General features: G+C 36.6%; 2 protein-coding genes across 2 annotated transcripts; one reads left to right on the top strand and one right to left on the bottom strand.

The window, feature by feature from the left end:
* The first annotated feature begins 39,071 nt into the window (after positions 1 to 39,071).
* Positions 39,072 to 44,681, top strand: LOC121967106 (replication factor C subunit 4). The gene is made up of 7 exons (XM_042517137.1): positions 39,072 to 39,356; positions 39,461 to 39,567; positions 39,650 to 39,751; positions 39,849 to 40,044; positions 43,929 to 44,057; positions 44,140 to 44,334; positions 44,415 to 44,681. The coding sequence occupies exons 1-7, from the start codon at positions 39,183 to 39,185 to the stop codon at positions 44,523 to 44,525; spliced, it is 1,014 nt and encodes a 337-aa protein (XP_042373071.1). The 5' UTR covers positions 39,072 to 39,182; the 3' UTR covers positions 44,526 to 44,681.
* A 4,889-nt stretch (positions 44,682 to 49,570) lies between these two features.
* LOC121967105 (G-patch domain-containing protein 1-like) lies at positions 49,571 to 55,651 on the bottom strand. Its single transcript, XM_042517136.1, has 11 exons — positions 55,468 to 55,651; positions 54,348 to 54,432; positions 54,166 to 54,245; positions 54,039 to 54,063; positions 53,856 to 53,946; positions 53,705 to 53,771; positions 53,142 to 53,226; positions 51,902 to 52,086; positions 51,179 to 51,406; positions 50,991 to 51,107; positions 49,571 to 49,801 (listed from the first exon to the last, which is right to left on the bottom strand). Exons 1-11 carry the CDS (start codon positions 55,543 to 55,545, stop codon positions 49,745 to 49,747), a joined length of 1,098 nt encoding a protein of 365 aa, XP_042373070.1. The 5' UTR covers positions 55,546 to 55,651; the 3' UTR covers positions 49,571 to 49,744.
* Positions 55,652 to 72,089: the final 16,438 nt, after the last annotated feature.

Below are 72,089 nucleotides of genomic sequence, written 5' to 3'. Positions count from 1 at the left end.
GCATTATGCCCACATTCACCCTCAAATATATGATCCAACGGAAATCACATGAGGGACCGGCTCCACAACCATAGTTCGAATGTCAGTCGTGACATATTATATTTGAGGAGTTCGAATTATTTGTAACTTTGAGTTATTCATTAGATTCATTTGTACTTTCAAATTTATCCTATTGGTCTGTTAAAAATGAGACTGGTCATTTTCAGAATTAATTAGATTATAAATATATATTGTTAGTGTAATCGTCTTCGGATCAAGATTGACTAAGTTGACTAAGTTTAGATTATTCGAGTTTGAGTTTTAATATTTGGCAATATATGAGTGCGAAGTTAAGTAAATCAAGAGAGGATCGGATACTTGACTCGAAAAGTCCTAACTGGAGGTTAGGGAACATAAAGTTCTAACTGAGGTTAAACTTAAACAAGGGAAAAGTTCTAACTCAAAATTAGGCAATGTAAAGTCCTAATTGGAGGTTAGGCAAGGATGAAAAGTCTACCAAGTGATTAATCCAAACTGAAAGTATACAAGGAAAGTTCTAATTGGAGGTTATGCAAGGGTGAGAAATCTACCAAGTGATTAGTCCTAATTGGAGGTTAGGCAAGGAAAGTCTAATGAGAAGGTTGGTAAGAGAAAAATTCAAATAGATTATGGAGAACTGAACACTTAGAGAGGAAAATCCAAATAGGTCACGGAGGATCGGACATTTTGTGATGAAAAGACCAATGAGAAGGTTGACAAAGGAAAATTCAAGTAGGTGAAGGAGGACCAGACACTTAGTAAGAAAATCCAAGTTGATCAAATGTTAACTAGACACTTGGCAAGAAAGTTTCAGTAGGTTGAGGTCAATATGATAATAGGAAATATATGGATTCAATCTTGGAAAGGATGAAATTAGGATTAGCAATTGATTGACAAACCCTAGACTTGAACCTTTGGGTTTTGGTGCGCCAATCGTTTGGCATAATCGATTAAGCAGTGCAACACCAATCGATTGGGAGCTCAATTCATGAAAATAGAAAGACCCAGAATTGATTAGGTGAATCAATTACGATGCCCCTAATCGATTAGGGCAATTAATTAGCTAGGGGTTTTCACAAAGCATAGTAGGCTTAGGTTTCTGAATTAATTAGCCTAATCAATTCAGAGGTGTCAATTGATTGAGGGGGGTTGATTGGATGGTTTTTCACATGAGCACAAAAGACAATGGAATCAATTGAAGCCTCGTCAATCGATTAAGCTAATCGATTAGAGGCTCTTTGTGAGAGAATAGAAAGCTTCAAAATCGATTGACTTAATTGATTAGAAGCTAGTAATCGATTGGTATAGTTCACTAATTAATTAGACAGGCGAAAAAGAGTCGTTTTGCAGGTTTAAACAGTCAATCTAACGTCACAATTAGAGTTGTCAGACGGGTCAACCCGTGGCGGGGTGGGGCGAGCTGACCAATCAACTTGGTGGGTTGAAAAATTTCCAACTCAACCCAATCTAAGGCGGGCCGCAGGTTTGGCGGGCCAGCCCGCAGGCCCATCAATTTTTTTAAAAAATAAAAAATATATTTCATATCTTCAACATTTTACTTCGAAAAGATTTCATCAATCAAATATATCTATAATCATGCATTTTAAATATAAATGGATACAAACGAGTACTTATGTGGGATGAAAAGTATTATTTTTATTTTAAAATTATAATAAAGAAAGATATTAAATTGACATAAAACTTAGTTTATATGTGTTTCTCAACCCGCGGGCCAACTTAGGCTCATCGCGAGCTGACCCACGTGGGTCGCGGGCCTAGGCGGGTCGACTTGCGATGGGCCTGGGTTGATAAACTTCCAACTCAACCAGCTTAAATTGTTTGGCGGGGTGGGCCAACCCGACGAGCCCAACCTAAATTGACGGCTCTAGTCACAATCGATTATGGATAAGGATAATCGATTGGAAGATATTTTCCAACCTGAAAGAAACCCTAAAAAATGGGATTTCGTAAAGAGAACGACTGTTGGTTCTTGAGGTTTTGGTGATAAGTATTGTTGCACTTTCTAAGTATCAAGAGGCTATCCAGAGCAAGAAAAGAGCGAGTAAAGCAAGGTTTATTATTGTTGTAGGTCTCGTGCGACCGATAAGAGGGGTGAATTGCCTGTAAAATAAAAATAACTCTTTTCTCGATCTTTCAATTTAGTTAGATAGCACAATTAATTTAAACAAAAATGAAGTGCATGAAAATGAGCAACTAAAGAAAGAAAGTAAGAAGGCTGGATTTACTTGGTTACAACCTACGTGGTTGTTAATCCAAGGCGTTGAAAAGCTCTACTAGAAATAATCTTTCGTTGAATGCTGAGAAGCCTTTTATAGACATTGACAGCTCAAGAAAAAAGACTAAGAAAGATTACAATAATTGTTGTTCAAGTTATTGTTTTAATTCCTAGCTCTAGGGGTCTTTTTACAGTTCCTGGAAAATCTTATCCTGGGTTTGAAGGAGCCTCCAAGGTGGTCCAAGGTGCCTTCATCATGACAAGTTTTATCGTCGAAGATAAAGTTTTATCTTCAGCTAACTGTCATTGGAAGCCACCTTCAATAGGCTGAAAGGCGCTTTCGACACTATTCATGGAAGGTGCCTTCCCTGAGACAGATCATCTCCTTAGCTGTTCTTCTTTACGTGGGTGATGCTCCAGTCAATTGGAGTTGAGCTCACCCGAACCTAACTCTGATCATCTCCTTGAGCAGTCTTCCTCCTAGCTTCTTATCCCTTGAACATCGTGTACGTCCTTCTCGTCCACTAGTGCACCCTTCCACAACACCTCATCCCTCAGATGCACCGATCCCGTCGGCCCTTTCCCATGTCATCCTTCTAGCTAGCTGTATCTTCCACTCGACTTCTTGTACTCCTAAGTTTCTGCCCACTTAGACACAAGACATCAAATACAAACAAGACCAACTTAACTTGATTGACCACATTAAAACTACTACGGGGTACTTACTATGGGGCGCTTGGAATTGATCCAGACACCCCAAATAACTTGACTCTGGGCGCTAGCAATTGATCTAGGTGCCTAAAATGGAATACACATTTTTTTTGTTTATTCTTTTTAGCTCCGGAGTTAAGCCAATTAGATTTTGCCTTTAGGGTTTAGGGGGTTAGGTTATAATATTCAAGTTTAAAAAATTAAACTAAAAAAAATAGGTGCACATAGAGTATAATATATACATTTAGGATATTTAGAGTTTGAGGTTTAAGAAATTTTTATTTTAAAAAAAAAAAGAATCAACCCATCTGGATTAATTCCTGGCACCTCGACTAAATAAAAAAAGGAATCAAGACACCTAGATAAATTCTAGGCACCTTGACTAAGATGTCATGTCTGGACACACACACACACACACACATGCACGCACATGCACATCCACATGCGTGCGCGCATGCACACAGACACACACGGGCAATGCATGTTGACACCTCCCATGCAATTAGGGGTGAGTATTCGGTTAAAATCAAATCAAATTGATTTTTTCGAACAAACCGAACTAATTAACTGATTTTCAATATAAATCAAACCAAATTTTTGATAAAATTGAATAAATTAATTTTTTTTTCTAAAAATTTTGTTTGGCTTAATAAAAAATTGGTTATGTCTAAAATTTAGGATCTAAAAATTCAATTCGATTTAAAATTTTGATTTATTCGATTTAACTGAATAAGAAATTTCAAAACTGAATATGAACTGAATTAACTTATTTTTCAAAAAAAATTGAATTTTTGAATAAATTGAACTGAATTTTTAAATTTGGTCAGTTTGTTCAGTTTAACCAAACTTTTGCTCACCCCTATCATCCCATGCCCACCTAGTGCAATTAATTTTTTTAAAAATTTTTTTAAGCTCTCGGTTATCTTAATCAAATTTGGTTTTTAGGGTTTAGGAGTTGGGTTATAGTATTAAACATAAAAAAAAATTAAGTGGGTATTGTTAGTGTAGGTTGCACTAATAATCAAACTCAAATTTTGATGTATGACAAACGTTAAAGTTAAATTATGTTGTGATCTAATCATTTTACCAAGTGTGCAAGATATAAACTTGATGGTCTAGAGGATCGAAATGCCAGGTTGAAGTCCAATTAGGTTGATAGCTGGCATGAAGTCCAAATTGGTTGAGATATGACAAGAGGAAAATCGGTTGAGTTGACAACTGGCTAAAGTCCATATTGGTTGAGATCTAGCAAGAAGTTCTGCTGGGTCAAGGGACCTGATATCAAAGAAGTCTGTGATTCGTAAGTGGAGGTAACCAGCTAGAAAAGAGATCTAGTGAGAATGTGTTCCCAGTTAAGGGAACAGTAAGAATCAGTCAAACCTAGTGTTTTAGTGAAATTCAAAGTCAGGGTTGGACAATTTAGAGACTGTCAAATATTTAATTACCAGTGTTAAAAAGGCGCTAGGCGACCGCCTAGGCAAAAAAATTTTTGGAAAAAAACCCTACCGGATCAATCAGCTGATTGATCCAATAGGGTTTTCCCGACAAACAAAATTGTGTTGAATCGATCAGCTAATCTATTCAACATGTCAAATCATAGGGATTCTAAATCGATCAATTGATCGATTTGGCAGGATTTTGTGACAAGGTAGAATCCTGAAACTGATAAGGCATAACATATAAAATAAAAGTACCTAAATTTTAATAATAAAATACATAATTTGATCCCAATAGATAAATGGAAATATAAATATTGAAATAGCAAAAGTATACAAATTAGTCTAAAAGACCAAAGTACAAATTATAAATTAAAAGTCTGAAAGTGATAAGGCATAGAAAATAACAAAAGTTTTTTCGTAAGTCACAAAATAACTCATATAACCTTATATATCCCTAATTTTTCTTCTAGTTCATCTCCATATTTCTCTAGTTCATCTAAAACAAATTCTTCTTCATGAAGTTCTTTGGCATCTTCAATATTTGTCTCAACATCTTCATCTTCACCATCAACAATTCATCTTTGTGTCATAGTTGCTTCACTAGCAAGTAACACATCTACTCCTTTTTCTTCTTGTCTTCTCTTTTTGCTTATGATCTTGGCATTGAATATGGACTAAATTGTTCAACCTTTCGGTATCTAGTCTATTTCTTTTCTTTGTATAGATCTACATTAAATAAATATATTAATTATTAAGTCAATAAGCAATAAGTCAGAAAGAAATTATTAATTAAGTACTTACCCCTCAAATGTATTCCAATTTCTCTTACAATCGGAAGAACTTGTAGTTAAAGAAAGGATTGTTTTAGCCATCTTTTATAATTTAAGTGCACCTTGTCCAAAAAGATGCCACCATCCAACTAAATAAACATTAATCAAAAAATAACAATAAGCAAAATCAAGAAACAACAAACAAGCAATAAAATTAACAAAATAATGTAAGTACTTAGTTCTTACCTAGATCATATTTCTCATTATTTTTTGTGTATCCAATTATAGCCAATAGTATTCCAAATTCTCCGCTTTATTGATATACTTCAACAATTTCACATTTACTACCTCACTTTAGCTATCAATATCATTGGAAAAGAATGCTTCAACACAAGTGAGTAAGTCATTCGTAACCACTTCTTTGTTGGTGTGGTTAGCACTAACGGTCTAACTCAGGTTTTGATGAATGACAAAGTAAGTTAAGTTAGATTTTTTATGATCTAATTATCTGACTAAGTGTGCAAGAGAAATCTAGCTAGGTCAACGGGTCGACCGGATAGTTGGTACGAAGTCTAGTTAAGTCAACGGGCCGACCGGATAGTTGGCACGAAGTCCAGCTAGGTCGACAGGCCGACTGGATAGTTGGCATGAAGTCCAGCTAGGTCAACAGATCGACCGGATAGCTGGCACGAAGTCCAGATTGGTCGACAACCTGACCGGATGTCTGGCAAAAGGTAAGTAAAGGTAAGTCACTAGAGGAGAATGACTGTGAGGATGTGCCCCAGTTGAGGGACAGTAGGTGTCGGTCCAGTTTAGGTCCATTTGGAATCCTTAAACTGAGACTTTGACTAGATTCTGGTCTCGAGAAGACAGAGTCTAATTACTACTATTTATTATGTGTGCTAACATTGGTCTTGCATGATATTTGGACTAACACATTTTGTGCAGGGCAAGTAAGAAAGCAAGTCTGCCATCGGGTGAACAATGCCCGAAGGTGCCTTCCATGACTATGGAAGGCGCCTCGGTACTGTTCATAGAAGGCGCCTTCCATGGCTATGGAAGGCGCCCTCCGTAGGATGATTTTTGGAATCGGTCGCAGATAAGTGTCAATTTTCTCAAGATAGGATTTGCCTTATTGGAGGCGCCTTCCATGCTTATGGGAGGTGCCCTCCAAGCCCTTTATAAGGCAGTCTCGAGTAGGCACTTACACATCAAGTATATATGAGCTACTACATGTGCATTGAAGCTTCCGATTGCTTTCGGTTCCTACTGCGACTCTACTGTGAAGCTGTCAAGCCCGACGACTGCTCCAAGGAGTTTCGATTGCGCCCGACAGGCATACATCAACACAAAGTGCCTCATTTCAATTCCTAAAAAATGTTGGTAATATTTTTTTTTATACTTAATTACTATAAAAGGGCAAGCGCAGTGTGTTTCACTTGACCTAACTTTTCTTGTACTCGATTCTCTCTTCCGGGGGTACCGAAAGAGATTTTTAGTGGATTGCCAATCGATAGGTCTGCGGGACCTGGCCCTTGGAGTAGGAGTCGCCGAAGTTCCTAACTAAGTAAAAATCGCTTGTGTTCTTCTCGTGTTTCTTATCTTTTATTTCTTACTTTTCGCTGTGTACTCGTGTTTTCAAAAATCAAAAAAGAAGCATTCTGAAAACCATGTGATTCACCCCCCCCCTCTTACGTGCGTCACGATCTAGCAAATGGTATCAGAGCTGGTACTGCACTGATTTGGTGCAACCACCAATCAGGCAAAGGGGGTGTTTTTTATTCTTTTTCTTCTTTCAGTTTTGAGTTTTTTAAAAGAATCCAAATTGGTACAAGTACCTCTTTGGAAATTTTCTTTGCAAACTAACCTAAATTGGTGCAACACCAATTCAGTCTTAATATTTTCACCTCTCTCCCACACTACTAATCCAAGACCAAGTCTTGGTACTCGTTTGTCTCTTCCCTCCTTGTGTGCAGGATTCATGGCCTAGAACGAAGGATACAGCACCGTCCGTCCTCCCCTATTCAACGAAGATGACTTCCCATATTGGAAAAAATGAATGGAGGTCTATCTGAAGACAGACTTCGATCAGTGGTTCAGCATCACCAGAGGCTACAAGGCTCCTGTCGACAACTCCGAAAATCTAATGGACCCTGAACAGTGGAATCCAGAGATGAAGAAGAAAGCCCAAACGGACTTTAAAGCCCTCAACACACTACAATGTGGGCTAACGAAGGAAGAGCTAAACCGAGTGGACCCACACGAAAATACAAAGGAATTATGGGACAAGCTCATCAAACTGCACGAAGAAACCAACGACGCTAAGGTAACTAAAAGATATCTTTATTTAAATAAGTTATTTAATATAAAAATACAAGAAGGAGAATCGGTGAGTCAACTCCACGCGAGGATAAAGAGCATCCTCAACATGCTTCACACCATCGACAACCAAATGGAGAACCACAACCTAATAAGGTATGTTTTAAACGCATTTCCTCGGAATATATTATGGGAATCCATCGTGGATGCCTACAAAATTTCGAAGAATCTTTCAAAATTAAAGTTAGATGAACTATTTTGTGAACTTGAGCTATACGAACAAACTAACGCCAGAATCGAGAAAGGTGTTGCTCTTTTTACAGGTTCCTCCAAGGAAAAGTCAAGAATCAAGCCTAAAACTGAAGGTGAGTCTGACCAAGACTCGGAAGACAAAGAATGCCTGGTGAACTTTGTAAGAAAAATATTCACCAAGAGAAAGAAGAAGATCAACAGAAATGACCTGCAAAAGATCAACTCCACTACCGAACCAAAGAATGTGACCTGCTTCGGATGCAACAAGAAGGGTCACTACAAGAATAAATGCCTAAAGTTAAAGAACGACAAAACCAAGACAATCAAAAAGAAGGCACTTAAATCAACATGGGATGAATCGTCTTCAAAGGAATTAGAAGCCAAAGAGCAGAAGCACCGAAGCTACCTTGCGCTGATGGCCCATGAATCAGAATTTGAGGACGAATCGGAAGGCGGGTCTGAACTCGAATCAAGCCACGAGTCCGTACTCATTTCCGAAGGTTTCGATGAGGTATATTTTAATTTAAGCAAAAAGTTCTTTAAAGTAATTATATGCTTAAATAGAAAATTAACCAAACATGAAAATCAAAATAAAATGCTCCTGGAGGAAAACCAACACCTCAAGGAACAAATTGAAAAATCTAATCCAAATCAAGTTGTAAAACTTGAGGAGGAAAATTCAATACTAAAAATTGAAATTAACAAACTTAAAGGATTTTTAGAAAATTTCACAACTAGATCTAAAAATTTGGATCTAATATTAAATAATCAAAAAGTAGTATACAACAAATTTGGGCTTGGATATAAGTCAAATTCAACAAATAAATCATTTATATCACTTGTAACTCAAAACAAAACACAAACTAAAGTTTGAGTTCCAAAAGCGTGCCTAACCATGAAAGTAAGAATTAACCAATAGTATATACCTAAAAATAAAATATATTATGTAAAACAAATAACCCAATTCAAAATCCTAACTATAAAATTAAATCAACTAAACCAAAATTAAATTATAAAAATAACTATAGAACAAACTCAAACCCAAACTATCATCAAGTCTATTATAATTATAAAAGTAATCAACATAAACCCGAAAATAAAACTTAAAAATTCTGATCAATAATTCAGGGGGAGGCTCCAAACTAGTTGGCACCTCTAAAGTAACTTACCTGGCAAGATAATTAGAATTAGATTAAAAAGGGACAAAAGTTTAACTTGACCTATGGTACCGGTGAAGTTTTGGATGATAATAGGTTAGAGAAACTATTTATAATGCATGCCTAGGAAGATATGGCTTCGACCTGGTGCATTTGGCTTACTAGAACTAACTGAAGCTACTCCTTAAAAATCCTAACTAGTTAGACTAAGGTTTTGTACTAAGTTCAGTGGATGAGACTATTTAAAAAATCTCGGAGGCGTGGTTACTTTAATGATGTCCAGGTGACTCACCATAGCCCAGAAGTTTATCCAAACAATGTCTATTTGTTGAGCTCAAAGTTAAACCTGAATCTAATATAAAGTTAAACCAAACCCTGAAATTTAACTTAACTCATCTCACAAAAATTATACGATTCCCTGATTGAAAACATAGATCAGGTGAGGTGACTAAGGAATTAAAATTAAAATTAAAATTAAAATTAAAATAAAATTTAAAATTAAAATAAAATTTAAAATTTAAATTAAAATTAAATAAAAATAAAAAAAATTAAATTAAATTAAAATTAAAAAGTGAATTTAATTAAAATTAAATTAAAATTAAAATTAAACTAAATTAAAATTAAATTTAAAATAAAAAATTAAATTAAATTTAAATTCAAATTAACTTAAAATTTAACTTCTAAATTAGATCAACTTAAATTAAACTAATATTAAAATTTAAATATAAAACAAAAAAAAACAAAAAAAGGGGCCAAAGGCGCCCCCAGAGGGCGCGTCCAACATCGACAGAAGGCACCCTCAGGAGCGGAGGGAAAAGTCCTTCCTAAACGGTGGAAAGTGCCTTTAGCTGATAGAAGGCGCCCTCCATAATCCATGGAAGGCGCCCTCCATCAAGATAGAAGGCGCCTTCAACCCAGATTTTTCCAGCGAATAGAGGCTTTCTCTGTTCGTGTTTGTTCATGAATCCAGCCGCACCAAGGCGCCTTCCAGCCCGAATTTCTCATCTTCATCCTCGTTAAAACCTTAAGATGCCTCCTCGGTATATTTTACCTCATTATATTGCTTCAATATTTAATTTCTGTGTATTATTTTTATATTTATTCCTATATGCGTGTATAAAATTAGGAAAAGATGACATGTTGCCCCTACTCCTAGTAATGCCCCATCCACTAATGCTAGATTTCCTACTGAGCGACATAGGATAGATTTTACTAAGCATTCATATGCTCCATTAAAATGTAGATATTTGAGTAAACCTTTCTTTACTCAGTATTGTACCCCCATTACACCGGTGATTAAGCATTACTAGTTAGACAAGGTGGTTTATGTAGTCATGCAATAAATCATGATTTGTGTGCTCAATTTTATAATAACTTAGAAAAAATAGATGACCTGACTTACTCCACCAGAGTTGGTGGAAAGGATTTTCAGTTTTCTCCTACCCTATTACGTACCACCCTAGGCCTCAAGCCATCTGCATGTCCATTTTTGTGGTACTCTGGTAGGGATCTACCATTTGGCGAGCCCTACTCCCATATTACATTAGATACTATATATATATATATATTTTTTTTTGGGAGGAGAGACCACCTGTAGTGACTGACTTTAGGTCATTCTCTCTTAGGGCCTAGGACTATATCCTGTATCGAGTCCTGACTACTTGCATTTTGCCGATCACATCTCGCAACGTAGCAACGATGCGTTCTTCACACTCTTTCTTTTTGTATGCCCTAGGTCAGCATCTAGATATAGACATTGCATTACATATGTTCCATAATATCATTCATGCATCCGGTCTTGTCACTAGACTTGAGGTCCACATGCCTTATTGTCATATTTTTTACATATATCTTTTCAACCTTAGAGATAGACCCGACCCAGGGGAGGATTACTTCCCTTAGTGCATATGATGAAATTGGTCAGCGTCAGCTAGCATTAGTACATATAGACATTATCGCTCAGGGGATCCTAGCCTGGAGAGGCGGGTTGCAGCCAGCTGCTCCAGTCGAGGTCGAGGATGAGTTTCTATTTTTTGTTCCAACCAAGGGAGAGGAGTGGCCAGAATTTATAACCGAGGAGCTTTTTGGATATCCTCCCACTCCAGCACAGCCTTCGACTTCGACTCAGCCCTTGACCTCACTATCTGTCAAGGATCGACTCGCTCATCTCAAGGAGTCTTCCGTGTAGATTCGACAGTTAGTCTTTGATGGTTTCAGCGCACTCCGGGGGGAGATGACCTCCGGGTTCACTTCTCTCCAAGATGGCATGACCACCAGATTAGTTGAGATTCTTCAGACTCTATGCGCACCCGAGCGACCCCTACCTCCACCTCCAGCTGACGATGACAGACTTGATTATACCACATACATTACTATGCATTGTATATATTTGACTTGCTATTTATAGACAACTTTTTTTGTCTATTTGAAAATCAGTAATGTGGTTAATAGACTAGGATTCTTAATTTCAAAATTGCTTTCAAAATTTTTCTTTAAAATTCTAGGATAAAACTTTTTATTTATATTTCTCAAAATTTCCTATTTTTAGAATTTTCAAAATCAGTTTTATCCTTAGTCTAGATCAAAACCTTAGAATGCATGCTCATATATATCTAGAACTTGAGCATCTCACCAACACATTAGGGCTACCTTATTTGTGAATTGCTAAACTTAGAAAGAGGTGAGTTGCATAGGCAGATTGCTTGGACTTAAGATGTTTATATCAGTGCATCAATATAAGTCTAGGCGTTAAAAACCAAACTAACAGAAATCAGGTTAACTCTTTTATCTTAGTCAAACACTAACTGAATAAATTAATATAACCTGACTAATCAAGTCAAAATTGCTATCTTTTAATAGTCAGTAAGTAACTAATAGTTAGACAGTTAAGAACACTTTCTAGCTGTTTTATTTTAATATACTGTCAGGTTCAAGGGGAGTATTAATATTTTGCAAACTGCTTGAATTTTTCTTTAAAATATTTTGTAAAATTATTTTTGAAACCTGCTTCCAATTTTTTTTTAGGGGGTTTACTAAACTGCTACATTTAAACTTTTCGTTTACTTTTTTAGCCTTAAAAGTTTTAAAGATAGGTTTTTAAAATCAGTTTGATAAATGTCTAAATTTCTGAAAACGTCTTGACATATTTTTCAAAAGGTTTTCTTACTTAAAATTTTATCATCTTATTTTTTAAAACCTTAAATTTTTGAAAAGATATTTTTTTTAAAACATCCCTTATATCTTTTTCAAAATTTAATTTTTGAAAATGTTTTTCAACATGTTTTGAAAGTTATATTAAAATGTTTTCAAAATTTAATTTTCAAAATGTTTTCTAATTTTTTTTTTTTTAAGATGTTGTTTATTTAATCTTCTAACTCTGTTCTAGTATTTTTCAAATTTTATATCCTTTGGAAATCTAATGAAAATATAGTGAATTTTAAAAATTATGTGAAGTTAGTAGACTCTGAAAATTATTTCCACTTTATTTTTAGAAATTCTGACATGAAGATTTAAGACATATTTGAAAATTTTTTATTTATTAAACTTATTTATTGAAAATATTTATTTTTGAATAACTTATTTTTGTAAGTTTAACTTCTCAAGTAAACCTGAATATTTTCTGTTGTCAAAATTTTCCTTCCTTTACTTAGCCAATTTTCCCAAAACTTATCTATGCTTACTATTTTTGATGAATGCCAAAGGGGGATTAGGTGGATTAAGTTAGCAAAATACTAGACACAATACCAAACTCAGACTAAAACAAAATCATACTCATTGGTTTAGTTATTTTTGCATATTTTTCACTAACTTAACTCAGGTTGTCATTGCATCAAAAAGGGGGAGATTGTTGGTGCAGTTAGCACTAACGGTATAAGTCAGGTTTTGATTAATGACAAAGTAAGTTAAGTTAGATTTATTATGATCTAACGATCTGACTAAGTGTGCAGGAGAAATCCAGCTAGGTCAACGGGTCGACCGAATAATTGGTACGAAGTCCAATTAAGTCAACGGGCCGACCGGATAGTTGGCACGAAGTCCAGCTAGGTCGACAGGTCGACCGGATAGCTGGCACGAAGTCCAGCTAGGTCAACGGGTCGATCAGATAGCTAGCACGAAGTCTAGACTCATTGACAGGCTGACCGGATGTCTGGCAAAAGGTAAGTAAAGGTAAGTTACTGGAGGAGAGTGACTGTGATGATGTGTCCCAGTTGAGGGATAGTAGGTGTCTGCCCAATTTAGGTCCATTTGGGATCCCTAAACTGAGACCTTGACTAGATTATGGTATCGAGGAGACAGAGTTTAATTACTACTATTTATTATGTGTGTTAACACTTGTCTTGCAGAATATTTGGACTAACACATTTTGTGCAGGGCAAGCAAGAAAGCAAGTCTGCCATTGGGTGAACAGTGCCCGAAGGCACCCTCCATGGCTATAGAAGGTGCCTCAGTACTGTTCATAGAAGATGTCTTCCATGGCTATGGAAGTCGCCCTCCGCAGGATGATTTTTGGAATCAGTCGCAGATAAGTGCCGATTTTCTAGGGATAAGATTCTTCTTATTGGAGGTGTCTTCCATGCTTATGGGAGGCACCCTCCAAGCCCTTTATAAGGCAGTCTCGAGTAGGCACTTACACATCAAGTATATGTGAGCTACTACACATGCATTGAAACTTCTAATTGATTCCGGTTCCTGCTGCGACTCTACTGTGAAGCTGCCAAGCCCGACGACTGCACCAAGGAGTTCCAATTGCGTCCGACAGACAGACATCAACACAAAGTGTATCGTTTCAATTCCTAAAAAGTGTTGGTAATATCTGTTTTTATACTTAATTACTATAAAAGGGCAAGTGTAGTGTGTTGCACTTGACCTAACTTCTCTTATACTCGATTCTCTCTTCCGGGGGTACCAGAAGGGGTTTTTAGTGGATTGTCCATCGATAGATCCACACGACCTCGGCCTTGGAGTAGGAGTCGTTGAAGGCTCCAAACCAAGTAAAAATCGCTTGTGTTCTTCTTGTGTTTCTTATTTTTTTCTTACTTTCCGCTGTGTACTCGTGTTTTCAAAAATTGAAAAAGAAGCATTTTGAAAACCACGTGATTCACCCCCTCTCACGTGCGTCATGATCCAACATTCTTCACTTCCTATGCTCCGTTCATTGAAGGAGTAATAAGGATTAAAGAGGTAGGCCTCCAAATGTAGTGGACTATCAAGCCGATTATGACTTTTCTCATCAATAATATCAATAATCAGACAATAGTGAAAATCTTGATTTTTGAATGTCACTTTAATCTCCTCTCTCGTTCTAAGTAATTCTCCTTATGTAAATCTCATAGATGGCTTCTTATCTCCATCAACAAGATGAATCAATTTAACTAAAGGGGCAATTACCTTCAAGCAAAAACTTACTCCATTCCAAAAAGAGGTGTTCATAGCGATATTATATGTCGCCTTCCCCTTTACACTTTTTGAATATGTGCATGCATTCCATTCTGCACTAGCAACTATAAATCTTAGTTCACTTTTCTTCTCCATCAAGCTATACAAAGTTAGAAAATCAATTGCAGATCGTGTTACTTTCGGTCTCACTATGTCTCTTTTTTTGGTAAACTTTCTCATCATTAACAATATCTTGTGATGTGCATAAATAAAAATTGTCAAATTCTTTACCTTCTCAATCACCTCTTTGAATTTTGGTTGGTTCCCAATTTCTTGAAGCATAAGATTCAAAGTGTAGTTGCATATGAAGTCCAAAATATGTGTAACCTCTTCTCCTTCAACAAATCTTTTGCCACCATATTATTCAAAGCATTGTCCATTACCACTTGAACTATACTCTGGGACCCAACTTCTTCAATGCACTTGTTTATATATTCAAATATATAATTTTCGGTGTGTGGTTTATGATATGCATAGATTTTATACACTTGTTTAGCATGTTTTGGCGCACATTCTTATATTTTATACATGCTTTATCTATGCACTTTCATGCTCCTTACTTCACTTTTGGCATAAATACTTTTCTTTGTTCGGAGATCTGCTCTTGTGTGTTTTCTGTGTTCAGGAGTCGAATTTGGAGAAGAATTAATGTTCGTGGCTGATTCTACAACGAAACGAAGGAAAGATGACACTAGGTGTGACTGTCACACGGCTATACCAAGGGGAGTGACCTTGGTCGTGTGAGGGTAAGAGGGTCGTGTAGCCTCAGCAACAAAGGAGAAGGACATGGTTGTTGGAACCCCAAGGTGTTTTGATGTGATCAAACAAGCTAAGTTAGGTCCTGCGTTTGTTTAACCCTTGTGTCTAAGTGTGCAAGAGCTTAGAAACACGGGAAGTCAAGAGGAAGACGCGGCTAGCGAGAAGGGCGGCACGGGGAGAGAGCCGACGGGCTCGGTGCGTCCGAGGGACGAGATGTCCGCGGAAGAGTACACCGGTGGACGAGAAGAGCGTGCGCAGCGCTCGAGGGACGAGAAACCGGGAAGGAAGGCTGCTCGAGGAGAAGGCCGGAACATGGGTTCGGGTGAGCCCTATTCTGGAAGGCCGAGATCACCCAAGCTAGCGGAGCCGGAGCGAACAGACCCGGACCAAGATGAGCCGAACTGAGACGAGTTGAACCGGAGTTGAAAAGTCAACTTATGTTGGCCTTAGGGCTCCGGGCGCCCGGAACCGACCGGAGCGCCCGGAACCCTTCCGGGCGCCCGGAACCGACCGGAGCGCCCGGAACCCTTCCGGGCGCCCGGAATCGACTTTTCAACAGGATCGAGTTTTGACTCGATCCAACCGTTGGGGGATAAAATTTATCCCCCCCCCCAGGGCGCCCGGAACCCTTCCAGGCGCCCGGACCAAGACTATAAATATAACCTTGGTCCAGAAGCTTAAAGACAACGAACTACTTGTAATCCGGTGCTTTCATTTGTGTTATTTCTTTTTGTGCTTTCAACGCTGTAAGAGGCTACTCCGCCCAGAGGAGAATCAATTAGTGCGCCTTCTTTGCCTTGGATTAGCAATCCTCTAATTGCAAACCAAGTAATTTCTCTGTGTCTACTTTCTGTCTTAATTAGTCTCTGTCGTTTTAATTACAAGTTCTTTTAAGTTAGTTGAATATCCGAGAAGGGTTTTTGGTTTCAATTTTATAGGGCAATTCACCCCTCCCCTCTTGCCGGCCTTCAAAGGGACCAACAAGTGGTATCAGAGTGAGGCACGCTTCAGGAGGACTAACCGCCGATTGAAGCAACAAGATGGCCGGACCAAGCATCGTCCCACCAAAATTCGAGGGGAACTTCGTAGACTGGAAGTGACGTATGGAGGTATTCCTAAAAACAGATTTTGAAATTCGGTTTATCATGAAATATGGTTTTGTAGCTCCAATAGATAAAGATGGAAAAGAAAAAGAAGAGAGCGATTGGACAAAGAAGGAGCAGAATGAGTCGGTAGCAAACAGCCGTGCGGAACATCACCTGCTGAGCGTGTTACCGCCTCAAGAGGTCAACCGCATCGGAAACTATTTATCTGCTAAAGAACTTTGGGAGAAGTTCTTGGAACTCCACGAAGGCACGTCCGAAGCGAAGCTCGCTAGAAGGGACATCCTCCGCAACAAACTGATGGACATCCGTCTGGAGAAAGGTGAGAAAGTAGCTGGTCTACATGCGAAGGTAAAAGAACTAGTTACTTGTCTCGAAAACCTTGGTGAAATGGTAACAAACCGGGACAATATACGCTACGCGCTCAACGCGTTTCCAAAAACTCCGGAGTGGACATCAATCGTCGACGCCTACTACATCTCAAAAGACCTGGAGGTAAGTACTTTAGAAGAGTTGTTTTCTTTCTACTCTTGAATTGCATGAAACCAGGTGTGCAGGAACGACAAAGGATACAACCCAGACTATGGCGCTGAACGCAACCCAAAAGGATGAACTCGAGTAGACTCCGAAGACGATCAAGAAGCATACATGGTAAGAAATTTTAAAAAGTTTTTTAGATCTAATAAATTTAAAATGCAGAATAAAAAGAATCAAGGTAGAAGAAAGGTACGGTGCTACCAGTGTCAGAAGGAGGGACACCTAAGGGAAGACTGCCCAGAACTCAAGAAGGTCAAAATGAAGACACCCAAGAAACACAACCTAAAAGCAACTTGGGATGACACTTCTTCATCTGAATCAGAAGCTCAAGAATATGCGGGGATTGCACTGATGGCAAGCCACGAAGGACAAAGTACATCAGAACCCAGCATCGATGAAGGGGGAGCGACCTCAGATGGAAGTAGCGAAGCAGGGGGAGATTCAGGCTTCAAGTCTGATATGGTAAGTGAGGTATGCCTCTTACCCCCTGATGAACTTTACTTTGGTATCAAAGCTATGACTAAATCCATGTATAAATTAGAAAATAAAAATACCAAATTAGAAAATGAAATCTTAGAAACAAAGAGAATTTTGGCAAAATCATGTCTTATAGAGGATTTTGAAAAATTGAAAATTGAAAATGAAAAACTAAAAGAAGAAATAGAAAGATTGAAAAAATCTAATGGTCCAAATATTTCTACTTTTAGAAATTATAGAGGTTTAAATTGGTATTATAGATTTCATCAAAGTCAAATTAGAAATATATCAAAAATCTATATACCTAGGAAATACTTGGTTAATCCTGTAGGTAGGAACCTCTATTGGGTTCCAAAAACCTATTTAATTTAAAATTAAAATCAGACTTAGCATTTTCAGTAAGTAAATTAAACAACTAATTTCTTTATGAGGCTTTGTCTAAGGAAGTGGTTGTTGCTCCAATAACCAAGAAGGCCTAGTGCCTCGCCACGACCTGGAAGTCAAGTATTGAAATAAAGAGTTTAATTGACTAACTGAAAATGCATTAATTTGAATTACTTAATGCTTTAAAAGAGTTATTCAATTTGTGTTTAAATTTCTTTTACTTAGAAATTTTTTAGAAGCTTTTACTTAGAAATTTTTTTAAGTTATCTTAGAATTGTTTTTTACCTTATAATTTTTCTTAAAATAGACTTAGAATTATTTCTGATGAATATTAACTTAGAATTTTTTTTTAATTAATTAGAAAATTTGTTTTGAATGTTGAGATAAGTTTCAAAACTTAAAATTTTTTTGATTATCTGAAAAATGTTTTACTTAAATATTTTTCTTTCGAAAGAAAAATTTTGAAGAGTGTCTTTAAATTGAATTTTACTTAAACATTATTTTACACTTAAAGTTTGTTTATTTAATTTACCTTAGACTTATTTATAACCCCAATTTTTATGTGATCAAAGGGGGAGAAGTATGTTAAGTCTAGGGGGAGGTACTATAATTTTTCAATTGAATATTGGAATATAAATCGTTTTTATTGCATATGGTTACCCTAACTTAACTTGGGTTGCTCACATCAAAAAGGGGGAGATTGTTGGAACCCCAAGGTGTTTTGATGTGATCAAACAAGCTAAGTTAGGTCCTACGTTTGTTTAACCCTTGTGTCTAAGTGTGCAGGAGCTTAGGAACACAGGAAGTCGAGCGGAAGACGCGGCTAGCGAGAAGGACGACACGGGGAGAGAGCCGACGGGCTCGGTGCGTCCGAGGGACGAGGTGTCCGCGGAAGAGTACACCGGTGGACGAGAAGAGCGTGCGCGACGCTCGAGGGACGAGAAACCGGGAAGGAAGGCTTCTCGAGGAGAAGGCCGGAACATGGGTTCGGGTGAGCCCTATTCCGGAAGGCCGAGATCACCCAAGCTAGCGGAGCCGGAGCGAACAGACCCGGACCAAGACGAGCCGAACTGAGACGAGTTGAACCAGAGTCGAAAAGTCAACTTATGTTGACCTTAGGGCTCCGGGCGCCCGGAACCGACCGGAGCGCCCGGAATCGACTTTTCAACATGATCGAGTTTTGACTCGATCCAACCGTTGGGGGATAAAATTTATCCCCCTCAGGGCGCCCGGAACCCTTCCAGGCGCCCGGACCAAGACTATAAATATAGCCTTGGTCCAGAAGCTTAAAGACAACGAACTACTTGTAATCCAGTGCTTTCATTTGTGTTATTTCTTTCTGTGCTTTCAACGCTGTAAGAGGCTACTCCGCCCAGAGGAGAATCAATTAGTGCGCCTTCTTTGCCTTGGATTAGCAATCCTCTGATTGCAAACCAAGTAATTTCTCTGTGTCTACTTTCTGTCTTAATTAGTCTCTGCCGTTTTAATTACAAGTTCTTTTAAGTTAGTTGAATATCCGAGAAGGGTTTTTGGTTTCAATTTTATAGGGCAATTCACCCCTCCCCTCTTGCCGGCCTTCAAAGGGACCAACAATGGTTGTGTGAGCCCTCACACGGCCGTGTCAAATTTGAAGCCAGTCAGAACATGGTCGTGTATAGTTACACCGCCGTGTAGCCTTTCCAGAGACAAAGAATGACATGGTCGTGTGTGCCATACGGCCGTGTGACACTTCCAGAGACAAAGGCTGACCAGGTCGTGTGGATCTACACGGCCATGCATGCCAGCCAGGGATGAAGCTTGGCACGACCGTGTGACCATAGCCGAGAAGGGGACTGGCAGGGTTGTGTGAGATTCATGACTGTGCATGTCAGCCAGGGATGAAGCTTGACACGACCGTGTGAGCATCACACGACCGTATGACCATAGCAGAGAAGGGGACAGGCAGGGCCGTGTGAGATTCACACGGTCGTGCCCTGGGTCATGTGGCACCCAAATGCCCTCTTCTATATATAGGGCTTTTTCCTCTTTGAAAGGGGGAGGCTCTCCCTTTGGGGAGATCAATTCTTAGGCGCGGTTCCTACTATTGGAGAGGCATTTTCCGTCCAAGATTCGACTCCGGGAGAATTGGATTGGTTCCAAAGATCACTCGTCGTATTGAGATAAGCGTTCCTATTCTATCATCTTGATTTGGATCGGAATGATTAGGATCTTTTCGTCTTCGGTTCTTTTCTTGTATTCTATGGAATATATTTCTTTGTTCTAGGATGGAGGGAGTAATTGTGATGTAAGATTCAAGGATTTGCCATTTTCTTGATTCAAGGATGTTGTTATATTTTGTATCAATCAATCTTGTGTGGATTGTTATGTTTTGTGCCTAATTACCATTCTTGATTGGTTGTTTGTATTTCTTGTGGAATCTTGTTGAAGAATTCTCTAAATTGTATGACCGAGAGGCGTCGTGACAGAGCTACCCCGCTAACAGATATTTAGGGGATTACCTTGAGGGGTGAAGCAAGAACCTACAAAGAAGCAGGACGGATTGATATGCTAAATTCTATATCTTGATGTGAATTGAGTAGTGATGTGTTTCTATGTCGTATGACCGAGGGGTGTTGTGACAGGGCTACCCCACTAATGGATTTCATAGGGATCATAACTTTTGATTGCTTAAGGTTTAGATGTTAGTCCTTGATCGGTGTTTTCTACAGGAAATAACCGGTAACTTCTTAAAAATGCATTACAATTGAGGACAAGAATTGATAGAATGTATTACATTGATGATATCACAAAGAAACCAAAACTCCTAGAACCTTTACAAAACTTAGTTTCTACATTTAACCCTTACTTCTAATTGTTAGTTGTATGACCTTTTAATCGTTTATTTAGCTAATTCGCTTTTGAGATATATTTAGTAATTATAACCAGTCCCTGTGGATTCGATATTATTTTATTACTGACGACGTAACCATACACTTGCGATACGTAACAATTCATCCAATGCTTCCCTAGAACAAGGGAAAGTTGTGCCTTCTTTACAATTAACACATAAATTCATGATACTTCTTATTTTCTGGTCGGTCTAAGCATCGGTCAAAATTGAGCAACCATTCAAAACTCATTCTTCTTCTTGTTTCTTTAATAGACTTTTAGTTCTATCTACCTCTTCCTTCAATAAGTGCTCCCTTAATAAGTATTGAGTTGGAGGACGATAACCCCGTCCAAATTGACCAACCGCTTCCACAACCCTCATGAAGCTATCATTGTCAATGGCATGAAAAGGAATACCGAACTCATACGCCCATCAAGCTAAAAATTGGTACACAATGTGTGTCATTTGCTTCTAAAGTGAATCAATAATATTTTATTGTTATTTAGTCATCTTGCTTCCACTCGATGAAAATTTAGGATCAATAACAAATGCAAATATGTCCATAAGGCCAAGAGTAAGTAGATTCCTTCTTATCCCTAGAATCCCTTTGTTTTCCTCATATTTTTTTAATAATAACTTCTTCTCTCACCTCTATTTCATTGATATTCTTTTGTTTTTTTTGTTCTTGCTTCTTCAATTGCATTCTTACACTTTAATTTATCCTCATTCGAGGACTTCTTACACAGGGCAATATTTCCCTTGATATTGACAACATATTGTTTGAGCTTATAAATTCCACCATAGGCCCCAGGGCGTAGCATAGATGGTGGATACATGACATCTCTGGCGTAATGACCAGGAGTCAATTCTCAGGAATTAACGACCTGGGGTTTACCCCACCATACGCCTAATGTCTATGTACCTGCATGTACCTCCCTTCATATCCGTGAGGCTGACACTAGGGGGGTCGTTAATGTAGTGGATCTATAATTTTTTTTATAAATTCCACCACTAGTAATTTTTTGACACAACTTACATTTCAACTTATCCAAATTTGTAGAATCCACCATCTCCGTAAATTTTCATTCAACATCATTTGAATTACGCTTCAAAGGAGTAGCAATCGACGACATTGAATTAGATGCCTACGAAGATATAGTACCCGACATTTTACTACAAGTTAAGCATTTAAAAAATCATTAATAAAGAACATACATGCAATGATTATCAAGCATTCAAAAAACCATATATGACAATTCTCAATTCAAGGTAAGCAATAACATACAAGCTTTAAATAATAACATACAATTGAATTTTATTAAGTATAAACCAATGGCTGGAAATAAAGAACATATAAACAATGGTTATTGATCCTATCGGAAAGCTGAGAAGACGAACCTGTCGGAATGACATGTTTGGAATGTTTGACCATATCTCCATGACTCGGAGGGTGAGCTGGCTCCCGTGTTGACTGAGTCGTCAGAAGGCTCCTAGTCAACACTACCTGTAGCCAGTGATCAGGTTGTCTCAGTCCCTGGTCCCCCGATGCTCGAGGCATGTCCCAAAAAATATATAAGCAATCACATAAAATAGAGCAGTGAAATAAGTAACGAGTACGAGAGCGTACCCTCGCCCTGGGGGACCGGGGGGGTGCCCTCAGATGGTTCGGTGAGCTGATCGCGATGATGATCGAGTCGTCGCGACCCATGTGTCCACCAGGCAGCGTGCAAGCCAAAATATGTCCACGGCTCACAGGCCGGAATACAACACATACCAGCGACTCATAGGCCGGCTGGTAAAAATGTCTCACCATCATAATAGCAATACCAAGGGGTTGAACACAACGGCTCGATGGCCGGAAACACAACAGATGTCCGGAAACACCGCGGTGGATCGGATATGCGTTGAAAGTGGTGGAGACATCGACTGTACCGCCGTCGGAGTCGACTGTAGAACCGCCGGAAGCGGCAACATCGGCTGGGAGAGGCGGCGGCGGACGCTGTAGGCGGCGGACGCTGTAGGCGGCGGCGACCACTGTAGGATGCACCAGATGCGGGAAGGGGCGGAGGTGGCCGCAGGGAGCGGCGCCGACCGTCGTGGGCGGTGATGTCGGCTACAGGAGGTCGCGGTTGTGCTCCTGGGCGAGGCTGGCGTGGAGAAGGGAGAAAGGAGAAGGAAGGCGACGCCCGGAGCGACTGCGTGCGTGAGGCGGGGGCGCAGCTCGTGAGGAAGTTAGCGACCTAAAGGGGAGCTGCCGATATGCCGATGTTCTCAAGCGGAGGCAGCCACTGTGGCTACAGTAGGTGCCGACGGCGGACTGGCAACAAGGAAGAAGCCCCGCAGGTCCAGCGATGAAGGAAGAAGAGAGATGGCTGGAGGAGCCAGAGGCTGGTGACGTGAGGAGGAGGAGAAGGAGAAGGAGAAGAGAGGCGGTGGCGGCCGGCGATGGCGCCGACGAATAGCAGGAGATGAGGAGGAAGAAGACCCTTTTCGTGTTGGCGGCGGCCCCCCTCCTCCTGTTTACCTTGGTGAACAGTGCTCTTTAAGCACCCAAAAACTCTAAATGTCAAAAGACCAAAACACCCCTCCCCCTTCTCCTAATCCCTACTTTGCCCTCAATCTGCCTCTGCATCACAAGTCTCCCTTTTAAGTCTAGTCGAAGGAGGCGTGAGTCCGACTGATTAGACAATCTACCGCCAAAGCTGAATCACTTTCGATAATAGAATTGAATCGTTGAACCCATAATGCCACACAAGTGGTCACTATAGTAATGGTGTCGCACGAGAGATGATAGCGGTGTTGAGCGAACAACGAAAAATAGCACCGAGATGATAACCAAACAAATGTCGAGCGAGCGGCAAAACAATAAGCGAACGATGAGTAAAATGATAGTCGACCGGGCGACACACGAGATGACGAGCAGACAGAGCGGACGAACGATGCCGAGCGCGCGACCTAGTTCAAGCGTGCGACTGAACGGACGACTGAGCTATACCGATCGGATGGCTACGAGAGTGCTGACCGAGTGGCTCAAAGAATGGATAATTAGGCGATCGTAAATTGTTGTCCCGGCAATTGAGTAGCGCTGAGTGGGAGGATGTCGAGCGGATGAGCGAGGCCGAGCACGCGACCGCGAAGAGCCCGATCGGGCAATCGGAAGTATGTCAATCGAGTGAGCAGACGCCGAGCAGACGTTGCCGAGCGCGCGACCGAGAAAGCATCGGTCGATCGACCATAAGATGTTGACTAGACCATTGCGAGAATGTCGAGCGCTTGACCAAGTGATTTAAGTGTGGCCAAACGGACGGCTGAGCGATACTAGTCAGATGACTATGAGAGTCCTGAATGAGCGACCCAAAGAATGTTGACCGAACGATCATAAACTGCCAATCGGATTGACGTAAAATGCGATCGGGAGACCGAGCGAGAGGCAAAGCAGCGCTGGGCAGGCGTGGAGCCTGAAAACTAAGCGAGAGCATATCTCGTGAAATCGAATGCGAACGGAGACGAAAGTCGTGAGCCGAACGAGCACATCGTGCGTGAACCGAACTGGAGTGTAGCTCGTGAGTCGAAGGCGCATGGAAGCGAAAGTAGTGAGCCAAACGGGAGCAGAGCCTATGAGATATTATGGCCCGAAACCAGCGGAGATACTCTCGTTCGTGACCATTAGAGGTAGCTCGACCCCGAACGGGGGAGATAATCTACTCTGATGCTCCGTGACCAATGAAGACCTTTCGACCCCGGTCGGGAGAGATATGAGATCCGATGAGCTGGTCCAAGACCAATGAAGATCACTCGACCCTGAACGGGGGAATAAGGAAATATGATATGCTGATCCGAGACACAATGAAGGTCACTCGACCCCGAACGGGGGAGATAAGGAAATATGATATGCTGGTCCGAGATCAATGAAGACCACTCGCCCTTGAACGGGGGAGATATAAAATCTGACATGCTGGTCCGTGACCAATGAAGACCACTCGACCCCGAACGGGGGAGATATAAAATCTGATATGCTAGTCCGCAACCAGTGAAAACTGCTCGACCCCGAACGGGGGAGATAGAAGATCCACTGGTGACAATCGCTCGACCCCGAACGGGGGGAGATTGAATATCTGATAAGTGCTGGAACCCTAAGGTGTTTTGATGTGATCAAACAAGCTAAGTTATGTTTTGCGTTTATTTAACCCTTGTGTCTAAGTGTGCAGGAGCTTAGGAACACAGGAAGTCGAGCGAAAGACGCGGCTAGCGAGAAGGATGGCACGGGGAGAGAGCCGACGGGCTCGGTGCATCCGAGGGGCGAGGTGACCGCGGAAGAGTACACTGGTGGACGAGAATAACGTGCACGGCGTTCGAGGGACGAGAAACCGGGAAGAAAGGCTGCTCGAGGAGAAGGTCGGAACTTGGGTTCGGGTGAGCCCTATTCCGGATGGCCGAGATCACCCAAGCTAGCGGAGCCGGAGTTGAAGACCCGGACCGAGACGAGCTGAATCGAAGCACAGCGACCGGACGGGAAAAGTCAACCAGAGTTGACTTTTGGGGTTCGGGGTGCCCGGAGCTGACAGGGGCGCCCAGACCCCTCCGCAGCGCCTGGAACCCTCCGGGGTGCCCGGACCGAAGATGTTGACCAGATCGAGTCAAACTCGATCTGAACGTTGGGGGATAAAGTTTTATCCCCCCAGGGCACCCAGAACCCTTTCGGAGCGCCCAGACCAGTGCTATAAATATAGCACTGGTTTGCACAGATCATTTAATTCACTTGTAATTCAATTCTTTCTGTGCTTTCTATTCTTTTGTACTGTCAACGCTGTAAGAAGCTACTCCGCCCAGAGGAGAATCAGATAGTGCGCCATCTTTGCCTTGGATTAGCAATCTTCTGATTGCAAACCAAGTAAACCCTCTTGTGTCTGATCTTTTAATTTAGTCTCTTCTTTTTTATTACAAGTGTTTGTTAATTAGTTGAATATCCGAGAAATGTTTTGTGTTTAATTTTTGTAGGGCAATTCACCTCTCCCCTCTTGCCGGACTCCAAAGGGACCAACAATAAGCTGGTCTGAGACCAGTGAAGACCATTCGACCCCGAACGGGGGGATACATGCTCTGATAAGCTGGTCGGTGAAGGCATGGATTTAACGTCGTCGCTCGACGGTCTTTAAGGCAGGGTTTTTATAGTCACCGCTTCGACTCTAGGGTTTAACGTTGTCGCTCGACGGTCTTCAAGGCGGGGTTTTTATAGTCGTCGCTTCGACTCTAGGGTTTAACGTCGCCGCTCGACGATCTTCAAGACGGGGTTTTTATAGTCGTCGCTTCGACTCTAGGATTTAACATCGTCGTTCGACGATCTTCAAGGCGGGGTTTTTATAGTCGCCGCTTCGACTCTGGGGTTTAACGTCGCCGCTCGATGGTTTTCAAGGCGGAGTTTTTATAGTCGCCGCTTCGACTCTAGGGTTTAACGTTGCCGCTCGATGGTCTTCAAGGCGAGGTTTTTATAGTCGCCGCTTCGACTCTTGGGTTTAACGTTGCAGCTCGACGGTATTCAAGGCGGGGTTTTATAGTCACCGCTTCGACTCTGGGGTTTAACGTCGCCACTCGACGGTCTTCTAACATAACTCAAACCCGGTCGATCGGCGCGGGAGTCTTCAACAATGAGCTCGTAGCTCTAATAAAATATAAACCCGGTCGATCGGCACGGGAGTCTTCGACAATAAGCCCGTGGCTCTGATATAATACACACACCCGCCCGATTGGCTCGGGGGTCTTCGACATCGAGCCCGTGGCTCGGATATAATACACACCCGGTCGATCGGCTCGGGGGTCTTCGACATCGAGCCCGTGGCTCGGGGGTCTTCGACATCGAGCCTGTGGCTCGGCTATAACACATACCCGGCCGATCGGCTCGGGGGTCTTCGACATCGAGCTTGTGGCTTGGATAATATACGCCCGACAGATCGACACGGGGTCTTCGACATCGAGCCCGTGGCTCGGATAATATACGCCCGGCCGATCAGCACGGGGTCTTTGACATCGAGCCCATGGCTCGGGTAATATACGCCCGGTTGATCAGCACGGAGTCTTTGACATCGAGCCCGTGACTCGGATAATATACGCCCGGTTGATCGGCACGGGGTCTTCGACATCGAGCCCGTGGCTCGGATAATATACGCCCGACCGATCGGCACGGGGTTCCTCGATCGAGGAACTAGGGCAGATCATATAACTGAAAGAGAAAAAAATAACGCAAAAACTGACCGAGGTCATGAGGATGGTAGAATTTTCCGACGTCATCCATCTTCACATTCCAGATCAGGTATGTTCCCACAGACGGCGCCAATTTGATCCTGTCAGGAAGCTGAAAAGACGAACCTGCTGAAATGACGTATCTGGAATGTTTGACCACATCTCCATGACCCGGAGGGTGAGCTGGCTCCCGTGTTGACTGAATTGTCAGAAGGCTCCTGGTCAACACTACATGTAGCCAGTGACCAGGTTGCCCCGGTCCCTGGTACCCCGATGCTTGAGGAATGTCCCAAAAATATATAAGCAATCACATAAAATAGAGTAGTGAAATAAGTAACGAGTACGAGAGTGTATCCTGGCCCCGGGGGGCACCCTCGGATGGCTCGGTGAGCTGATCGCGATGATGATCGAGTCATCGCGGCTCATGTGTCGACCAGGCGGCATGCAAGCCAAAATATGTCCACGGCTCACAGGCTGGAATACAACACATACCAGCGACTCATAAGTCGCCTAGTAAAAACATCTCACCATCATAATAGCAATACCAAGGGGTCGAACACAACGGCTCGATGGCTGGAAACACAACAGATGTCCGAAAACACCGCAGTGGATCGGATCTGCGTTGAAAGCGGTGGAGACATTGATTGTACCGCCGTCGGAGTCAACTGTAGAACCGTCAGAAGCGGCAGCATCGGCTGGGAGAGGCGGCGGCGGACGCTATAGGCGACGGCGACCACTGTAGGATGCGCCAGATGAGGGAAGGGGCGGAGGTGGCCGCAGGGAGCAGCGCCCACTGTCGTGGGCCGCGATGCCGGCTACAGGAGGTTGTGGCTGTGCTCCTGGGCAAGGATCGCGTGGAGAAGGGAGAAAGGAGAAGGAAGGCGGTGCCTGGAGCGACTGCGTGCGTGAGGCGGGGGAACAGTTCGTGAGGAAGCTACTGGCGGCGGGCTATGCACGCTGTGACATAGAGACGATGAAAATGGTGCCATCGACCTGGAGCGGCCTGAAGGGGAGTTACCGATATGCCAGCGTTCTCAAGCGGAGGCAGCCACTGCGGCTACAGTAGGTGGCGACGGCGGACTGGCAACAAGGAAGAAGCCTCGTAGGTCCAGTGATGAAGGAAGAAGAAAGATGGCTAGAGGAGCTGGAGGTTGGCGACGCGAGGAGGAGGAGGAGAAGAGAGGTGGTGGTGGTCGGCGATGGCGCCGGCGAACAGCAGGAGATGAGGAGGAAGAAGACCCTTTTCGTGTTGGCGGCGACCCCCCTCCTCCCGTTTCCCCTAGTGAACAATGCTCTTTAAGCACCCAAAAATCCTAAATGTGAAAAGACCAAAACACCCCTCCCCCTTCTCCTAATCCCTGCTTTGCCCTCAATCTGCCTCTACATCAGTTATCATTTAGCAAACATACAATTTTACTAACATGGTAGAAGAAAAGTTCTCTACGACTGCGGCTAGAAATGAAGGAACAAGGGCTACTTTCCTTTCATTGTTGGCACTTGGCAACCTCGGTGACAGCAAGCTCCTTGATGAAGACTGAAGGAGAAAGAGGCTAGGGCAGCAAACTCCTTATTGCTCGTTGATTTTTTAGAAGAAGGGGAGGGAGAAGAGGCATCAACTAGGGCAGGTTGGAGAAAAAATGGGATGAAGAAGAAGAAAGGGAGGGAGAAGACGATGAGGTTTAGGGTTTAGAGCGGCTAAAAATCCCATTAAAAGTTTAAAATAGAACCCTATAATTTATAAATCCATGTTTTCTGTTTTTTCCTTCCCCTTGAATCTATTAGTTGATCGATTGGTAGTGTTGAATCCATCAACTGATCGATTCAAGGGGAAGAAGTTTGTCACGAAAAACTGGCTAAATCGATTAGTTGATCTTTTCGACATGGTTTTCACAATAAATAGAACTGTGTTGATAATCGATTTGGCAGGATTATGTTTGTTGCGAAAACCCTGCCAAATCGGGCGCTGCCGAGGAGGTGGCACCCAACGACATCCTAGGCGACTGATTAATGCCTCATCACCTACCGTCGTCGTTTTGGCAAAAGGCGAGGCGGTGGGCTACCAGCGACCGCATGGCCGAAGATTTTTTAATACTATTAATTACTAGTATTCTTTCCATATTATTACTTGTTGTGCTAATGTTGTGATGTAGAAAAATCATATGGCTGAAAAAGAGGGCTCCAGGCGCTCGGGCATACTCCAGGTGCGACACACTCCAGGCGCCTGGAGGTCCGAGTGCCCGAAGATAGTCCAAGCGCCCGAAAAAAGAGGCGAAGCAGCGGGCGATTGGATGAGGTGACACACGCTGATTGGCCAACCTAAAAAACCAACCTTAAAAATTCAAAATATTTTTAAAACTTTTTTTTAAAAAAAAATCTTTCTAAATTTTTTTTTTAAAACCTGTTTAAAATATTTTTATTTTAAAAAAAAATATTTAAGGTTTTTTAAAAAAAATCTTTTAAAATAAATTAATTAAAAAAATTAAATTAATAGAAAATTTAAAATTAATTAAAATTTAAATCCAAATTAATAATTAATCATTATCAATCTAAAATAAATAATTAATTAAACAATCCCAATTTAATTATTCTGAAAATTAATTAATCACAATTAATTATTAAAACATAAATTTAACTTAAATTAATATTTAATTAAAAGTTTAATTTAAATTGGAGCTTAAATTAAATTTAACTTAATTCAATTAAAATTAATTAAAACTTATTAAGTTAATTAACTCTAATCAAATAAGTACTAAATTATTGAATTGAGTGAAGCAAATAATAGTTAATCAATATTGATAATCATTAATTCAACTAGTTTTATGTAAATTATCAATCCAAAAATAAACCTATTTATTAATTAAATTAAATAAACTTAATTTGAAATTAAAAATTTAAACTTAATAATTTAAGCTTAATTAACTTAATTTAAACTTAAAAATTTAGACTTAACTTATTCTAAACTTAATTAATAAAATATTAGTAATTAATTATTTCATTTAGCCTGAAATTTAATATTAATTTAATTAATCCAATCCGAGATTAATTTTTAAGGAATAATTGATTAATTCTTAAGTTAAACAATTTTATTTTTATTACAATTAGAATGAATGAATAGAAAATATTAATTTTTTAACATAATATATTTTTAAAAAATTAGTATTCCCAACACTAAGTCCCTTAGATACTTAGGTAGAGTTTCTTATAGTTAACAAGAATAATCAGAGGTATCAAGTTAAGGAGGAGTGCCAACATAAGGGGAAGGATGTACTTTGAAAATATGTTAAGCAAGTTAATTAATACACCTTAAACGAACACAAACTTTAATATCAAATTAAGGAGGAGAAAGTATTTTAAAAATATATTAAGAAAATTAATTAACATACCTTAAACAAACCCAAGTATTAAATTAAGGGGTAGTGCCAAATAAAAGGGGAGAATACATTGTAAAAGTATTTGCTTAGAAAAATATTTTTAAAAAATCCTCTTATTTAAATTCTTATTAAATATGTTTTTCAAAAATTTTCCTACTTGAAAACCATTTGGAAAAGAATTTTCAAAATTCAAACTTTTTAAATTCCCTTAATTAAAATTACTTATTTTGAGAAAAAATACTTTAAAATTTGCGTTACAAAATATTTTAAAAATCTTATTTTTAAACGGGCTGAAAATTTATATTTATTGAAAAACTTTATTTTGAAAGCAATTAAAAATGTTTTGAAAATATCTTTAGAATTTTTGAAAAATATATTGAAAATATTTTTTCCTGAAACCACTTTTGCAAAGTTGAAAATTCATTTGAAAAATTATTTACAAGATTTATATGCCAAATTTTTAACATATTTGTAAAAGTATATATTACATTCAACTCTCTAATTGGTTTTCTGAATATAACACTTAAATTAACTTTAATTCTTTTTTATATATGACAATGGTGGAGAGTAAGAGTAAGGGTTAAAGTTAAGAAAATTAAATAACATATTTCTTGGACTTAATGCATAATGCTTTACTTAGGGTTTTAGACTTAATGCATATTTTTTGGACTTAATTAGGGGTGTAATCGAGCCGAGCTGAGTCGAACTCTTGAATGTTTGAGCTTAGCTCATTTATAATCGAGTCGAGCTCGAGCTTTATTTAACGAATATATTCATGGCTCATGAGCTTATTCGAGCTTTTATCGAGTCTAAATGAACTTAATAAATATAAATTATAAATTTAAATATTCATTAAAAACTAAATTATATATTTAGAGAAAATTATAATATTCTTATTAAAATTTATAATTTTATTCTAATAAATAAATTTAATATATTTGTCTATATTTTTCATAAGTAGAGTGTAAAATCTATAAATTCAATATCAAAACTATTATTATTTTTATTTAAAAATTGATTCATGAGCTTAATGAACATGTTCACGAGCTAACGAGCCGAGTATTGTGAAGTTTGAGCTTGACTTGTTTATCTTAACGAGCCTAATTAAACGAGCTCAAACGAGCTTTTATCGAATCAAGCTTCGAATAGTTCATGAGCGGCTTGGTTCATTTACACCCCTAGACTTAATGCATAGTCTTTTACTTAGCTAGAAAGGGCTTTATTTTCCTAACTTTAACCTAGGTTGTCATTACATCAAAAGGGGAGAGATTGTGAATGCAAGCTGTAACAATTATCAAATTTAGATTTTGATGTATGGCAAAGGTTAAAGTTAGATTATGTTATGATCTGATCCTTTTACCAAGTGTGTAAGATATGAACTCGATGAGTCTAGAGGACTGAAACACCAAGCTGAAGTCTAGCTAGGTTGATAGCTAGCATGAAGTCTAGATTAGTTGAGATCTAGCAGGAGGAAGACCAGTTGGGTTGACAACTGGCTAAAGTTTAGATTGGTTGAGATCTGTTAGGAAGTCCTGCTGGGTCAAGGGACCTGACATTAAGGAAATCTACGATTGGTAAGTGAAAGTAAGCAACTGGAGGAGAGATCTAGTGAGGGCGCATTCCGACCTAAAACTTCAGTGAAACATAAAGTCAGGACCGGACAGTCCAGAAACTGTCAAACATTTAATTACTACTCTTCTTTCCATATTATTGCTCGTTGCACTAACCTTGTGATACAGGAAAATCATGTGGCTGAAAAAGGGGGCTCTAGGCGTCTAGACACAATCCAAGCACCCGGGAAAGGAGGTGAAGCAGTGGGTGATTAGATGAAGTGGTGCATGCTAATTGGCCAACCGATGCCACAATCCGAGCGCTCGGAGAAGTATAAAGTTTCGAAGATGAACTTTTGACGAGGTGCATCCACGTCAACACTCTAGGCGCCTGAGGGTGTTCCAGGCGCCCAGAGATGGCCTATAAAAAGGACTTCGACTAGCAATTCGAGTACAACATTCGCTCTGATTTTCGTTCTTACGCGCTACTCCAAGAAGACTCCGACGACATCGAAAGGCTACTCCGACAATCAATGTTCAAGCAATTTCTTCTCCTGTTGTCAGTTTTTTTATTTAACCGTTCTTGTACTTAAACTTTGTAAATATTTTCAAATTGATAGTGATTGCCCAATGAAAGTACTCCACAAGTATGAGCCTTGGAGTAGAAGTCACCGAAGACTTTGAACTAAGTAAAAAAGACTTGTGTTAGCGATTATCTTTGTGTTCTTCTTTCCTTCATTTATTTTTCACTTTGTATTCTCATGAGTTTAGAAAAAGCAATGACCACTATTCACTCCCTCTCTAGCATCTTTTCTATCATACCGATACGGGATGTGCAGCATAAGATGGACAACATATCAAAACTCATAAATATATATATATATATATATATATATATATATATATATATATAGTGTTGATATTGTGCGCGATGTGCACAGTGCGCGTCACGCACAATATCAAGTTTCTTTTTTTTTAATTATTTTTTTTATATTTTGAATTTAAAAAATTCAACATTTTCTTATATAAATTTCTAATACATTAATATATCCCCTCAACATATTACAATACTCAATAAATACTTAAATTAATTTTATTTTAATTTTTTTTAAAACCAAACACTATAACCTAATTGGGAAGCCTGAACCCTAGAGGTAAAATATAAAAAAAAATAGCTTTGATACTATAACCCAAAGCCTGAACCCTAGAGGTAAAATCTAAAAAAAAATAGCTTTGATACTATAACCCAAAGCCTGAACCCTAGAGGTAAAATATAAAAAAAAATAGCTTTGATACTATAACCCAAAGCTTGAACCCTAGAGGTAAAATCTAAAAAAAAATAGCTTTGATACTATAACCCAAAGCCTGAACCCTAGAGGTAAAATCTAAAAAAAAAATAGCTTTAATACTATAACCCAAAGGCTGAACCCTAAATAGCTTTAATACTATAACCCAAAGCCTGAACCCTAGAGATAAAATCTAAAAAAAATAACTTTGATACTATAACCCAAAACCTGGACCTAGAAATAAAAAATTTTTAAAATTTTTTAATTATTTTTTTAATTCAAAAATAAAAAAAAAACTAAAACGATTGATATCCTGCGCGCGCACACAGTCGCGCACTGTGCGGGCGCGCAGGATATCAAAACCGTATATATATATATATATATGACCTAGACGAATACATGTATACTCCTACCGGGTTAACATCCCATAAAAACGCAGAAGAATTGTTAGAATTTGAACAAAATGAAAAAAAAATTACATAGATTAGAATGGGATTGGGAGCTATACTTTGATGATGATCAAAATATAATTGCTAGAAAACTCCCACAAATAAATCTTATGAATCCCGCTGAGTCATCAGGGACATCTCGACCATCTGGGCCAATGCCCTTAAACATACCTCCATTAGCCACACAGTATCCTGAAAGTTCCATGGGGACAAGGGATTATGGCCAAGGGCATCCCCCTAGAACTAGGATTGCTCCATACACCAATAATAATCCATTACTTAGAACAATAGGAAAAAGACGACCACCAGAAATTACTTATTTTGGAAAAAACTCTGTACTATTAAATATAGCAGAATGCGATGATCCCCAAATGTATGACACATATCTAGAACAATGGATTGTTTCAGTCCAAAGGGACTATCAAGCAAAACATGAAATTGATATTGAATCAGGTGAAGCTATGATGCGAATAGGAGAAAATTACTTAGGAGATGTAGCAAGAGCTGTATGGGAAGCATATAAACAAAAATTTCCAGAAGACATTGTTAGAATAGCAGCCCAAGGAAATAATATTCTAAATTTTTGTTATACTATACATCGCCTGTTAACGGCTAAAGATGCTAATACAGGCTTAGACCTAAGACAAAGAGAAGCAATGAGAGACTTAGAGCAATTGCAGCTTCTAAGTTGGAACTGGATCAAACCATTTTGTAATGATTTTTTGGCCCTAACAGCAATCTCAGGAAATTATTGTAATCCTGAATTAGGAGAAAGGCTGTTTAGTAAACTCCCAGGAGATTTAGGAAAAGAAATCCATAGAGCATGGGCAGATATGAAAGTACCTCCACAATACGATAACATAGGAATAAGAATACAACACATTATAGCAGTACTGAAAGAAAAATGTACCTACATACAAATACAAAAACAACTTTAAAACCAACATTACGGTTTTTGTAGTCAAATTTATACTCCACAACAATACGGAGCTAATCCACATAAACAAAATAAAAGAAAAGGAAAACAACCTCATAAACCTAATATACAAACAAGACATAAGGGAAAACCAAAGAAAACATATTTTGTCCGAAAAAGTAATGAACAGAAATCCTACCTAAATAAAGATAAACATGTAAGAAAATATAAACCTAAGAAAACATATGCAAACACCATCACATGTTTCGCTTGTCATGAACCAGGACATCTTTCTTCAGCATGTCCTACAAAGAAAAACCTTTACACAAGAGAAGCACAGTTAATAAATAGTACAAACATGGATCTAGTAGAAATCCAACCAGATGTTTCAGACACATCTTCAATATACTCAATAGTCTCAATTGACGACATAGAAGAAATCCCATCATCCTCAGACTATACCTTAATAAATTCTTTCTTACATTCACCAAAACAAATTAATAAATATAATTTCACTACAGACACATTACAAGAAGATTTAAGTGACTTAGAAGAACAATGGGATGAGATATATCAACCATTTGATATGATGCTCAGACAGGTATTATCACCTGCTTTGGATACCTATCCTGACTGCCCACATCAATGGACTTTAAAATCATGAACTATTAATGTACCTTGTTTTCTCTGTGGTTATTATCCTTCCATAGACAAAAGAGGAAGGTGTACCTTGTGTAAACAACAATGTTGCACAATTTGCCTAGAGCAAAATTTTGGTATTTCTATACCAACATCTATAAGTTCAGGACCCCCAAGAAATTTACTCCTTGAGACAAGAATTGCAATATACAAATTGGGAAGCTGAAGAATGTAAAAATCACATTCAACAATTATTAAAACTCGGGGCTATCCAACGTTCTACCTCTAGACATAGAAGCCCTGCCTTCATAGTAAACAAAGGATCTGAACAAAAGAGAGGGCAATCCCGAATGGTTTTCAATTATAAAAGGCTTAATGATAACTGTCAAGAAGATGGATATAAAATCACAGACAAAGATCAATTACTAAATAAAATACAAGACTCAAAGTGGTATTATAAGTTTGACATGAAATCTGGGTTTTGGCAAGTAAAAATGCATCCAGACTCAGTAGAATGGACAGTTTTCTCCTGTCCAGAAGGACATTTTGAATGGCTAGTAATGCCTTTTGGTTTAAAAGTAGCGCCACAAATATTCCAAAGAAAAATGGATAATATATTTAGAAACTTATCCAATTGTACATGTGTATATATAGATGACGTATTAGTTTTTTCTAGAACAAAAGATGAACATTATGCACATTTACATCTTCTTTTTAACCTATTTGAAACCCACGGATTAATTATCTCTAGGAGTAAAATGAAACTAGCCGTAAACCACATTGATTTCCTAGGAGCCGAAATTGGACAAGGGAAAATAACACTACAACCACATATTACTACTAAAATCCAAAATTTTCCTGATAAAATGGAAGATACAAAAACACTTAGATCCTTTTTAGGTCTTTTAAACTATGCTAGACAATATCTAAAAGATATTGGAAAAATCAGTGGACCTTTGTACAATAAAACATCACAAAGAGGACAAAAATATTTTAACCAACAAGATACAGACTTGGTTAGACAGATAAAAAATATGGTAAAAAATTTGCCTGAATTAACACTACCTCTTGATACAGACTACCTGATTATAGAAACAGATGGTTGTGAAACAGGATGGGGAGGAGCTCTTTACAGAAAGTCCAACAAATATGATCCTAAGAATACAGAAGCACTATGCAGGTATGCTTCAGGACAATACAAAGAAAAAGGCCGACTGACTTCTTTAGACTATGAAATTTTAGCTGTAATTTATTGCCTTGATGCTTTCAGACTTTTTATTTGTAGCAAAAGAGAAATCACAGTCAGAACAGACTGTGAAGCTATTGTAAAATATAGCCAACAAACCAAAGGCCTTCGAAAGGGCCTTAGTACAAAAAGATGGTTAAAATTTACAGACACTATTATTAACAAGGGATTAACCATCCAATGGGAACACATTAAGGGGAGTAACAATTCTTTAGCAGATACATTATCTCGACTATTACACTAAACTTTGACATTAGCCTTGCAGACATGGATACACAAAAGAAAGTCAACACTTTCACAATGAAAACTATGAGATTCGGGAATCAAGAACTTCAACAATTCATCCGTTATGAAGAACAATTTCATTTTCCAGCCAGAGAAAAATTAGACCACATACAAACATGTCTTCTGGACAACATATGGAAAATTCCCACAATCCCTGGTGGCACAAAGTACAAAATAGCCATAATCAATGCTGTGGCAAATTACTTTCAAACAACAATACAAAAACCAGTTGGAAAGAAGTTCTCCTGTTATGTAGTTTACTCAGGTTCCCAAGCAGGAGTATATTATGACTGGGAAGAAGTGACAATTGCTATTCAAGGATGTGCAACTCCCTCATTTCGGGGTTTCTATTCACTAGAAGAGGCTTTTGAATATGCCAGAACAGTCATTGGGCCCAATTTCTTTATCAGTACCTTACTAAAAACAGGGGGTAAATCACCTATGGAAACAGATCAGCCAGAAAAAGCCCAAGAGAGACATGAAAAAACATATGCACAGGCTATTACAACCTTTTCAAATAAGGCACAGCCTAAGGTTCATAGGCCGAATTATTTAACATTGGGACAATTAAGAACTGCTGCAGCTGCCACCTCCAGACAAAGAAATTCAGAAGCAGTACTGTTGGGCCTACCCACCACTATTCCGGATGAGATCTCTATTTACATAAGGCGTCTTGCAGAGGATTCTACTTTTCAAACCTTTGCGGAGCTATGTGAAGCCTTGAAAATATTACATCAAGAACAAGTCCCAAAGGGGATGACAATCATCTATGAAGGAGAGAGCAGCCCCAAATTGAAATGCAACAAAAGAACCAAAGCCTGTGAAACTTCAGAAAAATATGGATGCCAATGTCATCTCCTATATGCTTTCCGAAAAGTACATATCAACATGGATACATATGAACCACCAACCATTAAAGGAAGAGTCATTACTCCATTCCTTTTAATGGACTATGGTTTGCTCTACAAACTATGGGTACATGACCCTGACTCTCTCCAGGACTTTCCAAAGAAACTAGGACAAATCATAGCTATTGCCCTAGAAGAGGAAGAAACATTTGTTGTCTGCACTTTTGAAAGTTCACCTCCAGAATGGGTAGGTCTAAAAATTGAGCCTGCTAGACACCTTATCAAAATAGATATTGATGACCTCATATATATATATATATATATATATATATATATATATATATATATATATATATATATATATATATATATATATATATTGTTGTCTGCACTTTTGAAAGTTCACCTCCAGAATGGGTAGGTCTAAAAATTGAGCCTGCTAGACACCTTATCAAAATAGATATTGATGACCTCATATATATATATATATATATGTCCCATCTTAACTTTCTCCCTTGGCTACATACAAGTTTGTCTTATTGCTGACCCGACCTATGGACCAAGTTGGGCATGAAGGTCAGATACCTGAATTCACTCTAGGTGCCCCAAGTCCGCAAAAGGTTTTTTTTATTTATTTCTTGGGGTATTTTATATATGTTTAGCGTTTAAGATTTTAGAATTTAGGAGTTGAGTTATAATAAGTTTGAGTCAATAAGATTTTCCCTCTAGGGTTTAAGCTTCCCTTTTGAGTTATAGCATTTAAAATTAAAAATTTTAGATGCTCATAGGGTATATTATATGCATTTAAGGTTTAAGATTTTAGGATTTAATGGTTGGATTATAATAAATTTAAGCTAATAAAATTTAAGGGGGTGTTTGGTTAATGGATTTGGGAATGAGGGAATGAAATGAAAAAGAAAGTGTTTGGATTGTGGGTTTAGGAATGATAATTTGGGAAGGATTTCTAGATTTATGGGAATCAACCAAATTTATATAATTAGGTGGGTTTCATTCTCATTCTCATTCTCATTCCTATCATTTAATCAAATGCCATCTAAATTTTTCTTTTGAATTATAGTGTTTAAAATTAAAAATTTTATACTTAGAGATATAATGTTCGTTTTTAAAGAAATATTATTTTTTTTAAAAAAAATATAGCTATCTAAACATTGTATCGCACCTTAGTCCGCGACATACAATCAACAATGAGCACAGATCTCTTGGACTATTTTTTTGTGGTTCAAGGGATGTGCCACTCGTATTTGCGGCCGAATCGTGGCCGCGATCCGACCGTAAATTGTTGCGATTCCTTTCTGGGTTCATCGTCATCACCAGGTTATAGTTTTTGTTCGGAGCGGACGACCGGAGGCCTCTAGTGGTAGATAAGTGACCTGGTTACTGGGCGTCGAGCGAAGGTGTCCTCCAGGCGGCCTTCGACCATCCGCTCTGAACAAAAACTATAATTTGATAGGGACGATGAACCCAGAAAAGAATCACAATAATTTGTGACCGAATCGTGACCACAATTCAACCATAAATACGAATGATATATCCCCTGAAAAAAAATAATCCAAAAAATACTACCTCACCGGCAACATGTTATATACATATTTTTCGATTTATTTTTTTATTTAATATTATAATCCAACTCTAAAGAAAAACTCTAAAGCAATTGCTTATTAGTATATATTTTAACTCCGGCACTGCCCGACTAATTTTTAACTCCGGCACTCTGAGTACTTTGAAAATAATAAAATTTTACCTAAAACAAAAATAGGGCTTGTGATTTTTCACTCTCTCTCTCTCTGCTTAAGGGTTTTGCTCTCCCGCCCTCTGCCCCTCGAGAGATCGAGAGACAGAGAGGAGCCCGAGACTCGAGCGAGACTCCATGGCTTCCTCCACTTCCCCTCCTCCGTCCTCCTCCTCCTCCATCCCCTACGACGTCCCTTGGGTCGAGAAGTACCGTCCTGCCAAGGTCTCTGACATTGTCGGCAACAACGACGCCATCTCCCGCCTCGAGGTCATCGCTCGCGACGGTAACATGCCCAATCTCATCCTCTCGGTAAGCCCCTTTTTCTACTACTTCCGAAACCCTACGTGAAAGCCCCATCTTCGCGGGGTTTCAGCTGTGCCAGCCTTGGTTAACCTCGTCGACTGCGATTCCAGGGGCCTCCTGGTACCGGGAAGACCACGAGCATCCTTGCTCTTGCGCACGAGTTGCTGGGACCTAATTACCGTGAGGCCGTCCTCGAGCTGAACGCGTCCGATGACAGGTGCCCTCTCTCGACATTTTGTCAGCGTGGGCTTTTTGATCTTCTTTTGTGAGCATTCGTCTTATTGCTACGGGATCTGCAGGGGCATCGATGTTGTCAGGAACAAGATCAAGATGTTTGCTCAGAAGAAAGTGACACTGACCCCTGGTCGCCACAAGATTGTAATTTTGGATGAGGCTGATAGGTAATTTGATGTCTTTTCTGTATTTTAATGTAATATCAAATTGAAAATATCGGTTGTGACTTATTCTTTTTGGCTCGATGTTGGAAAATACGTGCAGTATGACTTCTGGGGCTCAACAAGCACTGAGAAGAACGATGGAGATTTATTCAAATACCACCAGGTTTGCTCTTGCCTGCAACACTTCGTCTAAGATAATTGAGCCAATTCAGAGCAGATGCGCGCTTGTTCGCTTTACAAGATTGTCAGAGCAAGAGATTCTTAGCCGTCTTATGGTGGTTGTGGAGGCAGAAAAAGTAAACTCTCTTACGTTGTATTTAATTTAACAAATGCTTTCATATTGGTAATTTTCTATTAGCATTGTCACTCAATTTTTCACACATAAATGATGCCAAATCTGTTCCATTTTATGTAGTTCTTTAAAATAACTAGTGCTAAAATCTTGTTTTAATTTTTCACACACTCCCATGGTTATTGGTTTCACTATAATGTTTGTATACTGTTTTTTTGTAGGTTTGCTAGTAATGTACTGGTTAGTATTGTGCTAAATTCGATGCCGTTTCTTGAAGAAATCAGCATTTCATTCCATATTAAATGTGAATCTGACCTAACTGGGATATCTAGATTTGTCACAATAGTGTGACTGTGTTCTACACTTCTACTTGAGGTCTTTTGTTCTTTTCACTTTCCCTCAACTTGTCAAGTTGCATAGTCTTACAATTTTTTTATTCAACTTATCCCATGTACAAATGAAGGGGAGCCTTGGCACAACGGTAAAGTTGTTGCCATGTGACCAAAAAGTCATAGGTTCGAATCTTGTAAACAACCTCTTGCAAAAAGCAAGGTAAGGTTGCGTACAATGGATCCTTTCCCGGGACCGTGGGAGCTTCGTGCACTGGGCCGCCTTTTTTTTTTATCCCATGTACAAATAGTTTGGTGTATGTAAATTTGCCTTGGTTCTTTCAGTTGCTTAATCTCCTACCTTTCGTCTAGATTTTTGGCAAATTTCCAAAGGATGCACTGCACCCAGGTTTTTAGATTTACAAAATGACACACCATAATTTGCTTTTGTCCAAGTCACATGCCTCTTTTCACATTGCCAAAATACCTTGGCTTTGCGGGATTAAATCCTGTCTTCTAATTTATGAGGTTTAACATTTAATCATTTTGAACAAATCGAATTATCATTTGGGTTGTGAGAGTGAAATTTACAAAAATAAAGTTATTTTGAGTTAAAATAAGTTAAATGAAATTGTCAAGTTCCTTTTGCCAAATGCTAAGGCTATCAAGGAGCAAAAATATATTATTTTATGGTGGGAAATGAAAGCAGATTTAGATTCCTTGGAGGCCAAGGATGGTCTCAATTTGTGTTTTTGACAAGTGTAGGTTCATCAAAAACACCTTGATTACCTAGCACTTATCAAGAACATAAAATTAACTATATTTTTGGGCAGAAATATGGTTACATTATTTTTAACAAGTGCAAGGCCATGAAGATGCTTTTGCGTTACACCTTAATCAATTTTAACTAAAGAATCATACTAGAGCTTTCCTGTGAGTCTCAATTAGAATATTTCAGTTTTTTCTTTTATTGAAAAACACTTAAGCGTGCATTTGATTCAAGTTATCATGCATAACCTTGGTTATATTATTAGGTAATTACATAACCAAGGTTATGGGGAATAAAATATAGTCTAATGTTGTTTGGTTCAACATTTGGAATACTCATTATGGGAAAAAAAATTGGGATTTTTTTTTTTGTTATCCTTGGAATCACGTAAAACCTCACCCTTCTAAGGTAATCACATTTATATCCCCCATTTGTTGATGTGGCGGGCATGCTCCATTACCTAGGAATCACTCATTACTTGAATCAAATTGGATTAAATAACATAACCTTAGGTAGATGACCAAGGTGATCAACAATAACCTTCAACCAAACATACCCTAAGTGTTTTGGAAAAAACATTGACTTCCTTCAAAATCCCATTTTAACCCAAAAGAATTATAATCTGTAAATGTGACTCTCACGACTAATGGTATCTTTGAAGATAATTAAGTTTCAACCTAAAAAAAAAACCTATGCCAACGTATTTTATAAGAGGAGGGTACGGATTTAATAAAACCCAAAACTTAGGTGTGCCCTTTAATAAGTGTGCTTTTCTTCTTCTCTCAGTTTGTTGCTGGAAGCTAAAAATGGAATTTGGTTAACTGAAAACATTTTTATTGAGAACTAATTTCGATGGTTAATCAATAATGGAAAAGAGTGATAATCATGGAGGTGTTTTGTATCCAAAATAAAAAGGTTAGTTTTTCTTGTTGGCTGGGCTTTATGGTCGGAAAGAATACTAATTTGAAAAAAGGGTGTAATGTTGTGAATAGGAAATGTAATTTAGTATAATGTTATGAATAGAACACCCAAGCATAATAGCGTATAGATTAACTAGCATCCTTAAACTCCGTTGCATAACCATCTAACCATGCCTTGCTTATCACATAAAGAGATGATCTGCGACATCTAAGGAGGAGGAGGAGATTGTCTCTGAAATAAAAGATCAATAAAGGATAACATAATAACAAAAATATATAAAATAGTTAATCTAATAGTAACATCAGATTAATTAAAATGTGCATTATTATTGTTAATAATTAAATAAAAATATTTATATAATATATAAAATCCTTAATGTGATAATAATATCAAATTAGTTAAAATTGTATATTGTCATTGTTACTATCAATCTTACCAGCAATGATTTATAAAAGGAACAGAACAATAAAGCAAATACTGATATATATCATATTATCCAATGTGAATCATACAAGTATTATGATAGATATTAACTAATATGCATATTAATATATTGATTATTTTTCTTATACTAATATACATACTAATATAATCATATCTAACAAAGTATGGCTACCATGGAAGACACTACTAGAATTGGAGGAAGTGGTTTCAACATCGTATGAACTAGAGTTTAGGAGAGTGTAAGTTTGATAATCTTTACAGTAGTAGTAATGACTATGGAGGATATTAGAGAAGAGTTAAAGTGCAATGAGATTCATTTGGAAGAAATTGAGATACATCATATGTCTATTTGATGGCAGAAATATGTGTGCACTCAGGAAGTATGTGATCTCTACTATTCTACTTTACTATCTGTTTCACTTTTATCCACAATGTCATTATTGACACCAATATTTTGATTTTTCTCTGAATTATGTTTCCACCAACGCTAATGTACAACCTTGTATCTTAGTCATAATCGTATCACAATGGATGAGTGACAATCCACCTCAAATGTGGTTGGTGTGTTCATGAGACACTGGCTATTTGCAATATAGATTATATATTAATACTTAAATATCGTGTACCTATTCTTAGGTTAATTACTATTAAGGTCAAGATCCTCAAGAAAAAATGTTGTCCACATGTTCTCAAAAGATGTAAATGACGTTGCCTTGTATTCTTAGCACTAAAACGTGCTGCAACATTCTGTGTCTTGCTTTTCCACATTACAAGGTTGGATATACATACGAATTTCTGAAGTTTACTTTCTATCGATACAAGACTTAACATAATTGGCATAAAAAATATTAATGTTTATGTGTTCTTGCTTTTTATGAGCCAAAGCTTTGCATGGAGAATACCATATGATTCTTAACAATATGAATGCATCGCTAAGTTAAACAGCTTTGACGGATAAAATAGTTCCACATAACCACACTCTACCTATGTTATCGTACATCAATAGATGATCTACCCATTATAGGTATAATAAAGCAATACAACATGGCCGTCAAGTCATTTGTAGGTCAACAAGCTTGATATCCTCACACCTCAAATAATAACTCTGCATGGTCCTGCTTACTTTCGAGTCCATACCAACCTTATCATATCCTTACGAGCATGATATGTTTTAAAATTATCTTACTTGCACATTTTTGCACATTCAAGATTAAATTAGTCAAATTTGGTCAAATATGAAAAACCTTGTGATAATCATAAAAAGAAACAACAGATATAATAGGCTTTCCTCTTCAGAATGAAGCTTCCTTGTGTTCAATAGAGGACTTGCACATAGCTTCCATGCTTTCTTATGCACAACTGATGGTAAAAGATTCAGTGTTGTTTTTTTTTTATAATTTGTTGATTCTATGTCAAATCCAATAGGTCCCTTATGTACCCGAAGGCCTCGAAGCCATTATATTTACTGCTGATGGTGATATGCGGCAAGCTTTGAACAATTTACAAGCTACTTTCAGTGGATTTCGTTTTGTTAATCAAGATAATGTGTTCAAGGTACAATAAGCCTCAATATCCATCAGTCTTGAGAACAACATTGATGTGAACAACGCAATTTATTGGTATACTTGGTCTGCAGGTTTGTGATCAGCCCCATCCATTGCACGTAAAGAATATGGTTCGCAATGTGCTTGAAGGGAATTTTGATGATGCATGTTCTGGCTTGAAACAACTCTATGATCTGGGTTACTCCCCCACTGACATCATAACCACCCTCTTCCGTGTGGTCAAGAATTATGATATGGCTGAATATTTAAAGCTGGAATTTCTCAAGGTAGTTCGTCAAGCCGACACTGATTTTCTATTGTTCTCAAACTCTCTGCTTAACTATTCTCTTATTTCTTCTGAGTTCAGGAGACAGGATTTGCTCATATGAGAATCTGTGATGGAGTAGGTTCCTACCTTCAGCTCTCAGGTCTTCTGGCAAAGTTTGCGCTGGCTAGGGAAACTGCAAAAGCTCCATAAATGTGTATTCTCGTCGTCTGTCTTTGAACTGAAAATCTGTATTCATGAAGTAGCTAGTTCGATGATGAGACAGATGGAAGTTATGCAAACTAATACACCGGTATGCATATGAATTTAGTTCCAACTTTTGGTTATATTAGGTTCAGTTAATTTGTTTCTCGTGTTCCCTTGTCATTTAATTAGCTGCTAGGAATCTGTTAATGTTGGATTTTGTCCTTATATGACCTACCTAACCAGTCATCATATCTGTAAGTGTCATGTTTGAACATCTGGCCTCTCATGATTAGTGAATCTCTCGCCGCCTTTCCTAACTGTCCGGAGTTATTATCAAATCAGAAGTTCTGATTTGACTATCAGATATCTTCAAGAATCATACAATTGCAGGACTACCAGATATCAAATTGTGTGATTTTCCTTCCCATTACGGCTTCCCAAAAATTGCATATTAACATGCGAGTTTAAGGTTCTCTCTTCTACCCGAAATGAATCTTTACTTCGCCTCTGTGCAGGATCCTCTTTTACATCATAATTTTTTTTTATTGTTTGTATGGGAACAACAATCTTAATAGTGTGAGTTCAAGATAATTTTCTTTAGAGTATATTATTTATAATTAATAGTATTAGTTGATAAAAAACTATAAATGTATTAAATTTGAAATAATGAATTGTGAATGAAAAACATTACAAGTAAATGGCTTTTTGTTTTGGAGAATTAAAATCAAATAAGTGATTCAATTCTTATAAGTTTTAGATACCCATGTTATTATTCAAATGAGAAATATTGGTGAGGTATCGCCAATATGATAATGCGTGATTGAAAAATTGAAATCTTTTTGCGTATTGTGTAATTCATTTGCCCACTTAGAGATAGTTTATAGGATTGTGGTGGTAGGATCTACCATACATTAGGAATTAGAATCTTAGGTAGATGGTAACAAAATGCACATGTAAATAGTCTGATATAGATGAAACTAGTAAATTGAATGTTTTAGTAAAATAGGAAAAGAAATAACAACAATAATAAAATCTTATTCCACTTAATGAGATAGATTATATGAATTCTTTTATGTCATTTAATTTTATTCCTTATTATATCATTATTTATATTTAAGTAATTTTATCTTATTTTATTATTGTTAACTAAGTGTTTTTTATTTTCTTTGTTTGATATGCGTATTTGTTATAGTTTTACATCATCTAACTAGAATATTTATTGATCGTCTAAGTATATATTTGTACCATCTTAAATATATTTTCTCTCAATAAATATAACTCTAACTTTCTCTCTAATTACATCTATCTTAATATTTTCATTTTTACAACTCTTGTTTTTTACTCATGTGCTTGAGTCATAGCTTAAAATTCAACGTCGTTTAACATAACATATTTAATCACCGTTTTGTAGATTTTTTTTTTTAAGCTTTAGAGGTATTTTATGATCACATAAAATACATAACGCTTTCTTCCATTTCAATCATCCTCCTTATATTCTATGATATCTCCTATATCCTTCATCGTTTTACAAAAATAATCCTAAATACTTAAAGCTCTCAGTTTCGACCACTCGTCATTTTTTATTTTAACAATTGTCTCATTATATCTAATGTTGTTAAACTTAAATTTTATATATTCTATCTTTACTCTATTAAGTCTAAAACTTTTAACTTCTAGTATTTTCTGTCAAAATTCTAATTTAACATTTATTCTTTCATGTGTTTCATTTACCAAAGTGATATCATCTACAAATAGCATGCATCACGGTACTATGTCTTGAATATGTGAGTTCGTCCATGATTAGTGTAAAAAGATAGACTCAGAACTGATATTTGATGTAACACTATCTTTATTGAAAATTTTTCAGTTAATCCGTATGAAGTCTTCATTCTAGTCGTTACATCCTCATACATATCCTTAATTAGTTTAATATATATTATGTTAATATTTTTCTTTTCTAAAATGTTCCATATAATTTCTCTTGAAACTCTATCATAATTTTTTTTTTAAGTTAATGAATATCGTATATAGATCTTATTTTTGCTCCTTTTACTTTTCAATTAGTTGTCTAAGAAAATATATAGTTTCTATTGTCGACTTTCCATTCATATATCCAAATTGATTTTCGGTTATCGCAGTATTCTTAATTTTTTTTTCTATTATTTTTATTCAAAGTTTCATGGTATGATTCAATAGTTTAATACCTTTTAATTTACATGTTTTGTACGTTTCTCTTGTTTTTATATAAAGAAATTAGATTATTCTCTGTTGATCAAATATTTTTTTCATTTTCAATATCATATAAATAATTTTATAAGTCATTCGATATATTATTTCCCTATGCATTTCCATATCTCTATCATAATATTATATGATGCAATGACTTTTTTATTTTATATTTTATTTATAATTTGTTCTATTTATAAAATTTGAATTTTATTATAAAAATTTATACTTTTATACTCATTTAATTTATTTAAATTACCTAAATTTAGTTGAACATCCAAATCTTTATTAAAAATTAATAAAAATATTTTTTTCATTATTCTTTTATTTTTTCATTATTCTTTTATTTTTTCATCATTTATTAGTATCATATTACATTAATTTTTAATATATCTTAGACAAGATTTTTTTATCTAACTCTCTTATTTTAATTATTCTATAAATATTTTTTATTTTTTTACTTAATTTTTTATATAATTGTTTGAAAATTTTATTTTTTATTTCATTTATTATTTTTAGCCTCTTTTTTTATTATTGTTTTAAGGTTTTCTTATTTTTATAAATATATAATTTTTTCTAAGTCGATAGTTTTATCTGATATCTTTTAATTTAATAATGCTAATATACTCCAGAAATTAGTCTATGTAAATTAAATGGATTAGATTGGGAGATGTAACAAGTCTTGTTAGTATAATTATAAATAATTTATATTGGAGGTCCGTTTTTAAGTATGCGAAAGTAGTGTTTCAGATTTTTTTGGTAGGCGAACTAAGGGAGAGGATTATCTATCTCCGGATTTGTCAGAGCATGAACACTTGGATTATTAAGAAATAATAATAATAATAATAATTTATGACACGTGACACTTTTATTGAGTGCTGTAGTTTGCTTAAAATTCAATGGAATTTATATCCATCTGGCCTTGGTAAATTGTTTGGTACCGATGCAGCATTGTAGCTTAATGACGTTGTTATGGATATTGACTAGGGGTGTAAATGAATAAAATCAAGTTCGATTCGATAAAAGTTTGATTGAGTTTGTTTAATAAAATTTGTTAAGATAAATAAATTAAACTCAAATTTTACAATACTCGATTTGTTAATTCGTAAACATATTTGTTAGTAAATTCATGAATTAATTTTTAAATAAAAAAATAATAGTCTTGATATTAAATTTATAAATTTTACATTTTATTTATGAAAAATATAAATAAATATATTAAATTTATTTATTAAATAAAATTATAAATTTTAATTAAAATATTATAATTTTTTTCAAATATATAATTTAGTTTTTAATGACTATTAAAATTTATAATTTATATTTTTAAAGTTTATTTAGATTTGATAAAAGATATTCGTTAAATAAAATTTGAGTTCAATTTAATTATAAATTAATCAAATTTAAATATTTAAGAGTTCACTTGATTCGATTATTAGAAGTGCAAATGAATATAACTGAGCTAAATAGTATAAAAATATTGATATTTGAATTTGAATATATATTATATTTGAATTTGACTTGGAATTTGAAAATATAAATAATTTTATCTCGAACTCAATTTGAAATATGGTTTGAATTGTTAAAATTTTGATTCAGTAAAATTTTATAATTTAAAATGATTTTAATTTTAGTTTGGTTTAAAATATTCAGACTTTAATTTAAGTATATATAAACTAAAATTATGTAAAAATAATCCAAATAGCTCGCAGGTAGCTCATGACAATGGAATGAAATATTATAGATTCAAATTCAGTTTGAAAATTTTATTTAACATGTTCCAATTTGATTTGAATTTGCTGATCGGTTCTCTTCGTCTGTACTCCCAGGCTTGACACATCTTGTGTTGAACAGGGATGATGTGGCCTGTGGGCTGGTGCCAGCATGAGATTGACTTGGGCCATGCCGAGCACAACTCGAGTTGGCCATAGCGCGTGTGCTAGATATAGCCCCAAATGGGTCCGTTCTACAATTTTCTCCAATTCGAATTGGATTGAGTTATTTTTGCATAAAAAACAATTTAGTCAAACCCTTTTAAGAATTTAAAAATATTTTTTATAAATATTACCGTCCCGACCTCATTCATCACAGATTCTCATTTTCTCGATCTCATTCCTTTAATTCTTTCGCAATAAAGAAAATTCCTCAACTAATATGTTGCTTAAAAATGTGCATCTTATATGAAAATAAATAATTTAGGATTATTTTTACAACCAAACAGAGCAACTCAAGGAATAAAACAGTTACTCCATGAGTTTTTTTTTATAATTCAAATATTCAGTCGGACTAATTTTTATTTCGGGAAATAGACCATGTTTCCTCTTGATTTATCTATCAAAAATTTTAAATACAATTTATGAATATTTAAAAATTGGTCTATAAAATATTTATCTCAATATGAATTTCAATTAATTAATTTATTTTTCTAAATACTATACTATTGCGCCAAATAATAAGTGATTCACGTTAAATAGACTATAGTAGTGAGAATAGGTTGAGTTGGTACTAAAATAAAAATAGTCGTTTCCAAGTAATTAAATTCATTATTAATAAAATAATTAATAAATTTGAATTTGACCATGAATATGATTAAAACATTCACATCTCCTTCCCTAATTTAAAAATGATAAAGAGAAAAAAATAGTAAAAAAATTAAAAATACTAGAAATTTAAAAATAGTTAATATAGTGTATAATAAAAAATAATTATTTAAATTTAATAAAATAGATAATCCATTTTAAATTTTAAAGATATTATAAATAAATTGATGTGAATGCTCATATATGCAGTTTTATCCTAGATTGAGGTTATTTTTGAGAAAAAAATACAATTAAATCACACAATAACAACTTGAATTTGATGACGAGTACGAAGCAACAAATTGGCGCTCGCAAAATTTCTGTTGTAAGGGAGTATGACACGTACCGTACAATGGAATGACAAATTGAATAATAAATACGACTGTTTGTACTACACTTACACTCTAAAATGATGATTTTTCACGCGGCCAGTGAAACGGTCTTGCCTTCCACTATGAATGTCTTGCTGCCTTCTAACTGCAACAAACAAACCAAAAAAAAAAACTAGCTGACATTCGCAGGAGCAATAAAAAAAAAACTAAGCAAAATTTCATGAAAAATTATAGAACAAAATTGTCTCCAATTACGGAGAGCAAATCACATGTTCAACTTAATAAAAGCGATCGTTCAATACATATAAAATTAATTAAATAAATAATCTTAAATAATTTGTTAAAGTAGATAAAGAAGCTTGAGTATGTATATATTTAACTTGTTAATATTCATGAAAAGGGATATGTGAATCACATCCATCAATAAAATTCTCATTAATATGGTAAACGAATAAATCAATTTTCAATATGAACAAATAAACTCCTATCATCCAATTTAATAATCAATCAAATAAATTTAAAACTATTAAATTTTTAAATAATCAAAGAAACTAGAGCTGAGAGCTTAATAATATCTAAACAAACAAAGTTTAAACCAAACTTAAATCAAACTCAAACTCATAAAAAAGAAATCAAACCAAGCTTAAATAATCATTTCAACAATTTGATTCAGTTTAAATTCAATTCAATTACTTTAACAAATAAATTTGAATACCATCAAGTTTAACTCGACTTGGCTCCTTAACACCTATATTATATGGGTGCATTCATTCAACTTTGGAATATAACCAAGGAAATTCAGGCCACATTTCTAAACTCTTCCTTCTTTAGGAAACAAATGATGTTGATAGAAGTATAAAAGGTGGTGAAGAATGTAATTTGGCATCAAAGCGTTCATAAAAAATTAAAGAGATTTTAGAAAATTATCTCCAATTCCTCCGAATCCTAAGAACTACTTGTAACTATTTTTAAAACTCCAAAAGGGAAGGAGAACTACTACAATCAGTTTGCTCAATCCGAGTAACTCTATGTTTCTTTGGACCACACAACTAATCCTTAGAAAATTAGGTTAGATGAATTGCATTGGTTTAATGTCGTGCATGTTAATGTATCCATGATTTCATATTGATTTAGAATCACCCGACGATACCTCATGTCGCATGTTGCAGAGAATATTGTGTCTAACATATTATATTTTGTGCATAGATACAATATGTATTTACTTGTATATCAATTCAATTGAATCTAGAAAGAAATTCATATAATCTACTTAGAGGGAAAACAAAGCTAGTGAGATTATAATGAACAACAAAGTACTTCAAAGAGAAATTTACCTTCCTCTTCAAGTACGACAAAGCCTCATGCTTTGAGGAAAAGTCGGACAGGAGAGAACTAGAGCATGCCTCAATGTGTAGTTTAAGCTTCTTCAACTTCATTGACTGTGAAGGTTCCTGAAATGATTATTCTGGTTAACAAAGTGAAGGCACAGGATAAGTTGTAATGTAGTATTGCTAATTGGAACCTGATTAAGAAGCACTCTGCACAACTTCTTTAGCTTTATCTTTGGCTGCGCAACATCTTTGGCCTCTACATCCTCAATCTTATTCCTCTTTGCTGGGCCATTAGAATCATCAGAGTGCTCAATGTCACTGTTGACGAAAGATGTCTTTTTCCCCTTCCAGTGGCAACCAGCGATCTTCTTCGGCTGATCCTTGACCCCAAGCCCTTGTTTTCCTGTTGTAGCTTTGTCCTGTAAAATATGAAACGAGGGAGGGAAATTATCACCAAACATCCATGTGAAAGCTTTTCAAAGATGCACTATTTCATGATCTGTGGCCACATTTGTATCAATAGTGCTGTGATATTTAATTATCCCAATCAAATCAATCAAGCCAATTAAATATGAAGATAAATAAACAAAATTTAGACAGCAAGAAGAATGATCAAATTATTGTTCAATTCAAAGCAAACATGAGGAATCAAGAAATAAGAACAGAAGATATTCTTAGATTTGAAAGGGGCAAGACAACCTTATATGAATAATTATGGTCTAAAACAAGACAAATTTTTTTTCGAAAATCATCTAAAGATTCTTATGCATTGTTTTTGTGATGGTTCTGACTTAATAGACCTTAGAAAAAAAACTTTCACATGTATGATGTCCTAGAATATAATTCGATGTGAATAAGGAACCTTAAGGCTACTAGCCTAAAAACGAAAGAATTCAATAAAAGAAATCACTTACTTGAACAAGCTTATACAAATTTTCTTGATCTTCTTCAGCGAATGTTTTGCGCTTATTTGAATCTGGAGGTACAGAATCTTTTGGTAAGGAGGATCTAGTAGCATGAAATTTGGCCCCAAGAAAACCTCCAGAAATGAATCCAAGTTTGTTACCCCACCACTGTGCATTTTCATCTTTGCAGCTTGCTACCACATGCAAAGTACAAAAGAAGCATCAATTACTCAAAGAACAAGAGAAAATGAAACGTATATAAGGAATTTGTAAATAGCAAACGCAGCACAAAATCTCAGATAAGTGAGAATGTCAGTCAATAGATAGAAAGCAAAAGAAGAAAGGCAAAGGTCCGAATTTTAAATCACTTTTCTTATTTGTATAAAGTGGCAAATAGATCAACTATTAGGACCGCAACAGTTAATAAAATTTAAATTGTAAAGTAAATTACGATAAAATTATATTTGATACAATACAATTAATAAAAAAATAGATAATGAAATAAACTAATTTGAGAAAAGTAATGATGTCGGCACATGCATTTAATTCAAATCCTAGATTTGATAGTGTGTGTATTGTTTAACGAATAAGATTTAAATTATAATTACAAATTATGATAAAAATTCTATACTTTAAAATTATAAATACCATCCAAATAAATCACTGCACTTTAAATGATGCGACCTTTTTGGTACAAATTCAAAGTGATTTTCAATCACCAAGATCACTCTTTCTTAAAATTTCATTGTATGACTCATAAGCTTAATACACCAATAATTTGCACAATTTTACATGTCTGCTTTATTTTCATACAAGAGACTAAAATAATTACCCATTTTCTTTGTTTTCAATATAAGGTTAAATGACTTCGTAAATCATTCAATACTTCTATTTTCCTAGGCACTTCGATACTTCAATTGAAACTTCATCCAATTCAACTATTTTTTTCATTTAGCATCCCATTAAACGCTTGTTCTACTTCTGAAATTCATAAACTAAGTTGATCACCTCATTCTTTATTAAAAAGTTGATAAAAATACTTCATTTATCATTTTTTTGATTTTCTCATCCTTCACTAATTCTCTATTGTATTTTATTTGGATAAAAACCTTTGTTTTTCTCTCTGATTTTAATTATTATATAGATATTCCTTTCCCCTTCTTTTATATAGGTGTTCACTTTCCCATGAACAACTAGAATTACAAAATAAAAAATAAAAGAAAGAAGCAACACAGTGTTTGTTGCAAACCTTCCTGATTAGAATCAGCTAACGTGTACAAAGTTCCATTTTCTACATCAAGATCAGTCTGGCTACTGTCCTCAGCTTTACTAACCTGAAAAATGACATGCAAATATATTAACAATTGTAATAGGTCATGCTTACAGCATATCAGTATAATTATGAATCCATCTGAAATCAATTCTTGGATATTGGCCTTGAAGATTAGATATTCATCATCAAGCCAAAGTGATGTATGTCCCAACTATTTGGCATCTCACTAGTGATATTCAAATAAACTAAATTTTTATGACATTGAGAAGTTTTTGGTCTCCTTTCTCCCCCTTAACACATTTATCTCTAGTTAATTCAACTAATCAAAAATATGTGATACTTGAACATGTTAATATCATCTCAACTTAAACTTATCTTATTTTAGCATATATTACGGCTACACCTAATTGCACTTGATTTTTTTATTTTTTATTTTATGTTTCAAATCAGCACGCACCAATTTTTTTGTTATATGTTAGTAAAATACATGAAACACATGAATTGATAAAGAAATTATATGCAAATAGCCAATCACTTACAAGTATTCCTTGAAGATCCTTGGCCGAGTATGCATTCACACTCTTGCCCCTCTCTCTTTTCTTGTACCTATTTAAAACTATAGAAAATTAACACTAGTGAATAGAGAAGTAAGCTTTTAGTAGTCCAACTATTAGAATGAGAGCAATCAACCTTCCTTGAGGCCGAGTGACCTTCATGACTGAATCCTTACTTGATGTATCATTTGTATATTCTATTTCTTCATCATCTCTCAGTCTTGCTTCTACATGCCATAAAGGATATAAATTAAAATCGCTGAAGCATTGTAAAAGCTAACAATCAAATTAGCTAAATATCAAATTCTCCACACTATACCTTTCTCATCAGGTGCAGCTACTTGCTGCATAAAAAAAAAAGAAATAAGGCAAAGAATTAGTTAAAATTCAAAAAAATAAGGTAACAAAAAGGCTCCAAATCTACATCATCTGAGCAACAGCATTACCACTTGTAGTCTTTTAAGAATATTGTCAAATTGGGAAGTATCAAACGCCCAGTTATTAGAAGCATTATCCAAGCCAATTCCTACACATGAATTATTAATTAAATAAGCTCTAAACTGCAAGAGAATAATTTTTACAAATTTATTCAAACAATCGCTATTCTTATTAGAAAATCGTTGATAACCTGTTGTGTCCTGCTTGTTTTTCACTCTAATATGACCCTTAATGCCTTGCTTTTCTTTGCCAAGGCCTTCACCTTCTTCCCAGCCCTACAAAAAGTCAGAAGAAAGCATAAATAAACTACAAAGGAAGATGCCTTTAGAAGAAGTAACACCTAAGTATGGTGAGGAACATACATAATTATGTGGTTCGACTATTCAAAGACATGTTTCTTGTAATTACGAGGAACATACTTTATCTTATTTCTTTAGACATGTTTCTTATAATTCCCTTCTAATATATTATTCTTATTTCATTATTATACCTCTGGGTGTGATGCTTCTGTCCTATGAACATAGAATGTGGATATATTACAAGCATAGTCTAGGATTGCGATGGCACAATCCTTTAACCGGCACAATAGACATGTCAATTGAATTATTTCATTATGGGAGTGAGTATTCCTAGTCATGGGAAGACTGCTCCCTTGAAATATGACAGAAACAATAGGGCTTTATAACAAATCTGTTGGCAGCAGCACATGGTTAGTTGATCCTCGACTGAAATATCATTCATCGAAACTGCCTTCTTTACACCTACTTACCCTTATTAAAACACGATGCAATTTATCATCCATCCCCACTTGAACAAATTCTTAGTGCATAGCTCAAAACAGAAGTCATACAAGAAGAAATGAGAAGAACCACATAAAAGCAAATTTCAGCAGGGAGACGCATTAGGACTATGACTATCTCCCAAGATCATGTATCAAATCAAACCCTAATTACACTGCTGCAATTCAAATTCTCAAAATCCTCAAAATGGATAGTTTATGAAATAGCCTGACCTTCCTCACAGACAGCGCCATAATACATGATATCGATTCATTTTATTTGTAAAAAAAATGCAACATTGAACATACATGACCAACCCTTTTTTCAGAAGGAATGCCGATCCATGATATCACGAACTATTTCAATTCATTACACAGACAAAAACGGCAAGTCACGTCGACATAAGCAGGCAATCCAGGAATATCGAAAATCGAATCATATTAAGCAGCCACTCATCAGATGAGTAGAATCATGAGCGAGGAAAGAAAAAAAATAAGGAGCTTGACAGAAAGAGAAGTAATACGAACGAACCATTTGTTTCATGAGACGGAAGGCGGCGGAGTCCCGAGCGACGCCGGAGTAGCAGGCTGGAGTTCCTGGCGCTGCCATGTCTTCAACAATCTACGTTCCAGGCCGCTTCCCCCCGCCGCTCGCAGCCCCGCCGCAGCCGAACTTCCGTACTGTAAACCCCCGCACAACATCCAAAACCTAATAAGTAGACGAATTTTATTTTGCTTTCAACGTCAGACTTTTATCCATTATTTCATCGTACCCCTTTGTATTTTAAAATATTACATGTCACCCATTATAGTTTGCAAAAATACTATCAAAATATTCCTCACCTTCGCGATGCCTTCTCTTCGAAGCAGTTCGGATCCTCTGGACCAAACGCCCCTGGACCACCCCTGGACCACAAATTCCACATAAGAAGGATTCACGTGCAAAGCACGTGCGTGCTGGGAACCCAACTCACGTAGAAACAAAAGAGGCAGCGAGCAGCCAAACGAAGAGCCCTAGCGGCGATAATCGTCCCCCCGTCCGCGACTAGTGTGAGGTTTCCCAGCCAAACGAAGAGGAGGAGGAGCCCTATCCTCCTGCCGGCGACGGAAGCCTCTCTCGCCCACAAATTTCTCGGTGGCGGAAAACCCCTCGCGTCCCCGACGGCCCGCGGTGTCGGCGACGGCCTCTAACAGCCCCGACTCACGCAGGAATCCAACTCCGGCAACCTATTACAGTTCCAACTTACTCCTCTGAGGTCCAGCCCTGCCCGCGACTAGCGACAACCCAAGCTCTGCCGCCGTTGGAGGCTGATTTCAACTGTTGGTATATGTTCGAGCTTTCCTCAGTGTGTTCCTTCCCATTTAATAAGCTTTCCTCTGCTAAGTTCAAGCTCGATCACTACAACCTCTGGTTCAGAACAATCTGGTAAGTCTGTGATTTAATCATTCACAATGAAGAGGATTCCACCGAGTTAAGAATAACCTCTGGTTCAGCTAGTTTAGTTGTTAATCATCTGTATGTGTTGCTGTTGCTTCTAGGTTTTGCATTGTTTTTTATCAGCTAAGTCTGTGTTTTATGTTTTCTACTATCAACTTCAGAATTTTTTCGTTAAAAGTTACAGCAAATTGAATAACATGAGGGTTATTTTCTCATGAGTTCATAGCTTTGTCATTGTTTTACCCTATTATGTGGTATTATATTGAAACAAAATTGCTGAGATTTGCTACTAGTCACCTTTGCTGGCCCATCGTTCTCTAAAATTAATCGAGCAAAACTGAACTGCATGCCTGGCAGAGCTTGAGCAAAACTGAACTGCGTGCCAGATTGACATATAACTTTGAGATTTCTGCTAAGTCAAATTTCCCCTAAAACTGAAACCAAAAGGCAGATTATTATAAGGGCTCATACCACCCCCATAGTTTTAATCTTCATTGCTTCCTCACATATGAAATGAGCGAAATTTTAAAGATCTTTAACTAGGATAAAATTTACATTGCATCTTCGGCCATGTTTGAAAATATAGCAGTTTGATTAAATTAGAACATGACCATTTTACAGTTCTATTAACTTTTTTTATGTTTATTTTAGAAAAACAAGCTTGCAGTTTTCTTATGTGTATCTTGCAGTTAAATTTTGTTGGAACTTTGAAGTTATAAGCAAGCTTATTTCATTAATGTTGATGTTGAAGTTATAAGAATAGATTGGAACTTATCTGTACTCAACATCAAGTTACTCATGGCATCAACTTTGAATCATAACTTTGAGCTTATTTCTTTTTTTAAAAAAATTTATTTAGCATACAATCTATGAACATTAAAAAATATTTGGATTGGAGTAATTCTTGTTTGCTTAATAGGTTGGTATTTCATGGCATCATCAAGTTACAACTCCATCGACAATACAAAATTTGCACTTGTACCATGCAGGGACTGCAGACAAAGAACATTGGTATGTGTTTCTAGATCAAGCAAAAATCCCAGAAGGAGGTATTATCGATGTGGGCAGCATGACTGGCAAAAGTGGGTGGTAGCCGATACTTTATCTGATGAAGACAATAGTGAAATATGTCGTGGAAGGTTAGGAAGAATAGAGTCAAAGTTAGGAAGTGAATCCATTTCTTCTCGTGGACATAATCTAGGAAATTCAAATGTACCATCAGTGGTTTGGATATTAGTTATAGCGAATCTGACACTTTTGGCCGTTTACCTTATTACTTTGTTGGTTCGGTCTTGTTAATTAGTGTTGAGTAATGTTATTATTGTAATATGATGGATTAACTGTTTGAAAGAACCAGATGAAGGGTAATTGGTTTATTAGTTCAGGTGGTTAATTAGTGTTGACTAATGTTGGTATTGTAATGTCATAGGATAATTAGTTTTTTTGTTAAGATGGATGTTGTGGAACTTGTTATATAATGGTTTGAAAATGTTATAATGATTTATTCTGTGTTGTTGTTCTTTCGGTATTTTGTTCTCATCTCTGTAATGTTCATCAAGGGTTGATTGGTTCGCTTGTGTTGCAATGATTGCTTTTGATGTCCGTGTGATGCTGGGTGCCAACGGTTTTGTTTGATATAAGCTTGTGTTGCAATGGTTGCTTGCTCAATCACAGCTCAAGAGTCAACAGACTTGGAAGCATCAAGCTGGACAAACTCTCTTACAGAATCAAAACTGCTGTACGACAAGCTCTTCACCTCACCAAGTGCAACATTCAACTGACCGACAGCATTTGAGATCAACATGTCACTACTATTTGATCTTCAGTTAGATAGATCAGATTTCTCCTCCCAGATCCAGACATCCATAGGATTAGAAAGAATTTGTCAATCTGAAGAGACTTTGTTGGGAAAGGAAAATAGGGAAAGGCATGCAATTCAGTTTTGCTCGATTAATTTTAGAGAACGATGGGTGAGCAAAGGTGACTAGTAACAAATCTCAGCAATTTTGTTTCAATATAATTCAACATAATAGGGTAAAACAATGACAAAGCTATGAACTCATGAGAAATAACCCTCATGTTATTCAATTTGCTGTAACTCCTAACGAAAAAATTCTGAAGTTGATAGTAGAAAACATAAAACACAGACTTAGCTGATCAAAAACAATGCAAAACCTAGAAGCAACAGCAACACATACAGATGATTAACAACTAAACTAGCTGAACCAGAGGTTGTTCTTAACTCCATGGAATCCTCTTCATTGTGAATGATTAAATTACAGATATTGATGAATGTTTGAACAAGGTATTACATCAAGGTACTGATCGAGCTTGAACTTAGCAGAGGAAAGCTTATTAAATGGGAAGGAACACACTGAGGAAAGCTCGAACATATACCAACAGTTGAAATCAGCCTCCAACGGCGGCAGAGCTTGGGCTGTCGCTGGTCGCGGGCAGGGCTGGACCTCAGAGGAGTAAGTTGGAACTGTAATAGGTTGCCAGAGTTGGATTCCTGCGTGAGTCGGGCTGTTGGAGGCCGTCGCCAACGCCGCGGGCCGTCGGGGACGCGAGGGGTTTTCCGCCACCGAGAAATTTGTGGGCGAGAGAGGCTTCCGTCGCCGGCAGGAGGATAGGGCTCCTCCTCCTCTTCGTTTGGCTGGGAAACCTCACACTGGTCGCGGATGCGGGGACGGTTATCGCCGCTAGGGCTTTTCGTTTGGCTGCTCGCTGCCTCTTTCGTTTCTGTGTGAGTTGGGTTCCCAGCACGCACGTGCTTTGCACGTGAATCCTTCTTATGTGGAATTTGTGGTCCAGGGGTGGTCCAGGGGCGTTTGGTCCAGAGGATCCGAACTGCTCTTCGAAGTCCTAGTTGGCTAAAGAGAAATTTTTATAGATTAAGCAAGTCGTTTCAGAGTCAGTATTAACTGCATCATTATTTTTCTTTAAACGGAATGCATGTGTGACTTTGGGCTAAAAATATTTGTGACTAAGATGGTAAATGAATCAAATATTTATGGATAAATTTGATATTAAATTTGATAAGAATTTATTTATATTTATTTAGTACATATAAAATTAATTAAATAAACGTTAAACATTCAATAAATAAATTTGTATTATCAAATTTAACAATCAATCAAATAACCTTCAAAATATTAAAATTTTATAATCAAATAAAATTAAAATGATAGCTCAATAACATATAAATAAATCAAATTTAAACTAAACTTAACTATGCTCAAACTTATAAAAAAATCAAATTAAATTTGAACCATCATTTAAACAACTTAGTTAATTTTAAATTAAACTTGATTTAATTTGACTAAATAATCGAATAAACTTGAACATTTTAAATTTTAACTTGGCATAACTCCATCATAACTAGTGCCTACAATTTAAATACACTGAAGTTGAATAGTCAATAGTTGTTGACCTCTTAAAAAATCACCCTTATATCTAAATAGAGGGTACATATGCATAATAAACTTTTATAGTAGCTTTTTTTTTTTGAGTTTTTTTTTTTTTTTTTGGACATGATCACTCAATATTCAGGAGATCATGCTCCTAATTCTTGAGGTCATTTCCAACGTAATTGTTAATGTGATGTTATAATTTAACTGTATATTAATCGACATTGTGGAGAGATGTTATAACACCTCTATGTTTGAACATGTTCAATGTCTTGAACTCGTTCAAGTAAATATGGGGTGGCCCTGGCCCATCCCATGTGTATAATTTTTTAAAAAAATTATTTATTAAAAATCAAATTTCATTAAATTATCAATACACATATCCATTTTCAAATATGTCGTTTCCTCCACAAAATCTTCAAAAATTCCAAGGTTTTGGAAATTCTATGAATCATCCAAATTATGCCCCTCGAAGTCCATATCAACCGCTTCTAGTTGAATATTGGCAAAACATGAGTCATTCGTATTTCACGCAATTGGTTATTCATGGATATAGCACCCCACACACAACTGGTATGTCTTTCACTCCTTCGATGTCGAATGAACCTGCAACTCCAACTTTTGTCTTGGAGACTCAACTTTTTGACCGTGAATCTCCAATTGAGGTGGTCAATTTTGGAAAAAAAAAATGATTTCAAATGCTGAGGGTATAAGAAAGCGTTCAGGTTGGACAAAGGTTGAAAAAACGAGATCTTAGCGAGAAGTTTTGTCACTACTAGCGATGATCCAATAATCGTCAATGATCAAAAGGCGGATGCTTTTTGGGGACATGTTGCAAGCTACTACAATGAGAATCAGATAGATCGAATAAGTGCGATAGAGGGGGGGTGAATATCGCTCTTTTAAAAAACTTTAGCCTTTTAGATCAGAATTGTGCACAGCGTAAAGTAAAGAGAGAGAGACAAGTTCATTTACTTCGTACGGAGTCTAGCTTGACTCCTACTCAAAGGCCCGTGGTCCTTGACCACACCGATGGGCAAAACACTATAACCCTTCTTTCCGAAATCTTCGGAAAGAAGCAGATCGTACAGATACAAAAGGTATAAGATAGTAACAACCCTACTATCTTATTTAAAATTAAGTGCAATACAAAGATTATACCGACAGTAGTACGCGTAGAATGTAGCTTGGTCGGTACTTCCAGATGAAGTGGCTTACTGAGCTGATGTAGACGTGTAGCACGATCCGTACGCAAAGAAGATCTTCTAAGATGATCAGAAGTATTATTCAACCTCATACTTCGAGCCTCCTTTTATAGGTGTACTGGACATTCGGTCGACCGATCCTCCTGTTCGGTTGATTGAACACGCTCCCCTCCTTCCTGACTGGAATCTGACGCTAGCTTGATATTCTGCATTAACTAGTCTTTAATGGTTCGGTCGACCGATCCATCTTTTCTGTCGACCGAACAAGCACTTTCCCTGTTCGTCGAAATCTACCGAGATCTTTATTTAATGTACCTTTAATGTTGATTGTATCGGTCGACCGATCCACGGGTTCGGTCGACCGATCAGCCCAAATGTCCTTTTCCTTCTGATTTACACTGATGATCTATTCTATGCTGAGTCATCATGATTCGGTCGACCGATAGTCTGGTTCGGTCGACCGATCAAGTTTTGACCGGACTCTAGTCTGATCTGTTCTGAACTGATAACTGCTTTGAGTTGACCTGGTTCGGTCGACCGATCCTCCTATTCGGTCGACTGATCGGGCCGGACCTGCAAAACAGTGTTAAGCAAAACATCTTGCAAAATGAATGTTAGCACAATAACATTATAATGTATGAGTAATATAAAAGATAGTAGAACTGTCTTGATCTCAACTTGAAAACCTTCCCGATTTTTTCAGTTGGATCAGCGACCTAAGGTTGTTCCCTACGGGAACCCGACCTCACTGTCGCTCCTCCAGTTGTTTATCTCAACCTACCTGCCAAATTTAGATCCTCCAGATCTAATTTGGACTTTTCACTTAGCTTTGATCGGCTCGCTATGACTTTTTCCTTGATCTTCGGTCCTCCAGACCTCTCGATCGCACCGCCAAGTTTCGGGTCCCCTCGACCCACTTGGACTTGCACTTGGGTTCCACGATCTGCTAAGATTTCTCCTGCCTAGCGTCCAACTAGGTATTTCTGATTGAGTAAACAGCTTGCACACTTGGTCAACTTGTTAGATCACAACAAGACTTAACTTGAACCTTTGACAACATCAAAACTTAGGTTTGATTCTGGTGCAATTTGCATCAACAATCTCCCTTTTTTTGATGTTTGGCAACCAAGGTTCAAAGTTAAGTAAAAATATGCAAAAGTGAAATAAACAAGCAATTTTGATTTTAACTCTCCTCCTGAGTTAAACAACTCCCCCTGAATTCACTATCTCTCCCCCTTTACACACATCAAAAATATGAGAAAATCATAAAAGCAAGTAAAAGAAACATGATTAAAGAAAACAACTTAGTTCAGTGTGACCCTAGTAGTAATGAACATGAAAAAATTATAGCAAGTTTTTTAGAAACATAGAAAAATTCAAAAAAAAATGTATAAAACTTTGAAAATATCTTTTACTTGAATGAAGGATAGAATTTTGAGATCAAGAAGAATAAGGAAGTAAAAATTTGAAAACTTTTACCAAGTTAAAAAAAATGATGTTAAAAATTTCAAAATAAAGTAAAGTAAGAAATAGACAATTTTGAAAAAGTGTGAAAATTTTCACCAAGTTAAAACTTTTGAAAATGAATTTTGAAAAGTGAAAATTTTTATTAAAAAGAATGATTTTGAATTTTATTTTGAAAACTTTTGAAAAAGATTTTGAAAAAGAATTTGAAAATGAATTTTGAAAAATAAAATAAGATATATAATTTTGAGAAGTGTGAAAATATTGACTAAGTAGAATATTTTGAAATATTTTGAAAATTGTCAAAATTGATTTTAAAACTTGAAAAATAGTCTTAAAAAGCTCCCCCTAAAATTGATGACAACCTAAAAGTTCAAGCATGGTTAGAAAGACTAAGGAAAGATTGTCCTTATGATGAAATGTCCAACCGTTGTACAAGGCTAACTACCACAAGATAGTAGCTATTGACTCAGATTGGTCAATTTGAGTGTTTAGGACTAACTATGTTTTTACTAGCTAGTGAACTCAAATTGATTCATGTATGTTGTTTAAAGCCTAGATTTATAGCGATGCACTGACATAAACATCTGAAATCTTAGGCTAGGTCCTAAGCATCTCACCCATTTTAAGTTATCAAGCAAGGAATCCTACTGTGCTTGTGAGATGTTGGCTCCTAGAACTATAGGAACATGCAGTTCTACGGTAGAACCTAGGCTACTCCAGAAAATTAAAATATTTTGAAAAACAAACTTTTGAAAGAGGGATTTTTACAAAAATCATTTTTGAAAAATAAACTAAGTAATAATTTTTTTAAAAAAATGGAACCTATTCTATAAAATTTACCAAAAAAAATATTAATAATTGAAAAATATAAGATCAAACTTAGTCATAATCCAAGTTAATAGATATAATAAGTCACAAGTAATAAATCCTAAAATCACTCCTCCTCATCCTCATCATCTCGAAAATAGTCAAACATCCTCCGCTGCTCCTTTTCTAAAGCATCAGTACGATCCATCATCTCTTGACGAAAATATGCAATTTGGCCCTGAAGAGAATTGTACTGATCATCCATCTTCGTCTCTAAGGAGGTAAATTGACTAAAAATATCATCACGAAGACGGCTAAAAAACTCACTAGGCGGAGGAGGTGGTGCATATGAAATGCTCTGAATAAAGTCAAAGTAAGGCGTCATGACAAATCATGGATCAATAAATACCGAAGGAGGCACAGAAACTGGAATCGGATCATCTTCAGCAATAGGTTCTTCGACAGCCGATTGAACGTAATGTGGATGAGTCCGTTTATACACAAGGCCTTCGTCGCTAGTCTTAATCCCAGCCAAAGACAACTGCCTAATACTAACAAGATCGAAATCAGATAACTCAATTAGTTCACCACGATGAACTCCTACCCCTAAAGAGGCAATATAGGCAGTGAGAACATGACACTGAATCATATGAACTTTATTCAAGGTGCTGTACCCTGAATAATAGATGATGGATCGGAACACCCAGTATCCTAAGTCAATATCTAGTCTATGTCACAGTGCATACATTAGAAAAAGATGAACTGGTCGTAAAACACCCTGATCTCTAGATGACAGAGGATGAATGCAGGAAACAATCATCTTATAAAAAACATTGTGTGTCGGACTAAAGGGTACAGTAGACATCTTTTTAGGACGTGGTCCCTCAAAGAAGTCGGTATACATAAGATCAAGAGTAAGATGTGCAAACGGAGCAGGTAATGGATTTGGAAGAGAATCACTGAAAAATATATGATTCATCGAGGGTCGGATCCGTAGAAATCGAAGAAACATATCTAGATCAAACAGCATCTCTCTGGTGGCTACTCTAATCTTATAGTGATGATGATCAAGTTCACAGAAGTTGTGATAAAATTCAGAATAGAGAATGAGATTATAAGCATGTCGGCAAAAGACAATGCTATCTAGCTGAAAGTGTTGGTTGATTTCTATGGCTTCAGGACAGAAAGTTTGGTAGAATTGAAGATCTAGACAACGAGTACTTATCACATTAAATTTTTTATTTGGAAAAGATTACCTTAATTCCTCAAATGAAAACCTAGGGTCCTGACTGGGATTAAGAGAGCTAGCCTCTCGTTGTGCAATTGCTCTACTTTTTTCACTAAAATAATAAAATAAATAAAAAACATTAGCAATATGTAAATGGATAAAACGGGAATAAATGTGGAAAATACCGAGGCATTGTCGCACACTATCGAAGCTGGAATCGGCGAATGGATTCAAAGATCAGAAGATGAAGAAGAGAAGATTAATGGGATGAGCCTTCTGGTTTGCTCGATCCTGTTTATATAGAGGTTGATCGGTCGACCGATCCCTTTACAACGCCGTCCTTTTTGACCAGTAATCGATATTCGGTCGACCGAAAATTATGTTCGGTCGACTGATATATTTAATTCGATACAGATATAGGTTAGATGAACGGTCCAAAATTTACTCTTTTGGTCGACCGATCACGATGTTCGGTCGACCGATAAATTGATTATCGCCAATATGACTGACTAGTCAACGACCGTTCAGTCTACCGAAACTTGTGATCGGTTGACCGATCGCGATTTTCCAATACAGGTTCAATGTTGGTTTTAACTTATTTAATTAAATTTTAAAAAGATTTTTAATTAAGTTTAAAAAGTTTTTTAATTAAGTTTAAAATAATTTTTAAGTTAAGTTTAAAATGATTTTTTAATTTAGTTTTTTTTAATTAATTAATTTTTAAAATGATTTTAATTAATTTTTAAAATAATTTTAATTAGTTTTTAAAAGATTTTAATTAATTTTTAAAATAATTAGTTTTTAAAAGATTTTAATTAATTTTTAAAAAGATTTTAATTAGATTCTAAAAAGATTTTAATTAATTTTTAAAATAATTTTAATTAGTTTTTAAAAGATTTTAATTAATTTTTAAAATAATTAGTTTTTAAAATATTTTAATTAATTTTTAAAATAATTAGTTTTTAAAAGATTTTAATTAATTTTTAAAAAGATTTTAATTAGGTTCTAAAAAGATTTTAATTAAGTTTTTAAAAGATTTTAATTAATTTTTAAAATAATTTTAATTAAGTTCTAAAAAGATTTTAATTAAGTTTTAAAATAATTTTAATTAAGTTTAAAATAATTAAGTTTTATAGAGATTTTAATTAAGTTTTAAAATAATTTTTAATTAAGTTCTAAAAAGATTTTAATTAATTTTTAAAATAATTTTAATTAAGTTCTAAAAAGATTTTAATTAAGTTTAAAATAATTTTTAATTAAGTTTAAAATATTTAAGTTTTAAAAAGATTCATATTATTTTTTTTAATAATTATTGAATTATTGAAAAAGATTGTTGAACCCATGTTAGATTCAAACTTAGCTTTGGGTTAATCAAGCAGACTTCCTAAGGATAAGCTTTCAGTTCAGTGGCGAGGCTTATGGTCTTCTTGTGTATCAACGGTGGACCACTTGCTGAAGACTTTCCAAATTGTTCCCGCTCAAAAAACTTAATACTAAATTTTGATCTAACTAGCCCATGTTTGACTGAGATAGCTTCGGTCAGATCCACTAAGTCTAGTGCACTAGGTAGAATAGACAAGATTCAGCCTAGACATGCCCTCGACAAAGTTTCCTTGACGTACTATCATCCCAATCCAGTCCGATACTATGTTGTAGGGTTTGGTAAACCTTTTTTATCTAACCATTCTAAGCAGAAAATAAACCTAATCCTAAGTGTATGAGTTTGGTTAATCAAGTTGGTTGTATTGTCTTTCTACTTGCTCCCCCTGAGTCATAGCTTAGATAAGGTCTATCTAAGTAATGAATCTAACTCTTAGGGATTAAGTATAGGTTTGGTTCAATTGGTTTGGTTAAAAGTTTTGTTTGAACCCATGTTTGGACTTGACTTCTAACATTTTGACTGATTAAAGATAAATATGATTTATTTGTTTGTTTAGGGTTGTAACTAAGTCCTGATTTGTTGTACACGGCTCGTTGTGATCCAAGTACCATATTTAGACACTTGGATCCCAGTTCGAACCTTTCAAACATTTTCTTGACTCGCTCGACTTGACCCTTCAAGTTTGAATTCTCTTCCTCAAGTTTTTCAACTTGAGTTGAGGTTCCGACTTGAACTTGGTTAGTCGAATCACTCAAGTTAACTTGTTGCTTAAGGTGGTCTATTTCCTTAAGTAACAGGTTATTTTGTTTTTCAGATTTTGACAATTTCTTAAATAAACATTTAACTACTTTCAACAAATTAGACTTAGAATAAATCGTTACCATATTTGGATCTTCCGATCCGTGGCTTCTCTTGGACTCAATGTCGTTCTCGGACTCGTACTCTTCATCGGACTCGGAGTTGGAGTCTTCGTTTCTTGCCATAAATGCAAGATGGCTTGAATGCTTTGTTTGCTCCGTCTCGGATTCGTCGGAAGAAGTCTCGTCCCATGTCGCTTGAAGAGCCTTCTTTCATCTTATCGATTTGGGTCTTTCTTCCTTCCAATTTGGACATTCATTTTTGAAATGTCCCTTCTTGTTGCATCCATAACAAATCATTTCTGATTTGTTTTGGGTCTAGTTCAGCGGTGTCTTCTTGGCACTTCTTCTAAATTTCTTCTTTGTCAACAGTCTCCGGACCATGTTAACTAATTCTTCTTCGTTCGTTGAGTCAGAATTTGACTCACTTTCAGACTCGATCTTTGTTCTTATTTTAGTTTCCTTGCTTGAACCTGCATACAAAGCTACACCTTTCTAGACATGGCTTACATTAGATTGTTCGTGTAATTCCAATTCACAGAATAACTCATCTAACTTAAGAATTGAAAGATCCTTGGAGACTTTGTACGCATCTACAATTGATGCCCACAAAGCATTCCTCATAAAAGCATTTAAAGCATACCTTATCGTGTCGCGGTTTTCCAGGTTGTGTCCGATTAGGTGGAGGCCATTAAGTATGTCCTTTAATCGAGCGTGTAGTTACGAGGCCGTCTCTCCAGGAACCATTTTTATATTAAATAAATTATTTAAGAGTAAGTCCAGTTTATTTACCTTCGATTCATTGGTCCCTTCGTGTAGTTTGACTAGAGAGTCCCACAGTTCTTTGGCGTTGTCGTAGGAGTCGACTCGGTTCAACTCCTCCATAGTAAGCCGACACTGAATGGTGTTGATCGCCTTGTAGTTCAATTGTGCCTTCTTGATCATTGGGGGAGTCCAATCTTCAGGTTCAAGAGGCATTCCATCTTTTGTTAGGGGAGTGTAGCCTTTCAAGATTGTGAACCAGAGCTCGATGTCAAACTTCAAGTAACACTCCATTCTATTCTTCCAATAACTGAAATTTTCTCCTTTGAATAGTGGAGGTCGGACAGTACTGTAACCTTCTTGATACAAGTTCGACATCCTTGCAAGAAAAGACTTAAAAAAAATATTTCCAAGACTTTTGTCTTGGGATTAGTAGTGCTTGAAAAAATAAAGATAAGAAAAAGACAAAGTTTTTTAAAAATGCTTTGAAAATCGATTAAGCACTTTCAGAGCTAACGAGGCTCTGATACCAATTGATAGATCGAATGAGTGTGATAGAGGGGGGGTGAATATCGCTCTTTTAAAAAACTTTAGCCTTTTAGATCAGAGTCGTGCACAGCGAAAAGTAAAGAGAGAGAGACATGCTCATTTACTTCGTTCGGAGCCTAGCTCGACTCTTACTCGAAGGCCCGTGGTCCTTGACCACACCGATGGGCAAAACACTATAACCCTTCTTTCCAAAACCTTCGGAAAGAAGCAGATCGTACAAATACAAAAGGTATAAGATAGTAACAACCTTACTATCTATTTAAAATTAAGTGCAATACAAAGATTATACCGACAGTAGTACGCGTAGAATGTAGCTTGGTCGGTACTTCCAGACGGAGTGGCTTGCTGAGTTGATGTAGACGTGTAGCATGATCTGTATGCAAAGAAGAGCTTTTAAGATGATCAGAAGTATTATTCAACCTCAGACTTCGAGCCTCCTTTTATAGGTGTACTGGACGTTCGATTGACCGATCCTTCTGTTCGGTCGACTGAACATGATCTGACGCTAGCTCGATATTCTGCATTAACTGGTCTTTAATGGTTCGGTCGACCGAACAAGCTCTTTCCCTGTTCGTCGAAATCTGCCGAGATCTTTATTTAATGCGCCTTTAATGTTGATTGTATCGGTCGACCGATCCATGAGTTCAGTTGACCGATCAGCCCAAATTTCCTTTTCCTTCTGATTTACACTGATGATCTATTCTGTGCTGAGTCATCATGGTTCGGTCGACCGATAGTCTGGCAAAGTCGAGCGATCAAGTTTTGACCAGACTCTAGTCTGATCTGTTCTGAACTGATAACTGCTTTGAGTTGACCTGGTTCGGTTGACCAATCCTCCTGTTCGGTCGACCGATCGGGCCGGACCTGCAAAACAGTGTTAAGCAAAACATCCTGCAAAACAAATGTTAGCACAATAACATTATAATGTATGAGTAATATAAAAGACAGTAGAACTGTCTTGATCTCAACTTGGAAACCTTCCCGGTTTCTTCAGTTGGATCAGCGACCTAAGGTTGTTTCCTACGGGAACCTGACCTCACTGTCGCTCCTCCAGTTGTTTACCTCAACCTACCTGCCAAATTTAGATCCTACAGATCTAATTTGGACTTTTTACTTAGCTTTGATCGGCTCGCTAGGACTTTTTCCTTGATCTTCGGTCCTCCAGACCTCTCGATCGCACCGCCAAGCTTCGGGTCCCCTCGACCCACTTGGACTTGCACCTGAGTTCCATGATCTGCTAAGATTTCTCCTGCCTAACCTCCAACTAGGTCTTTCCGATTGAGTAAACAACATGCACACTCAGTCAACTTGTTAGATCACAACAAGACTTAACTTGAACCTTTGACAACATCAAAATTTAGGTTTGATTCTGATGCAACTTGCACCAACAGAATCTTCCTCTAGGTTCAAACACCAGAAGTGCAAATGTTATACGGTCACATTGGCACAATACAATCCAAAAGAAGGTATATCAATTCAACACAAATTACAATAGTGTTTACAATTTATATCGAAGTGGTCATAGTGACGAAGATATATTGAGGTTTGCGTACGAAAAATATCGATCCAAAAACAATGGCGTTGCATTCAATCTTGAACATGTGTGGAGAATTGTCAAAGACCATCCAATGTTTACTCCACAGTCCGCTGATCACTTTGTGGCTACAAAGAAGATGAGGACCTCAGAGTCAGGAGCAAGCAACACCTCCTCCAACCAAGATATGAGTATAGACTTAGATGATGAAGATACTCGTCCAATGGGACAAAAGGCAGCAAAAAGAAAGGAAAAAGACAAAGTAAAATCGACCATGGAGGATCTGATAATAAACTACAACATTATTATCATAAAGTTCACTGAGTACACAAGCGTGAAGAAGTTCAAAAGTCGATCTGAAACAAAAATAACTCGAAGTAAAGGAGATTAAGGCAAAAGCTGTCTTGTCCAAATCTGAAGCTAAGAATCGTCGCTTGAAGTTAAAAGGAGTATGAAATATTGAACAAAGACACCTCGCAGATGACAAAGGAGTAGCTTATCATACATGAATGTCTAAATCGGGATATTAGGTTGAGATGAAATATCTAAATTATTTACTCAACGTTCATTTTTTAGTATTATTGTATTTTTGAGTGATTGTAATTTTTAATTATTATATTTCTAATTTCGATTAATGTGATTTTCAATTATTATAATTTTGTAAAATAGTCTTTGTAAACTAGTTGTTGGAAACTAGCTGTTGCAACTAACCATTGGAAACTAACCGTTGCAAACTATCCGTTACAAACTAGCCGTTACAAACTAACCGTTGCAAATTAGCCGTTGTAACTAGACGTTGCAAACTAGTCATTGCAAATTAGTCGTTGCATGAGAAAAACAATATATATAGACACATTGTGCTACGAGATTTTCATTCGACTATCATACCATTTCTCAAACACATATACTAAAACGTGTTTCCTTCAAAAATATCTCATTCTACAAACAGCTCTAGCTCAAGTTCTAACTTGACAAGCGAAGACGAAGTCCATGTTGAAATCGATGAGCAAACTTATGATCCTGGTGAAGAACTGATGTTATTGGTTCTTCAACAACGCCAACAATTTATGGAAGCATATCAGAGGAGGGACACACGCAGAAGAAGATTCGTCCAAAGAAATCGTGAAGCTGGGCATGAGAGGCTCATCAATGATTATTTCTCTATAAACCTGGTGTATCATGATGAAATATTTTGAAGACGATTTCGAATGCGAAGAGAGTTATTCCTCCGCATAGTGAATGCATTAGAGAATCATTCAGCATTTTTTCAACATAGGGACGATGTTGTGCTAAGAAAAGGGTTATCACCATTACAAAAATGCACCGGTGTGATTCGTTAACTGGCTTACGGAGTCCCCGTCGATCATCTTGACGTTTACCTACGTATGGGTGAATCAACTACCATCAGGTGTCTTTTCAAGTTTTGTGAATACGTGGTTGAAATATTTAGTGATAGGTATTTGAGAAATTCAAATGCTGATGATGTTCAACATCTTCTTCAAATGCATGATGAAAGGCATGACTTCCCTGACATGTTAGGTAGCCTTGATTGTATGCACTGGAAATGGAAAAATTGTCCAGTTGCTTGGAAAGATCAATTTATAAGGGGGCATGGGTCGCCAACAATCGTACTTGAAATAGTCGCGTCTCATGACTTATGGATATAACATGCATTCTTTAAGGTTGTCGGTTCACGTAACGATATTAACGTATTATATGAATCTCCCATATTCAACAACGTCTTGCAAAGAAATACGCTGGATATTAATTTCACGATGAACGACACTGCATATACAAAGAGCTATTATCTAACAGATGGAATATATCTCGAGTGGACTACTTTTGTTAAGACTTTTCCTTGCCCGGAGGATCCCAAGGTAAAGTTGTTTAAGGAAAGACAGGAGTCTGCAAGAAAAGATGTCGAACGGGCATTTGGGGTACTCCAATCTCGATGGGCGATTGTCAGAGGTCCAGCTCGTTATTAGTATAGGAAAAAGTTAAAATAAATCATGTTAGCATGTATTATTTTGCATAATATGATTGTTGAGGATGAGGGAGGTCACGCGACAAATTGGTACGATAATGAAAGTGATAAATCCGCACAACCTATCCATGGCTAAAACTGAGGATTTCAGAATTATCTTCAAACAAATTCTGAGTTATGTGACACTCAAGTTCATCACCAACTTCACGCCGATTTAGTTGAGCATATCTAGGGACAATACAATAACAATCCGTGAATTAGTATTTCATATATTATTTTTAATTTCATCATAGTGTGATTTATTTAAGTTATTATTGCATTTCAATTTCATAATTACATGGTAGTTTAAAATAAATTTTATTTTCCTAATTTTGTAATTTTAGTCGTTCAGTTGTAATTTCATTTTCCCAACTTTGTAATTTCGTTTTCCCAACTTTGTAATTTTATTTTCCCAACTTTGTAATTTCATTTTCTCACAAACATCTATTTTATTTAATAAATATATTTAAAAAATTAATATTATTTTTGAAAA

The sequence above is a fragment of the Zingiber officinale genome, chromosome 3B (assembly GCF_018446385.1).
Source record: "Zingiber officinale cultivar Zhangliang chromosome 3B, Zo_v1.1, whole genome shotgun sequence".
NCBI classification, from domain to species: domain Eukaryota; kingdom Viridiplantae; phylum Streptophyta; class Magnoliopsida; order Zingiberales; family Zingiberaceae; genus Zingiber; species Zingiber officinale.
Note: the sequence above shows the minus strand (reverse complement) of the source record. Positions and strands in the feature narration are given on the sequence as shown.

What these genes read in the sequence shown, in the direction of transcription:
- LOC121967106 (XM_042517137.1), top strand. Translation starts at nt 39,183, where the DNA reads ATGGCTTCCTCCACTTCCCCTCCTCCGTCCTCCTCCTCCTCCATCCCC. An exon ending in CTGAACGCGTCCGATGACAG is followed by an intron (nt 39,568 to 39,649) that starts GTGCCCTCTCTC and finishes CGGGATCTGCAG; the next exon opens with GGGCATCGATGTTGTCAGGA. An exon ending in ATTTTGGATGAGGCTGATAG is followed by an intron (nt 39,752 to 39,848) that starts GTAATTTGATGT and finishes AAATACGTGCAG; the next exon opens with TATGACTTCTGGGGCTCAAC.
- LOC121967105 (XM_042517136.1), bottom strand. Translation starts at nt 55,545, where the DNA reads ATGGCAGCGCCAGGAACTCCAGCCTGCTACTCCGGCGTCGCTCGGGAC. An exon ending in AGGATCTTCAAGGAATACTT is followed by an intron (nt 53,227 to 53,704) that starts GTAAGTGATTGG and finishes GTCATTTTTCAG; the next exon opens with GTTAGTAAAGCTGAGGACAG. An exon ending in GCAGAGTGCTTCTTAATCAG is followed by an intron (nt 51,108 to 51,178) that starts GTTCCAATTAGC and finishes TAATCATTTCAG; the next exon opens with GAACCTTCACAGTCAATGAA.